Raw genomic sequence first — 72,089 nt, 5'->3', positions numbered from 1 at the left:
ATAAAAAATAAATGTTTTCAGTCATTTATTTACTTTCTTTTTAGATAACTCCGGTCCAAGCCAGGTGACACTAGTCGCAGCTTCTTCGCCACTTCCTGTGCCAAGTGAGCCAATAACTGTAAAGGCAAATAATGAAGGAAAGGGACGGAAAAGAAAGAAAAATATAGACAACTAGAAGAAAAGTAAAAGGCATTTAAGAAACAGTGGCCTCTCGTACCAATCAGCCAAAGGTAAGGAAGTGTCACAAAAGTGTTTTATAAACACACTATGTCACTGTAAAAAAAAATGTATTGAAAAATTCACAGAGGAAGAAAGAAAACGAATGTTCGAATCATTTTGGAATCTAAGAGATTTCAGTAAGCAAAATGTGTGTATAAGAAGTTCGGTCTTGACTCGCGCCGTGAAAAGGAAGCGAATAAGAGATGAAAGTGGTATTGAAAAACATGTATCCTACTCCTACATTTTAAGGGATGGTGCTAATTCTCAAACGGTATGCAAGAAGTTTTTTCTTGAAACTTTTCAGCTTAGTCATAGCAGAGTTTACAGGTGCATATCAAAGCCTCAAGTTCATGCCGTCATTGATTGGCGTGGTAAAAATGCTCCAATTAATAAACTTGATGATTCTGAAATAGTGTCACATATAAACTCTTTTCCAGCTTATCAAAGCCACTACAGTAGGCAAAAAAATCCAGAAAGAAAGTATCTACATCCGGATTTAAATATTAGAAAACCTTTAAAACAAAAGTTTTACTATCATATTTTGTCTACCAAGTTTAACTTACATTTTAAAGTTCCTGCAAAGGATACATGTAATCGATGTGAAGAACTTCAATTGAAAATATTAGGTGAGAAAAATGACCCAGAACGACGTGGTAAATTTGAATTCGAAAAGAAATTGCACTTGGCTAAAGCTTTGCAAGCTAGGGAATCTCTTAAAAATGACAAAGCTGCTGCATCAGACACATGCTATGTTGCAACATTTGATCTACAAAAGGCTCTCCCATATCCCAAATTGACTACTTCCCTAGCATACTATAAAAGAAATATGTACGTTTACAATTTTGGAATCCATTCTTTTAATAATAATAATAATAATGGGTACATGCATTTCTGGGACGAAACAGAAGGAGGGAGGAGATCTTAAGAAGTAGCATCTATGCTGGCTAAACACATTAGACAAGAGGCTAAAAACCACAAACATGTTATTCTCTACTCTGACTCTTGCACTGGTCAAAACAGAAATATTAAAGTTGCTTCTACCTTAATGAACTTGCTCCTTGATCCTCAGTTAAGCATTGAAACAATCGATCATAAATTTTTGGTTTGATAGATCAAGATTTTGGAGTGATAGAATCAGCATCCCGAAAGTGTATTTAGATATTTACACCTGAAGATTGGATGCATGTAGCCAAGACTGCAAAGATTAAGAAGCCTTTCGTGGTCATCAAAGTAACAACACCAGAATTTTATCTACCAAAAAACTTAAAAACATAATAGTCAACAGAAAAAACGGAGGATGGTGATCCTATAAAGTGGTTAGAGATGAGATGGATGAGGTTTGAGCGGGAGAGACCCTGGATACTGCAGTTTAAAAATACTTTAAACAAAGATTTCGACTTCTTGAAAGTAAACATGTCTACGAAAATTTCTCAATTTATTGAAAAGCAAGACCCGTTATACACAACTGAGATACCCACACCCACTTTAAAAATCTTCGAACAGAAAGTTTTACCAGGTCACAAACTTCCCAGAAAAAGGACGAAGAACGAGGTTATGACGAACCTATTTTTGATAACAGCATATAAAATGCAATTTTAAAACTTTTTTTATATTAACTTGTGAACCGGTTATTAAAACATAATAAAATGTTAGATGCTTACAGCCGGTTTCCGAAAGGCTGATCATTATCAAAATTAGGTAATCTACTGTTAACAGTCGATTAAATGCATTTTGAGTTGCAGAAACATCGATCAAACTTCAATCACATAACACACATTAACTGATCTAAAAGCAAATAATCGATGATTAACAGCCTGTCAGAAGTATTTTGGGTTTCCGGAACGCTAATTATCGTTTTATCTATGTCAAACTTCTGTCATACTAGCTTGTCAGGTAATCTGAGATTTTTGGACGATTAATCTTATAATCTGTGGTTATGTACCAATGGTTGTAAGTAAATAAAATAAAATCTTTGGTTACGTTGTAAATACATAAACCTAAGGTGTTTTATAAAAAGATGTTGTTTAGAAAGAGCCCAAAAATATTGTTACAAAGGTAAACAATTTACTAATATTTAATATTAAAAGGATTTCAGAAATCATTGAAACTATTTTTTGTAGAACATGTCTATCACTGATATTTCCGATATTTCTTTGTCCAGTGAGGAGGAAAATGAGGTTCCCAGAATTAACCGCAGGACTAGAATGGATCCTATGACCCACTATAACGACAATGAATTTAAAAATCGGTACAGAGTATCCAAGGAAGTTATAATTAATATTAAGGAGTTACTTGGAAATATTGAACCAGCAACCCACCGCAACAACTCAATTAGTGCCATTGAACAGATCTTACTAACAATCAGCTTTTATGCTACTGGAGCATTTCAAATAACTGTAGCTAATAATGTGAGGTTGCACAAATCAACAGTCAGTCGCATTATCAAGAAAATATCTCGTGCTATAGCCAGGTTAAGACCAGATTTTATACAGATGCCAGCAACAGCAGAGGAGCGCCTCAATATTAAATCAAGTTTTTATGCAATTGCGAATTTTCTTAATGTGATTGGTGCTGTTGATTGTACTCATATTAAAATACAGTCAATTGGTGGTCCAAGAGCAGAACTGTTTAGGAATAGAAAGGGTTATTTTTCACTAAACACTCAGGCGATATGTGATGCACAGCTAAGAATTAGGGACATAATTTGTAGATGGCCTGGTTCTGTGTATGATACTTTTGAATAAACTTTCAGACTTGCAGAGTATAATTAAATGAGTGTAATTAATTATTTGAGAAAGTAAAACACCGCTCCATGTGCAGAACAAAATGACAACTTCTTTATTACTTCTGTCATGGTAGCCAACCTGATTTACAATATGTTTGGGGATCAGGATAGGCAACATTTCAATACCCCCTCTCAATTTATACAACATTTATAAAAGTATTAAATTTGGATAAATTGTCAACTACATAAACAAAAATAATCTTAATAATTGAACAAAATTAAATTGCACAAAAAGAAATAATAATAATACTAGTTCATAATACAACTGAACAGTTTACAACTTATATCTACATATTGAAGTATTCATAAACTTTCCAATAACTCAAAAAACGTTGACATAAGATGACAAAATAAAATACATGATTCACATGAATACCTAAAGTATAAATACACCAATTTACAATATATAAAAAGTAATTAAGCTTTAGTTACTTTCAACATTCTTGAATTTTTATCATATTTCTGAGACGTAAAAATATTTCATTTGAAGGAGCTTTAGTGAAAATATCGGCACAATTTGATTTTGTATTTATGTATTGTAAAGTAATTACATTGTTTTCAATTAGATTTCGAATGAAATGATATTTTGTGTCGATATGCTTAGACCTTTTTCCTTTAAATGAATTTTTAGCAATACATATAGCTCCCTGGTTATCTATATAAATGAAATTTGGTTGTCATCATTCTTGAGATCTTCAGCTGATAGGGCTGTGATAAAACTTACTTCATCTTCAGCTACTTTGGCATGGACATTATGCTTACTTTGTGTATTATTACCAGTTCTTCTGCCACGGGAATAGTTATTTCCACGAAAAATCTACCTCCACTGCTGTTACCTCTATAATTATTGTTTTTTCTGAAACAATTGGACACTAAATGGCCTTCAAGTCCACAAAATGAGCAACGGGGTTTTTTAATATCTTGCTTTGTATAAAACGAGGATTCTTCACTTACTTTTTCATTATTTTTCAACTTCAGTTCTGCATCAAGTAATTTTGCTTTAACAAAGTCAACAGTTAACTTGTCATTTGACGTTTCTAATACAGTAATGACAGTGTCGAACGTATCTGTCATTGTTAACAACAGGTGACAAACCTTATCATCTTCTTTTATTGTGGTTCCAGTGGATTCGAGGTCACGTATTAAACAATCGAACTCAACGAAAAACTTTTGTAACTCTGTGCCTTGTTTATGTTTCAAGGTTAATAACTTTTTTCGCACATATAAACGAGAAAGAATACTTCTTCTTCCAAAAACTTTTTCTAAATTTTTTATCATTTCGAAAGCTGACTTACAATCACGAATATATTCTAAATGTTCATCTGTAATGCATGTGACAATAATAGATCTCGCTGTTGCATCATGCTTTTTATGCTGAGATTGCTCGTCTCTTGATAAAGCTGCTAGTTGCGTTGCAGTTACTTCTGTGGTAATCAAATCTTTAACACCTCTGGCATCTAGAAGATTGCCTAATCTAAATTTCCAGGACGAAAAATTCGTAGATGTTAATTGCGGATACAAACTCACGGTTGAATTAGCACTACTTAAACTTTGTGCTGCCATTTTAAATTTTATTGCCGGTCACTAATAACACTTTTTGCCGGTTTCCACAAATTGGAAACAATAAACAAAAACTTTACTTGTTATGGAATGTACTCTGGGCCCATAACCTTTTGAATAAACTTTCAGACTTGCAGAGTATAATTAAATGAGAGTAATTAATTATTTGAGAAAGTAAAACACCGCTCCATGTGCAGAACAGAATGATAACTTCTTTATTACTTCTGTCATGGTAGCCAACCTGATTTACAATATGTTTGGGGATCAGGATAGGCAACATTTCAATAGATACAACCATTTTCAATGACAATCATCTGCGTGCTGACTTTGAAAGTGGCGTGTACGGCAATGATTTTCTTTTAGGGGACAGTGGATATCCCCGCCGAAGTTATCTCTTTTTGCAAAGATTTTGCAACCTAGCAACAATAGTGAAGAAGCCTATAATAGAGCCCAAATCGCGACAAGAAACTCTATAGAAAAGTGTTTTGGGGTGTTAAAGCGGCGCTTTCCTTGTTTGTCAATGGGGTTGCGAGTTCAATTAGATACCGCTATGAATATTGTTATTGCCTGTGCCGTATTACACAATATAGCCCTCAACCACAATGATAATGTTGATGATATGATTGATATTGATTGCCTTGATTGCTGATAATGTGCAGGGGATTGCTGGAATAAATGAAAATACAGCTGAACGCTCCTCTTTACTGCAGACCCATTTTAATAGGTGTGTATTTGAAATTAAAATTAACAATTTATGTCAGTTTCAAAAATTATTTTTCATTATTCCTATTAAAAAAACTTAAATTCTACTTAATTTATTTTATTTTTTATATTTAAAAGCGCTTGTCTCTTTTAAGCAATTTACTAGTTTTGTTGTCACTAATAACTGTTTATTTTTTTTTCAATTTAAGTACTTACCTAATATCTTCTTTCTTTTTTAGATGAGGCCCAACACACATCAGTTAATTATAAATAAATGTAAATTTTTGTAAATACACTGAACATTTTTCATTAATGTTTCCCTTATAAAAGTTTTATTGTTAATGTTTTTATTATGTAACCTAAGTTTGTGTACGTAAATCAATTTGTTGTTTTCAGTTCCAATGTTTATAATTTATTAGTTTGTCAAATAAAAATTTTTACTTAAAATCTCTCTTTATTAAAAACCATTTTTTCATCTTAATGTTTTTTTATGGAATCAATAGATTCCGAGAAAAAGAAATTAAATACAATATGCTATGTGATAACTTGTTTTAATTTTTTTCTCAGAATATAAAATTTCCTTTATAGACCAGAGAAATTAGTAAATAAAAAGCCTTTTTCGTGACACTCTTTGATACATGCAGGTCCGACCAGAGGGGGGACAGTGGGGGCAAAATCCCCGGGGCCCAAGGGGGCCCGGGCCTGGCCGTTAGCAAATTTAAAAAAATTCCTTTTATTAAAATATTTTACAACAGATTGAATTTGCTTGCGGTTTTAATTATGAAATTATTATAAGGAATATTATGCATTTGGAAAAGGCAATATGCAAGAAATTATTTCTTTGCATAAGTTAAAATTAATAAAAATATATCGGGAATACATTGCGCGTGGGAGCCCCTGATCAGAAGCTTGCTCTATCGGCCACTGCCACACGATTCGCAGAAGCGCTGACCTTGGCGCGACGTCTGTTTATTTACGAGTTTACGTCCTGACTCACTACCATTCCCATATACCCCCTTCGTCACAGGTTTCAATTGCAATTTTCGGCAGTTCGAGTTTAAATAGGACGTTGAACACAGCTTTGGTGTTATTCTGTTGTTTACTTTCAGTTTTTAGTAGCTGTTATGTGATTAATTAAAAAGATTCTGAAGATTATATGTGATGATATTGAGAATAACAAAATAAGGTATGTTTTCACAACTAAAACTTTAAAACTATATGTAGTTATAATGGGCCTCCTAGTTCTAATCTTGTATTCTGGCAGATATTATTCGTGAATTTCGCGAAGTGCTTTATTATCTGCCTAACATGTCCGTTATTTTATTTTATGTTCTATCCAATTATTAAATGCTATAACATAAGTAAGATTATGTAATGAATTTATTTAATTACAAGTATATATTGAGCATACTGTACTGGATATAGCTTTAATAGAAACTGTTGACGAAAGACAGTTTTTAGGTGCAAATGGTGTTTGTTTTTTGTAATTAAATTAATTGTAGATGTGGTTGGGATGAATTTTTTCCGTGGGAAAAGGACAAATATAGGACCTCTCTATCCTCTAACGGGTTTTTTTTTAATCAATTAGTTTACATAGGTTTTTATTTTTTTTTTTTAGAATTTAAAATGGAATACCGACACAAATCTGGGACCGTAAAGAGGAAAGAAAAACATGAAAGACAGGAGAAGGCAAAGAAAGGCCAACAGAAGCTGTCTGTTTTCTTTACACGGCCGAAAAATGTGTCAAATGAAGAGAAAGAAACTAACATTGAAAATGATCCCTTAATCTTGCCGGGCACTTCAAATTCATAAACACCCTCCAACAGCTCAAATGTTGGTCGTGAGCTATCCTCACTTAGTAGTGACGAGTTTTTAACTCCATTACAGTTAGAAGAACGTGACGAACAGGATGAGGCAGTGTCGGCGTCTACGAACATTTTGAGCCAACTAGAAGTTTTTGATGTAGGCAATTTGAGTTTGTTACAACTTAGTACTAAAGAAGTTGAAGCTGCTGTCACAAAGGGGGAACAAGCTCATCCCAACATGTTTCCTGCAGACTCACCGAGACGGCAATGTCCTTTATCTGTGCTTAAATTTAAACTACCCAATAATGAAGTTGTTCCAAGGGATTGGCTTGTTTGGAGCGAAGTGAAACAGGCTTTGTTTTGCTTTCCTTGTCGGCTGTTTTGTACTCAGACAGAGGTGGTGCGATCCAAATTCGCCTCAGTTAGTGGGTATCCAAAAGAACATAAATGGAAAAAGTTGTACGAAAAGATTCCTGAGCACCAAAACAGCCTTAGCCATAAAGAATGTTACTTAAAATGGAAAGATCTGGAATTAAATCTTAACAAAGGAGGTACTATATTTGGTAACATTGAAAAACAATTGCAGAATGAAATCACTATTGAGAAATTATAAAGTTCTGGAACAAAAATGGAGATTTGATGAACAAAATGAAACACGTGTTTACTCTATGACTGTAATTTTGCAACTACTCTAAAAAAGGAAAGTGATACATTATTCAACTAGTAAAGTAGCCAATAGATGACACTGCTAGAAAACATTTAAATTTATTTATCTATATCCAACACTCCCACTAGATAAACAAATTTAAAAAATTTCATTTAACAAATATTTCTGACACTACATTAACTAAACCAATCTCTTTCAAAAACTTGTTGTGTTTTACAGGACTCAAGCTTTTTGTCAAGAGATGAGCTGGCATGTTAGCTGTGTCTAAATACTCCAGCTTTATCAAACCTTTGTTTACAGCTTCTTTGACAAAATGATATCGGATATCAATGTGTTTTGTTCTTCTATTCAATACAGGATTTATTGCTAGTTTCTGAGCTCCCATATTATCATTATATAGTATAACAATTTCATCAATACCCAACATTTCATACAACAAATTCTTTAAAAAAATAGCCTCTTTAGCAGCTTCCGATACTGCTATATATTCAGCTTCCGTGCTTGACAGAGAAACACTATTCTGTTTTCTGCTTTCCCAGACAATAGGTCCACCAGAAAACTGAAAATAGAAACTAGTATAAGATTTTCTGTCATGAGAATTACTCCCCCAACTCGCATCTACATAACCTTTTAAATAATTATCATTTTTTGAAAAACTTAATCCATACTCTTTTGTAGCCTTTAAGTATTTTAATATTCGTTTTACATGCTTCCAATGCGTTTCTGAATGATAATTATTAAATTGACTGAGATAACTTACAGAATATGAAATGTCTGGTCTTGTCAAAACTGACAGATACATAAGACCACCTATTAAATTCTGATAAGGCACTTGAGGAGATGCATTATCTTCTCTATTCAAACTTAAACTAATCTCCATTGGGGTAGCAACTTCTTTTGAATCCTCCATATTGAACATTTTAAACAACTGTTCAATATAGGATTTTTGATCTAGAGTTATAACACCATTCTCTTTATTACGAGTTACTCTGATACCTAAACAATTCTTAATTTCTCCTAAATCTTTAATTTTGAAACATTCATTTAATTTCAATTTTAAATTATCTGATTCATCTGAATCGTTAGAAAAAATAAAAAAATCATCAACATAAACAGAGATAATGGTTTTTAGACTATTTTTCATCTTTGTGTACAGACATGGCTCATAATCAGATTTCTTATAACCTAGATTAATTAAGAAGTTATCGATTTTTTCATACCAAGACCTAGCAGACTGTTTTAAACCGTATATGGCTTTCTTAAGCCTTAAAATTTTATTATTTTCGACTTCTAAACCTTCAGGTATAGTCATGAAAACATTTTCCTTTAGATCACCATTTAAAAAAGCCGTAGCTACATCAAGATGAAAAATATCCAAATTCAAATTTGCTGACAAGGCAAATAAAAGTCTTAATGTAGAATGTCTTATGACTGGAGAAAAGTTTTCATTATAATCAACTCCAAACTTTTGAGTGTAACCCTTTGCTACCAGTCTTGCACGATATTTCACTTTACCTAAGTTGTCAACCTTTCGTTTGTATACCCACTTACACTTCACTACACAACCATCTTCGGGAACATCAACCACTTCCCATGCTGCGTTATCCTGGAAAGACTGCAGTTCTTCTGTCATAGCCGCTAACCATAGATTACTATCTGGTCTTGACATGGCATCCTCGACACTAACTGGATCACAGTCACTATCCGAACACAAATAACTCACAAAATCATCAAACCTTTTTGGCTTAGGTATTCTGGTTGATCTCCTGATTTGATCTGGTAAGTTTGGCAAGTTACATAAGTAATCAGGATCGTTGTCTTCAGCAATTTCATCAACCGATGTGTCCTTTTCATTATGATGATTTTGTTCCTGACATGATTCATGATTATCTCCCACTGAATCTGATAATCCTGACAACTCTTCATCAACTGTGATTGAAATCAACTGATTTTTCATGTATTACTACATCCCTACTTATAACAATATCTTTTATTTCGGGATCATATAATCTGTAACCTTTAATGTTGTCACTATAACCAACAAGCACAGTTTTCTTTGATTTTTTGTCCCATTTATACCTTTTTTCTTTAGGTATCAGCATCATTACCTCAGATCCAAAGATTCTTAGATGACCAACTTCAGGTTTTTTGTTGGTCCAAATTTCTATCGGAGTTTTAGTCACACCTGTTACAATTGAACGGTTTCTTAGATAAACAGCAGTGTTGACTGCTTCAGCCCAAAATATCTTTTCGAGGAGGGAGTCAAACACAAGACACCTTGCTTTCTCCACTATCGATCTGTTTAATCATTCTACAGCACCATTTTGTTGTGGAGAATAAGGATTTGACTTTTGATGAATGATTCCATTACTTGTTAGAAAATTTTCAAAAATATTACTTCACCACCTCCATCGGTTCCCAAAATCTTTATTTTAGTATCCTTCTGTTTTTCTACTAAAGATTTAAAATTTTGAAAAGTTTCATCTTTACCCTTTTGGAAATATACAAAAGACATCTTACTAAAATCATCTTGAAGGATAAAGAAATATCAAGAACCTCCTAATGAAGTCATCTCCATCGGTCCACACAGGTCAGCATGGATAATCTCCAAGCAAGCACTAGCTCTATTACCTCTGTAGCTAAATGGGGGTCTAGTCTGCTTTCCTTCACAACATACTTTGCATACATCATTGTTTGTTATATTACTGTTGCAATTTATACCGTTTACTAAACCATTCTTCATTAGATTTAAGTCTTTATAATTTATATGACCAAATCTTCTGTGCCATCTGCTTATTGGGCATTTCAAAATTTAAACGATATACATTGTCTATCAAATCAGCTGTTGCAATCAATCCATTTTTATTGTATATTTTGCAACCTGCATTGTTAAATATAACATCATTTCCATTTTTTATCAGTTGAGAAACAGATAAAAGGTTTGTTATCAGATCAGGAACATATGATATATTATTTATGCTTACCTCAGATCTCTTATTATCAACAATTGTGGTTATCATCATATCACCAGCACATTCTACCGTTAATAGTTCACTGTTAGCCACAGATATATTGGACATACTACCATCTCGAATATTTCTCAACCAATCTTTTCTAGCTGTAAGATGCGTGCTGCATCCAGAATCGATATAAAAATCTGTAGATTTAAATTTTCTACTTAAAAACACTGCACTATGTTTGACATTAATGTAAGATAGGCTTAACGTAAACCTGGTAACTATGTCAAATATGTCAATGTCAAGTCAACACCCTTCCCAACGGGGACAATGGACGACATGATCATGTTGTAATGTATGAATATTATTAATATATGTTCAGCCAATACAGTAGTTTAATTGAGACCTTATTAACATACTTTAAACATGGCGCAGTCAATTTATGGAATCTACGTGTCCAAGGATAAAGTTAAGTGCTAAGTTTATTAAAAAGAAAAATTTAAGTGTTCCCAAAATGGCAAGCATGGTCAATGGAATAGGTTATGTTAAGTTACCCCAAGATTTCGACCTCCAGGGTCAGAGTGCCGCTTCTGAATGGAAATTTTGGAAAATTTCATTCGAAGATTATTTAGTAGCAACAGGACAACACGACGCTGTAGATCAGGTGAAATTATCCATCCTGCGAAATATTATTGGCCATGAATCAGCACGGATTATGGCTACTTTTGTTATCCCTGATGAAGAACTAAATAAGTATGAATTCACAATGCAGCTGTTAGATAAGTATGTGAACCCAAGAGTTAACGAATGCTTTGAGAGGTACAACTTTATAAAACGAGTACAAGAAGATGGGGAGACATTTGAACATTTTTTGACAGAGTGCAGACATTTGGTTAGAAGTTGCAATTACAATGCCCTAGATCCCGATGAGTCATGTGAAGACAAGGCATTAAGAGACAAAATTGTTATGGGAATTAGGGATCCGACCACACGAGAAGCCCTCCTGCGAATAGACAAATTAAGTTTAAATAAAGCTATAGAATTCTGCAGAAGAAGTGAGCAAAGTAGATCTCAAAATTTACAGTTTCAATATAACACAGGAAATATTAATCATACACAGAAGATAGAGAAAAAGAAATATGATATAAAGAAGAAACCTTGGAATGAAGAGAAAGAAGTTGAAGAAGAAGTTTTTTTTATGCAGAAGGTGTGCAAAAAAGCATGGTCCGAGGGAATGCCCAGCTTATGGCAAGAAGTGTAACAAGTGTGGACTAAAAAACCATTATGCAGTTGCCTGCAAGGTCAAAAATATTAAAAGTACTGAAAAAGATGATTGTGAGTCAACCTCTTCTAATGAATTTTTTGTAAGAAATGTTAACAGCAGGAAAAAGGTATGTAATGTTGATTTGATAGACACTTGGGAAGAGTATATAGAGGTTGAAAATTATAAATTGAAAGCTAAGTTAGACACAGGGGCAGATGTAAATGTTATTCCTTTAAATGTTTATAAAAAATTTAATTGTCAATTTAAAACCAGGCCTACTGAATATGTGTTAAAGGCATTTGATGGAAATGTGTCTCATCCTATAGGTGTAGTAAATTTAAATGTAAAATGTAAGGGTAAGAATATTTTTGAAGATTTTGTCATTGTGGATGGTGCAAGTCAGGTTCTGATATGTGGACAAACATGTTTAAATTTAAGTTTGGTAAAACGTATTGATTCTATAAAAATAAATAAGATAGGCCGGTCTGATTTAACAGATAAATTTATCAATGAAAATTTTGAAGTTTTCACAGGGTCAGGCAAATTACCTGGCACATATGAAATTACAACAAATGATAAATTTGAACCAGTTTGCTATCCACCTACCAAGTGTCCAATAAAAATTAGAAATTCACTTAAAACTGAGCTAGATAGATTAGTCCAAAGAAAAGCAATTGTTAAGGTAGAAAACATAGACCCCAGGGCAAGTATTAATAGAATGGTGATAGTCGAAAAGAGTAATGGTAAATTAAGAATATGTTTAGATCCCTCAGATCTGAATAAACATATAGTACGCAAACCTAGAGTTGGGGAGTCCATTGAGGAAATATGTTCAAAATTATTAAACAAAAATGTATATTATGTGTTTGATTTATCTGAAAGTTATCACCAACTTTCAATTGATGAAAATTCTTCATGGAAATGTTGTTTCTCTACACACTATGGAACTTACAGGTTTTTAGTTTTACCTTTTGGGTTATCAAATTCTCAAGACCTTTTTCAAGAGGCAGTTGAAAAGCATTTTGGTGATATTAAAAATATTGTAGTTTGTCATGATGATATGATCATAGCAGGGGCGTCTCAAGATGAACATGATCAAGCGGTCAAAGAGGTGATAAATAGAGCAAAAGAGGTGGGTGCTAGATTTAATAAAGAGATTCAATTTAGCAAAAAAGAAGTAAAGTTTATGGGACAAATTTTTTCTCATTTAGGAATGAAAGTAGATCCTGAGAGGACAGATGCTTTATGTAAATTAGAAACTCCAAAAAGTAAATTAGAGTTACAAAGAATAATAGGTTCCTTTAACTATATTAGACGTTATGTTAAAAATATGGCTGAGCACATGCAAATTTTATGTGAACTTTTAAAGAACAATGTAGAATGGCAATGGTTGCCTAAACACCAGGAATGTTTTGATAAGTTAAAGAAAATAATTTCAAATTCTCCAGCTCTGGTACCATTTGATCCAAATAAAAAGATAGTTTTGCAATGTGATGCATCCAAAAATGGAATTGGGTGTTGTATGTTTCAAAACTATGATGGTATGTTGAAATTAGTTGCATGTTCATCTAGGTCTATGAATGAACATGAAATAAATTACAGCCAGACAGAGAAAGAGTTATTAGCCATTTTTTATGGTACACAAAAATTTCATAACTTTATTTACCAGTGTGATGTTGATGTCCAAACAGATCATAAACCAATAATTTCAATTATGCAGAAACCAATATGCAAAATTGGGTCAGTAAGGTTGCAGCGTTTAAGGCTAAAATTATTAAAGTACATATTAAATATTTATTATGTTCCAGGAAAGCATATTCAATTTGCAGATATGCTTTCTAGAGCTAGTTTAAAGGCACAAACCCTTGATTTAGAGATGTTTGATATGGTTCATTCAGTCTCACTATACTTACCAATGACAGATAAAAAAATATATCAGTTCAGAGAAGAAACCTCTAAAGATAAAGTTTTGGCTACAATTGTTGATTTTTATTATAAAGGCTGGCCTAAAGAAAACAAGATTCCAGAGTATATAAAGCCATATTACAGTATTAAAAATGATATATATGTTGAAGCAGGAATTGTTTTTGTTGAAAATAAAATAATTGTACCAAAATCTCTAAAACAGGAAATGATTACTCTGTTACATAAAGGTCATATAGGAACTAGTAAAACTATTAATAAAGCAAGATCTTTATTTTTTTGGCCAAACCTTATGGATGATATTGTCCAGTTTATAAAAAAATGTAGAATTTGTGAAAAATTCATGCCAAATAATTATAGAGAGCCAATGTTAGCACATTCAATACCAAAATTGAGGATTAATAAAATTGCAGCTGATATTTTGAAATTTGGTGGTAAATCTTACTTAATTCTAATAGATTATTTTTCCCATTGGATAGAGATGCTATCATTAAATAATAAAACATCTGAAGCCATAATAGATGCAATGCAAGATGTTTTTTCCAGATTTGGCTATCCTCAATTTTTAATTGCAGATAATTTACCATTTATATCATTTAAGTGTAAAAAATATTACGATAATAAACAAATTACAGTCCTGACATGTTCACCTCATTACCACCAAAGTAATGGCCTTGCTGAAAAGGCTGTAGGAATTTGTAAACAAATTTTAAAAAAAAGTTTTACAGAAAACTCTGATTATCGTGAGTTAGTTTTAGAATATAATAATACTGCTATTATTTCATTAAGTGCATCTCCATCACAAATATTAAATAGTAGATCTTTGAGAAAAGAAATACCAGTAAATAGTGAACCTAAAATTCAGAATGAGATTTATAAACTGTTATCGGACCAACAACAAAAAACAAAAGTTCAGTATGATAAACATAGTAAACGTACACCAACAACTTATAAAAGGGGGGATAATGTAGTTGTTAAGAGTAGTGTTGATAAAGTATGGTATAAAGCTGTTATTGTAGAAAAAGCTAAAGAACCCAGATCGTACTGGATAAGAAAGGAATGCAATAATAGGATAGTTAGAAGAAACACAAGACACATAAGACCATCACATACAAAATCAGATGTAGCAGACATGTATCTTGAACCTGAGTTGTATCCACACACAAACCCAAATAGTTATAAGGATAATGATAATAATGATTTAAATAATGTATGTATTCAGGATAATGATTTAACAAATTTGTTTAATGAACATAGGAATACTGATATTGTAAGTCCTCATTATAGCTGCTCAAAAAATAATGATAGTAAGAAATGTAATGTTTCAAAATTCGGACGTACAATTAAACCTAGGGTACACCTTAATCTTTAAGGGGAAGGTGTTTGACATGAATGTAAGATAGGCTTAACGTAAACCTGGTAACTATGTCAATGTCAAGTCAACACCACTTCCCAACGGGGACAATGGACGACATGATCATGTTGTAATGTATGAATATTATTAATATATGTTCAGCCAATACAGTAGTTTAATTGAGACCTTATTAACATACTTTAAACACACTAAACGCATTATTATTAGCATTAGGGCACTTATTCATGAAATGACCTTTCTGTTTACAACGAAAACAGGTTATATTTCTCTTGTCTATCTTGTTGACGTTCTTGACGTGATTAGTGCTAACTTCACTCGACTTTGTAGCAAAAGCTTCTGATTTCCACTGCTAGCGCCCTCTATCTGCATATCAAGCAATTTCGATTTAATTTCGTCGGTGGTAAGATCGATTCCTGAATGTTCGATAGCTAGAATCATGGGCATATACCTTTCTGGAAGTCCCGCCAAAAGTAATGACCCCACCCACGTGTCATCAATCTTGAAGCCGGTCCTATTCAATTTCTGAGCCGTTTCGATCACTTGATTAACGTATGATTCCATGGAATTGCAGTTTTCCAACCGTAAAGATATCAGCGTTCGAAGCAATCCTATTTTCCTCGAAAAACCTGAATCTTCGAATAATTTTTTTAGCGTATCCCATACATCTTTCGCCGTGCAAGCATCTTTTACATGCAAATATAGGGATGGATCTAATGTCAATATTAACTTAGCTTTAGCTCTGGCAACAAGTGTTGTGTCTTCTTCAGTTCCCTGGATACACTTAAAAAATCCTTCTAGAACGAAGACATTGTCAACCGCAAACGACCAGTCCTGGTAATTGTCCCTACCGGTTAAACGCGGTACACTTGTAAGATAGTTTACAGCCATTTTCGATACTGTTAATCCACTAACTTTTTTTACCGAATGAACACGTACTACACTATTTGAACTAATCGGAAATCTTCCACTTAATCGTCTGGGCCCATAACCTATTGAGAAATTATAAAGTTCTGGAACCAAAATGGAGATTTGATGAACAAAATGAAACACGTGTTTACTCTATGACTGTAATTTTGCAACTACTCTAAAAAAGGAAAGTGATACATTATTCAACTAGTAAAGTAGCCAATAGATGACACTGCTAGAAAATATTTAAATTTATTTATCTATATCCAACAATCACTACCTGGAAACAGATCTTACACAAACTCCTTCACGTAACTTTATTTTTAAGTGAGCGAGGTCTCTCTTTTAGAGAAGAAACTCAAAAGGTGGGTCATCCAAACAACGGCAATTTTTTGGGCGAGCTAGAACTTTTAGGTCATTATAACCCTATTTTATCGAAGCATCTAGATCAGGTTAAGCAATCTCAAGAATAGAATAAGAGAATGCAAGTGCATTATTTGTCTTGGAAAACTCAAAACGAGTTCATAGCAAGTTGTGCTGATTATGTAAGGAAAGTTATTGTGGACGAACTCAAGCGATCTAAATACTATTCTATTATGGTTGACGCTACACCAGACTCAAGCCATGTAGAACAGACCTCTTTTGTATTTAGATACAATATTTTCAAAGAAGACGTAAAAGAATATGAAATCCATGAACGATTTTTGGAGTTTTCCGACTGCAATGAAAAAACTGGAGAAGACATCGCAAATCTAATCAAAGAAGTTCTTAAAAAATATGACATTTTGGGTAAAAGTGTTGGTACCCATCAACTACAGAAGTCAACTACTTCAAACTATGGATGCTACTTTGGATGTTGAGAGTAGTAATATAGAGAGCCTAATTGATGATTGATTTAAGTGCCTTAAGAAATAACTGGGACAAGATATTGTCTGAATGCAAACATGTTCTTCCCGTGCGAGAAAGAGGAAGACTTTTCACGATGAAACAGCTACAGAAGATGTAATGTTAAATTTATCCCCGGAAGAACGCTTCAAAACAGAAGTTTTTTACACAATAATTGATGTTTTGGTGGCCAACCTGAAAACGAGGTTCACAGCACTGAGAGAAATCGAAATGAAATATTCATTTTTATGGAAGTATAACGAAATGGACGAGAATACGATCTCAGAAAGTTGTGTAAGATTCGCCGAAGAGTACAATTCATATGTAAGCAGGGATCTAGTTGATGAAATGATTTACTTGAAAACTGTTAGTAAATCAAACATCTCAGATACATAGCTGAAACCAGCAAAACTTTTGAACAAGCTCGTGTCCCTTAATGTGACAAATCTTTTCCCCAATGTGTGCATTCCTCTTCGCATATTCTGTTGCCTACCAGTATACGTCGCTCAGGCCGAGAGATCATTAAGTGATTTGAGCCGAATTAAGAATTGTTTAAGATCTACTATGGGTCAACAACGATTATCTGATTTGGGACTGTTAAGCATAGAGTCGAAACTTGCAAAAACATTGATTTCTACCACGTGATCCAAAATTTTGCGGATATGAAAGCAAGAAAAGTTATGTTGTAACTAACAGTTCTATTGTAAATAATTAAAAACAAAGTTTAATTGTTAAAACTGTTTTAATTTTCTTTATTCCGGTGTCAATACCATAAGTGTTCACTATTACATATCCCAGTTTATGAGTTATCAGATTTTTGGGAATTTTCGTTTCTCCCAAACCCAAACTAGGTTTGGGGGGGGGGGCGGCCGGGTCTCATCCCCGGGACCCGGCCTGGCTCTAGGCGGCCCTGGATACAGGTCTCTTTGATAAATTGCTTTTGATAAATTTGGTGATAATAATATGTAATAAACAAAATATGCAAAAGATTTAACATAATTTTTTACTTATAAACTTAAGATAAACAATGTAAGATCGCTATTTGATTTTAAATACTAAAGGTGAAGACCGGCAAATTATATGGAAAAGTGACACAATGTTACTGAAAAAAAATATGAAATCCTTTAAAATAAGGGTTTGTTAAGTTATTTTTGTTAATTTGTTGCTTAATTATTGCAAAAATAGTTTCAAAAGTTTCTATGCTTTTTTAGTAAAGTTGTGTCACTTTTCCATATAATTTAGAGGTCTTTATCTTCAGTATTTAAAATCAAATAGTGACCTTACATTATTTATATATTGTTTATACGTAAAAAAGTACGTTTTATCTTTTCCATATTTTGTTTACTACATATTGTTATCACCAAATTTCTCAAAAGCAGTTGTTAGATACCTGTATCAACGAATGTCACGGAAAAATCCTAAGTTCTCTGGTCTATTGTATTTTATGACAGTTTTTGATTTGTGCTAAATTAATTTACAAAAATAAACATTTATCCTCTTACATCAATTAACGATGGTATAAACATATAGGTATCTAAAATTAAACACATTATTTTTAATTATTCTTGTTTTTTTATTATATTTTCAAATTCTATTTTTTTTTTTATTTTTATCTCTAAATCCACTAGAGTCAGTTTTTGGATTTCTGTTTTGTATGCTGCCAGTTTGGTTCTTTTTTCAATAATTGCACCTTCCAGTTTTTTTTATAATACATCCTTTTCAAAACTTTCTTTTGCATCACTTTGTTCCTCATTTTGACAGCTGTTCCTGGATCTTTTTTAGGCAGCACAACTGATGTACCAGGTAGTGATACTGATACATTTGGTTCAGTATAAGCACATTGCTCTACTGGCGAAATGGGTATCATACCTGATACATCAGTATCCAGCTCCATTTGAACCTCTGGTATAACTGTAAAAATAAGTTAAATGTTTTAAATGCACAATAGCATATTTTATATTTTTAAACCCTTATAAGGTAAATTATAGTTATAGGGTAAATCCATACCAAGTGGTTACAAATATATTAATAAATGCATGTAGCAAGTTATTTATGGATTTAATTTGTAGACCAGAGTGTACTTTACTCAATATAATTTGTTTGCAAACATTCATAACCAAATAAATAAAAAAAAAACGTAGATGCCTGCAAACACCAAAAATGGTGTGCGGATTAAAACAAAAATGGCCTCCAATCGCAAATAGTGACCAATACAAATTAAAAAAAAAATGTTTTTGGCTTACTACACCTAAGGGTATTTACTCATTATATATCAAAATTTTCTGAGATGGTCAAGCAACAAATTAATTTTTTTCTGGAGCACTGGGTATGGATTGACCCTATAACCCAATAAAAAATAAAACACATCCGTGATCAATTAGTTTATTTCAGAGACAGTTAATTAAAAATACCAAATAAATGCAAAACTCACCCGATGCATGGTAGGAAGATGCACTATCACAACTGTTGGGTAATGGTTGTATTTGATTGCCCATCAAAGCCAACATTTGTGCTCCTACCTCAGTTAATAAGGGTTTAAAGGTTCCACCACTTATCTGCTGCTTCGTCTTTTTTAAGTTGACCAGTGCCTTTTTTCCAAGTACTTTTGCATCTGAAATGGTAAAATCATTAAATTCATAATTACTGTAAATATAATTAAATAAATAGAAAATTTTATATATTTTTTCTACACTTATATACATTTTCTTGTGCGACATTTGTCGAGTGAGTCGTTTTAAATTTAAATAGGCTGTATTTAATTGTTTTGCAGATCTTGGGGTTTCAGCGCTGGCATTAAATTCTAAGGCTACTTTTTCCCAGGTTGCAGTTTTTTCCGAAACAGACAAAGCGTTGGTACATTTGAATCGGTCATTTTAAAAACCACATATATCCACATTTTTTCAAAAATAACTTTTCAACCTTATCATGTAGTTTGTACCAGCCTCTATCATTTCGTGAACAAATCACACTAATCCCATCGTTAGTTTGTGATATAAGCATTCCAAAAATATTCAGTCCCTTTGAAAACCACATATATCCGGGATATATGTTGTTTTTTAAATGACCCGTTAGGAAGCGCGCTCATCGTAATGTTGACATTACTATTTAAAAGCAACAATAATTCTGTGAAAATGGATACCGACGTACGTGAATCAAAAGAAAGACGTAAAAAGGGTGTAAAAAATGTTACCTTCAAGTGTGACATAGTTAAAAAAGCTCGGGTGCAAGGTATAGAGTATATAAATTATAAAGGAAATAGGGTTCCCAAAATTGAACAAGGCAAAAGTTGCAAGTAAGTATTTCTTATTTCATAACCTCAAACAGTCGATTATAAAATGTTACTTTTAGATGCAGGAAGAAGTGTATTGCTCAACTCTCAGATGAAATAAAGTTAGAAGTGTATGCAAAATTTAGAGGATTTACCACAAAAGATGAACAAGATACGTATTTACAAAATCTTATTACACCTAAAACTGTTGTTCGGAGGCGTCCAGTACAGGCAGAAAATGTAAAAAGAAAACCTCACTGCTCCTCATTACATATTCAATATTGTTTTCTTCTGGTAGAAAATATGTGTGTAAAGAAGCTTTTGTGAAATTACACGGGATAACAGACAACGGAGTACGTCGTATTTGTAACTTATTAGTTATTGGTAAATCGCCAAAAGATTTACGTGGCAAAAGAACGCCAGCTATTGCCAAGCCTGTTTCTACTATTATAAAAATTCGAGAGCACATTGAGTCTTTTCCCAGAAAAAAAGGGCATTATACCAGTGGAGAATATAAATATTTAAATGAAAAATTAAATGTGAAAATCATGCATGAAATGTTTGTGGCGCTACATCCTGACTTGACAGTTAAATATAAATTTTACTTAAAAGTGTTCAAGCAGAATTATAATTTTTCATTTGGGAGGCCACAAGTGGATACTTGCTGTAAATGTGAAGAGTTAGACTTAAAACTCAAATCAAAAACCCTCAATGATACTGCAAAACGTGTAGCTATAGCAGAAAAAATGGTCCATTTGCGTAGAGCAAAAAAATTTTATAATAAAATGAAAGAAATCACAGAACTATGTCAAAATGATCGTTCTGTTGGAGGTATTTCTGTAGATTATATGCAAAATCTGATGCTCCCGTGCATTCCAGTACAGGAAACTTTTTACCTGCAACAACTATCAACGTATTTAATATACATGATATGAAAACTGGAAAATCTTTCTTGTACCTATATCATGAAGGGGTAGGAAGGAAATGTCCTAACGAGGTTTGTTCTTTTATTGTTGATTTCATTATGAAACAGAAAATTCTATCTGCAGAGGTAAAACATCTTCATATTTTCATGGATGGATGTCCGGGTCAAAACAAAAACCACACTAAGATAAGAATGTGTTCTGCTTTTGTTCAACTTGGTATATTTCACACTGTGGATCAATACTTTCCTGTTCGTGGACATTCATATATGCCATGTGACCGCGATTTTGCTGTTATTAAGCGAAAATTAAAGAAATTTGACCGAATTTATACACCATTTCAGTATGTGGAACTAGTATTGTCATCGAGTCAGAAAAATAATTTTACCGTATTTTTGATTGAAAATAACAGCCTCATAAAGGATTTTAAACGATGGTGGCCTAAATATTATAAAAAAACGTGCTTATCCGTAGAAACTTCTAGCAGAGGTGTACCAAAAGATCAAAAGCAAGCGTTCACCATTGCATCGTTCAATCACTTTTCTTACTCTAATACAACAAAAGGATATGTGATCGCACGTGACTTCATAGATGGTTTTACACAACATTCATTTAAACTTTCAATAACAGATACTGTATCTGGTTTTCCTGTAGAGAAAGCTTACCCTGACCAAAAAATTTGTATTAAAGACAAGAAAATGATAAATTTACGCAAGTTTAAGCCTTACGTAGAAAATGAAGAAGTAGAATACTGTAAACAGTTTTATTCCGAAATTTTTGACTGGCCTACAACAGCAGTAGAGTACAAAGATGATTAGTAAAATTATTATTTTTTGTATACATTACTGTTTACGACAATTTCTTTCTATTGTTCTATTCAAAGTTTAATATGTAAAATATATTATTAAGTTGACATTGCGAAAACGTAGTTTTATTTTAGAAAATTTTCGAAAAATAGCAGTCATTTTAAAAACCACATATATCCATCGACTTTAATGGTGTTTTATGAATAAAGTATTATGTCAAAATCTGTAACATAGGATAGAAAGCATTGTATATATTATGTACATTAGTACCAAGCTACAATAGTTGTCTCTCAAACAATATATTGCGTTAAAACAGTTTTTCTCGTTTTTCTCAAAAGCACTACTACTGGATATATGTGGTTTTTAAAATGACCGATTCATTTATTTTCTACTACGTGTTTATATCTGAAAAGAGAAAATTAAAGTTAGTTTAATACCAATGAATATTAAATACTCTCAAATTGGAATAACTAGTTATAATATAGTGAAATACTTACTTCTTAATAATTGTTAATAACAAACATTTTTCCCGTTCGGTATAATTTTTATGAGGACTCGTTTTTTGGCTCATTTTAAGAATTAAATATGATAAATGACAAATTGGCAAATATTAACGAACGACACAAAATTAATAGTTAGGTTATATTTGTTTGTTGATTTTCAGAATGCAGACTACACATAAACAGGAATGATGTTAGGACTCTTAATTAAAAGTTTGACACTTGATTACATGATTGGAGATTACAACACTCCAGCGTTGCCAGAAGTGCTGTCGACGTTGCTGAATTCGTTGATACGATGAGAGTCTATTTGACTGTATACGAGTGACATCAATTTCTGGCACGGATTCCATCGATCGTCCAATTAAAAAGTGAGCAGGTGTGATGGGATAAAGGTCAGAGGGATCAGAAGACATAGGACTTAGAGGCCGGGAGTTAAGGATTCCTTCAACCTGAGCAAGTATTGTAGAAAAGTCTTCATAAGTTAGTTTAGATTCTGACATTACACGTACTAGATGTGCCTTCATAGATTTTATTCCAGCCTCCCATAGGACTCCGAAATGAGGCGAATGAGCAGGTATAAATTGCCAATGTATATCATTATTTGCACAAATATCAGATATATGAGCATGATTGGTTTTGAGAAATTTACCTAACTCTTGTAACTTATTGTTAGAACCAACAAAATTTGTACCGTTGTCAGACATAATTTGTGCGGGTTTTCCCCGTCTAGCAATAAATCGCTTTAATGCGTCTAAAAATGACTGAGCTGTTAAATCCGTAACAAGCTCCAAGTGAATCGCCTTTACAGATAGACATACAAATAGACAAACATATGCCTTGTAAGAGGATGAGTTTCGCCCTCGTTTAGTTTTAAGGACAAATGGGCCAGCATAGTCAACTCCTGTCACAGAAAAGGGAAGAGTTGGAGTAACACGTGCGGCGGGAAGGTCTCCCATTATTCGAGATATTTGAGTAGGCTTCATACGAAAACACCGTACGCATTGACGAACTGTTTGTTTTGCAGCACTTTTGCCGTTAATGGGCCAAAAGGTTTCTCTAACCACAGAGAGAAGATGCTGAGGGCCAGCATGCAAAAGTCGAAAATGAGTTGACCGGAACACCAAAGTCGTAAACGGATTGTTGAAATCAAAATGAGAATGACGTAATCTGCCTCCTACTCTGATTACACCCGCTTCATCTAAAAAAGGATTAAGGCTGACAAGCTTGCTTTTCAAAGAAATCAATTTTCCTTCCTTTAAACGAGAAATTTCATCAGGGAAACTTTCTAATTGAACTAATTTGGTCAAACACTGAATGGATGAACGTAATTCTACTGAAGTAAGGGAAGTCCACCTGAGAGAGTTGTCACGAACCAGAGCATTGTGCCTAAATCTTAACCAATAGGCCACCAACCTCGTAAGCTTGGTTAAACTTGAGAATCTCTCAAATTGAAATTTAAAAGAGTTAACTAAAACTAGAGATTTAGTCAAAGATTTAGTTTCAGGAAGAACCTTAGGAAATCAAACTGACAAGCAGGCCAACCATCTTCAGCATCCACTAAGAATATTGGGCCATGCAACATCTGCAGTGACAACATAAGAATGTTGACGAAATCTTAGTAATATAGATACAAGATTATCTTGAAGTGAAGGTCCTACCATTTGTAGGTCATTGATGGAGACTCCTGATGAAGAGGGAAAAGAACCATCGAAAACTACCCTGAGTTTAGTAGTTAGGCTCTCCTCTTTAATTACTCCATGGTGAGGAAGATAAAAATCTGGTTCGGCAGTATCAGCCGAAGTACACTGTGACATATGTCCTAAAGACAAATATTCGTTCATAAAATTAACATATCTTTCTTTCAGAAGAACATTAGTTTGAAGTTTGCGCTCTAGACTATAGAAACGTCTAGTAGCGGCTTGAATAGAATTTCCAAGTTTGGAAGGAGAATCCTTTAAAGGTAGTGATACAACGAATCTACCTTCTTCGTTTCTTTGAAAACTATTTTTGAAATGTGTTTCACAATTTATTTCTTCTTCTGAAAGAAGTTTAGAAGTATGACGCTCTTCAATTTCCCAAAACCGAGTTAAGTCAGGGCATTCTTTATTGTGTGAAAAGTTACACATAGTTTTCGAAGTAAGAGAGTGAGATATGGGGCCGGAAATTATCCATCCCAGTTTTGTTTTCTGGGGTATTGGATTGTTCGGACCTAATTTTACTTGACCAAAACATAGCAGATTCCAAAAGTGACTTGCACCGATAAGAATATAAATATCAGATGGGATGCCATAGTTTGGATCCGACAACTGAATATTAGAAGGAATATGAAAGGCTGAAGTATCAAGACAGTAACTTGGAATCGTATCACATATGTTGTCAACGACTAAACATGACATTGAAGATTCATAAGAAGAGTGAAGCGACTTTATATGGATATTGGTTTAGAATTGAACATTAGAAGACACTTGACCAATACCGATAACGAAGATTTTTGCTTTATTTCTAGGCAGACCTAATTTATTTAGAAGCCTGTCTGTTACAAAGTTTGACTGACTGCCACTGTCAAGCAGAGCTCTAAAAATATGTGTGTTTTCTAGTTCGTCAAGCACTTGGACTCGGACAGTTGACAGCAAAACACCTTCCCTGTGAACGGTGCTTGAAAGAGAATGAGAATTTAAACTAGTACCTGGTTCAGGACTAGGATTTTCCACTGATTCAAAGTGCAGTAATGTATGATGCTTTTTGCTGCACTTTTTACATTTACCATATTTACAAGTATTGTTTTGATGACCACTGTATAAGCAGTTGAAACAAAGAGAATGTTTCTTTGCTTCCTCCATACGAGCTTGTACATTGAGTTTTAAGAAAAGACTACATTGTATAATCTTGTGTTGACCCTTGCACAAGATGCACGATGATAGAGAAGAATTATTGCTAACAAAAGAACGGCTACTTGTTGATTTAAATTTAGGACCCGATGTTGAACTAGAAGAGCGCCTGTGGTCCACAGACTTCTCCACCTTTTCTAATATATCAGCTTTGGCTTTAAGAAACTCCAAGAAATCGTTGAAAGAGGGATCACTAAGATTAGTTTTTTCCCAATCACGTGCTGTCTCCGAATCAACTCTCTCCATTACAATATATGTTAATAATGCATCCCATTTTTCCACCGGTTGATTGAGTGACTGTAGGGATCGAAGATTGCTTGTAATAGTGTCAATTAGATAACGGAGTGAAGATGAATTTTCTTTGATGTTTCTTAACCCAAATATAGATTTTATATGATTATGAATAAGTAACTGCTTGTTTGCGAATCTATCACAGAGAAGTTTCCAAGCAACTATGAAATTTGAAGAGGAAACCGTAAGCGACGTAATGACCTTTTCTGCATTACCCGAAAGACACGATTTCAGATAATGAAACTTCTGAATATCTGATATGTTTTGATTTTGAATTATGATTGAATTGAAGGAATCATGAAACTCAAGCCAATTCTCAAAGCAACCCGTAAATTTTGGCAACTGAATTGAGGGCAATGTAACTCCTGAAGAATAAGCATTAGAAGATTGAGAAACTGGAACACTTTGGTTAGTAGCCTCAATTAGTTGTTTTGCGGCAGTGCTTGCTTTGAAATATGCGTTTTCGAAATCCTCGCGGAAGTTTAATTCTTCCTCTGGTATTTCATCTAAACACGACTCTATTTGACATTGTATGTCTTCAAACTAATAGAATGCATTCAGATCTATGCAGTCTATCTTGCAATTCAATTGGAGTTATTTCAGACTTAGAATCAATACATTTTTCAATAAATTTTGTAAAAACTGTTAGTCGCGCTTTGATCGAACCTCGAGTTTTGCGTAATTTCTCAATACTAACATCCATAATGAACTACAATTAATGAAATATTTTTTAACTAAAATATTTATAATAACAAGTTATGAGATTATGCTTTAAAGATAAAATACCCTTTTTATTTAAAAAGTCATGTATGAAACAGAATTGATATTTTTAAAACTGATTAAAAAAGGCTAGTCAACATAAAAAACTCATTTATCTTATCTTCTACGACGAAAATGAAACCTTATATTATTTTGGGTAGTTAAATTGATTGTAATATTACTTGCACAAGGTCGAAATGAATGAATGGAAAAGAAAGATTATATTAAATACAGGCTTCGAAATTAAGATAAGGATAAGGATACTCACTTGAAATACGGTTGGACTGTAAATAATATTTGACCAGTTGAGATAGCAGACGAGTTATTCGACGTTTTACCAGTACTTCTATTTGAACGACTGTAAACACTTAGATTTGACGGAACTGTCGGTTGAAGTTGTTGAATCTAGTTGACCAATTCAGCGGCAGAATGCTTGATGAAGAATTTCTAGCAACACTTTATTCGGTCGACTGTAACGGTTGAATTCACTTTTGTTTTTATAATTTTGTTAATGATTATATTAATTGTTAACACTGAAATTTAACAATTAACAGGTATATTCAGCACGAAGGACCAAGTAGAGGGTAAGAAAACACTTCAGTAAATGTGCATTGAATGAATGAACGAACGAATGAATGAACGAATTCGCCATCTTTTTGTACTCTGAGCACAGCACACGTCCACACATCGGATATGCTGTGTTTTACAAAATAAGAGGTGGGAAGTGGCGCGCTAATTCAAAATACATATACAATTTATACATCGCTATTAGGTCTCGATAACAATTTCAAGGATGGTCGTTTCTGTGTCAATTTCAAGCCAATTCATGAACGTAGTGACAATTCAGAACCTCATTGTGCTACTGGTACAGTATCTCAACACTTCCAAGAACTAATACCAAGACCAGATAACCATCAGAGAAAGTTCTCTTACCTACGCTATAAACAGTGTTCCAGAGACAAGAAGAGGACAGAAACTCATTGGAGAAGTAAGACATGCCAGGATACTCCACCTCTTTGCCCTGGACCTAGCTTTGAAAGATGGCATATAGAAAAAAACTAATTTGTTTTGTTCAAAAATGACTTTCTGTAATGTTCTAAATACCTAATAAAACAATTTGACGTAAAATTACATTGAACGGTTGCAGCCGTTGTGTTCCATCAGACATAATATATTTGCCGGGTGGGACGGTGACGTTCATAGACTACCGTCTACGTCATAGTTTTTTTTAGTAAGTCACTTAATTTTAAGCAGTTTAGTTACATCTAAAAATTTGAATTTAAAATATTCCATAGTATAATAGATAATCAAGTGGTTTGGTCGAAAAAAACATTAGCTGGTGTCCGTCAATGTGTTAATAATGATCTGCTTACAAAATTAGATTTTAATAAAATCATTGACCTGTTTGCAAGTAAGAAGTCCAGGAAAATTTGTTTGTAAATAATTATGTTAATTTACTTTATAAGTTGTGAGTTTGTGTCTTTGTGGCTTTTTTGTATATTTGTAATGAATTACGTAATAATATTAAAATAGTTTTAATGAATTGTTAACCTAAGGCAATGCGCTCACCAACGTGGCAACCAAATGGCGTGGCAATGGCGAGTGCTGTGGTGTCCTAGTGGCAGATAGAAGTGTTAAACCTTTATAAACATAATGTAGTCGCACGTATCGAAAGGTCGCACGTGCGACTACATATGTTTATACATTTTACCTGCCACTGGGACACCACAACACTTGTTCGCCATTGCCACGCCATTTGGTTGCCACGTTGGTGAGCGCCTTGCCTAAGACGCATCTATACCTACTGGAGAGTGGCGGTATAGTATGACTTAGCCCCCGTCGGTCCATGAACTAAATCCGGCACTGAACATACCCCAATTGGGAGGATGTTAAATACTCTAAATTGGTTCTCTGTTGAAAATAGACTGTTTTATTTCACCATGATTTTGGTCTTCAAAATAGTAAATGGCTTATCACCTGAATATTTTGAAGAATTCATTTCTTTCAACAAAAGTATTCATTCTTATAATACCCGAGGTTTAGATGACATATATGTAACTAAAACTATGTATAAAAGTACGAAGAATTTGCTCTTTTTTTTTTAAATCTTCCTTAAATTTAATCAGTTACCAACATCTGTAAAAAAATGTACTAGTCTCAATAATTTCAAAATATTACTTACACAATATATATGTATCAAAGATTTATAGTGTACTTTCTTTATATTGTATGTATAATAGGTTTTCTATTTAAAAAAAGATCTATCTATCTATCTCTATGAAATATAAACATATAAAGTATAATGTAGGTATGTACCTATAATTAAGGTATAATTAATAAAACCACTTGCACGACGACATTAGTTTGATTTGTTGTTATTAAATCACTTTTACTGTGTTTGACCTTGACCAATCCCTAGATATATGCACTTGGGAATCTGGTGTAATTGTGAAATAAAACAAAATAAATGTTACTTGCATACATTTATTGCTTATATTTTATTGAACATAATATATATTGCAAATAGTAATAAGATGAAATATCAGGTTTTTACCAACCATTTTCTTAAAAACATTCTAAAATTTTTTTCTAAAACTAAATAAGGTAAACAACCAGTCCTTGCCATTCTACCAATTATTGCCACTGACCCTTAAATTCTAAGAAAATAAGAAAATGACTTGAAATCAAATTACATTTTTTGCAAGTACTAATACCTTATTAAGTTTGGCAACTGTGTACTGTTGTACAATACCCAAGCTTCAGCCATATTTTTTGTGATTTCTTATGAAATTAAAAATTAAGGTAAGTACATTTTTCTTTTTCTTATTCACTTTTGTAAATTATTGTTTTATAAACTTATTTCCATGTGCTCCTCTTAAATACTCTAAACTACATTTGTTTGCTGTTTAAATTCAGTTAAGGGTACATATTTCTAAACAAATGTACCTGGCAATGACTGGTTGCAAAATATTTTATGAATACCAGTCATTGCCACAAGTGGCCATTATTGGTTTGGGTTATTTTTAATTCATTATAATGTGTAAATTTACTATTTAAAATTACGGTGTTGCCACTATTTTTTTTATTGCAAAAACTTTACTTTTACCAACTATTGCCAGTGGTGGCAATGACTGGTTCTAAAGTGGCAATCATTGGTTACATTAATATTTGGTATTACAAGTATTTTGTTCATTCCAGAAATGGCACCTAAAAGGAATTATTCGAAGAAGCAATTGGCCAAAGCCCTAGAGGAAGCGAAAAGGGAATCCCAGCGGCCACGACAGCAGTAGTACTTTGAGGCATAAGAGGGATGGAAAGTCACCATTAGTTTTTTCTATGGGCCCTTCTACAATTTTAACCAAAGAAGAGAAATCGGTCTTAGTGAAATGGATTTTACATTTATCAGAAAGACATTTTCCTGTTTCAAAAGTTCAGCTTTTGGATACAGTTCAGAAAATAATGAATTCTACAGAAAGAGAGAAATCATTTATTCATAGCCGTCCCAGTGCCAAATGGTTTCGCTTGTTTTTGAGAAGACATCCAGAAATATCTCAATGAGTGTCACACAATTTAACTCCCAGTTGGGAAAATGTAAGTGAATACAATTTGAAACAGTGATTCAGTCAAATTGAGGAATACTTAAAGTCAACAGATTTGTTTGATATAACAAAAGAACCCAATCGTGTTTTTAATGCCGATGAGAGTGTATTTTATTTATCACCTAAAGAGGGATATGTTTTGGCTAAGAAAGGTGATAAAAATATTTATCGCTCTGCTGGAGATGACAAGGAAAATATACCAGTATTGGTAACAGCTAATGCTGCAGGAAAAATCGCCCCTCCAATGATTGTTTTGGCATATGAAAGAATTCCATCAGCTATATCATAAAAGTATTCCAAAAGATTGGGCTCTGGGAACTTCAGATAATGAATGAATGTGTTCTAGTACATTTTATGAATACATCACCAATATATTTAATCCGTGGCTCATTAGAGAAAATATTCAAAAACCTATCCTATTTTATTTTTTGCTGATCAGCATGTTTCTCATCTTACGTTGCATGTGTCCAACTTTTGCAAAGAAAATGGAATAGAGCTGATAGCTTTGTATCCCAACTCAACCCATCTGCTACAACCTATGAATATATCAGTGTTTAGGCCCTTAAAATTGGCATATAAAATGAAGTTCAAAAGTGGAGAATGGACAATGATGGCAACAAACTTCAGAAATAACATTTTGGTTATGTTTTTGAAAAGTCACTAAATCAGATAAATGAAGAAATTATTCAGCACTGGTGAACGGATCCGTTATGAATTTACTTTGCGACTGGATATATTTGAGGCCTAAAACCTGTGGAATTTCTATTAATAAACAAGATTTTTCAGTAAAATGTAGAATTATTTCTGTATGGCAATGACTGGGTGGCAATAATTGGTATTTTGAAAAATTGTGTGGCAATTATTGGGTTTTGGCTTTATATGGTTTTTAGCTTTAACTTTCTTATAATGGCAATGACTGGTCATTTACCTTAACTACCTATAAAGTATAAAAGTAAAACCTACAAAAAGTTACCGTCCTGAAATTATTCCTGATTGCAATTTGATTAATCCACACACTATTTTGATAATATTATCTGAATAACACAACAATTTATTATCAGTAAATGCATGTGGTGCTAAAAATGAAAATTCTCTCAATCTACAAATAACTCTTTCCACATGAATTCTGAAGCTAGCTATTCGTTTGGTCTTAAATACCTCATCTTTAATAGGTTTTGTACATACAGAGACACTCGGTGGCCTCATTAGGACACAACCTTTAGACGTAAGTAAATGGTCAATATGTTTAAATCCCCTATCTGCCATAACAGCAACTTTTAGAGGTAAAATATTTAAAAAACCACTATGTTCTGCAATGACAGCATCAGATGTACGACCCCAAAAAATTAGATATATAATTTATGATACCATCAGGAGTGCAACATATTAAATATTTAAGTGTATTACATTTTGTATATTCTGACCTGTGTTAAAGACTGTTTCACTGCATCTGTTGGTTTCTCTATCTCTATTTCTAAACAATCAATTATACAATAAACATTACAATATCGAGCTCGAAAAGCTATTGGTAAATTTGATTTCACGAATGAAACCTGAGGTTGTATATAGATCAAGATAGCCGCTGTCGAAGACGTACAGCCAATTGATGGTGAAAACTTGGAAATAAATTTTAAATGCTGCGCTAAAAAAAGAGTGTAAAATAGTTGTGTGTAAATATTGTTATAGTGTTTTTCACTCTAGCTGTGCAAAAAGATGTGGATTTGAAACATGTGAGAGAAATATCATAATATGCTGTGACAAAAAAGGCGGTGATACCGAAACAAACGAGATGTCAACTACAGAAGAATTATCCAAACTGAGATTCGAAAATGACCTCTTAAAAAGACTAATTGTTACGGAGAATTAAAACAATAAGTGCAGTTGACGGTGAGCGTGGGTGCAGTTGGCGGTGAGAGTGGGTGCAGTTGTCCACACCTTTAGTTGAGAAGTGACAGCAGATGGAAAAAGAAGAAATGAATAAAGTTAGAAACAGATTTAATTTGAGCGTAACAATAGCTTTTGCAATGAGATTTTTGTAAGTTACTTTAATAAAAATAAAGTCTATACTAGTGTATCAGTTTTACGCAAGCGATTTATCAAACAAGCGATTTACCCTAACACTAATTATGGAAATGGAAGACAAAAATGTTGTATTAAGAGAAAACAATAATTTATTGCGCCAAAAAGTAAGTTATCTAGAGCAAAAAACCGCAAAAAAAACTGAATACGAAAGTGTAAATAAACAGGATCAGATAATGGATCACTCTGTTGATAAAAAATTCTCAAGGTCGGTACCACCTCGTACACAAAATAGATCATTCACAGAAGTAGTAGCTCAAACGTCAAAAAGTTTAAGTAGTTCCTCTGAACAGAAGACAAGTGACAACATTAATGTCAACCTCAAAAATAAACAAACAACTGAGGTTAATGAGCAAATAAAAAAACATAAAATAACTGAGGAAAACAGCGATAGTGACTCAGATGGGTTCCAAAAAGTTATACACAGGAGACATCGGTACATAAAAAAAAAATATAGGAACGGCAGTAAGCGATGACGATAGCACAAGTGGTTTTGCAGGGGAAAAGAAAAAAGTGTGGCTATACTTGTATAGAGTGAAGAGAAAAACAAAACAAGAGGAGATATGTAAATTTCTAATAGAAAAGAGGAAAATGCAACAAGAGTCTATTATGGTAAAGGAATTGCCAAGTCAAGAAAATATGTTGAAGAGATTTGTTGTATCGGCTCTCTTTGAATATAAGGATGACATGTATAATAAAACAGAGTTTTGGCCTAATGGTGTTGGCATAAAAAGGTTCCAGATGCATCGTCATAAGGATTTTCTAGATAACTGAGGTGGAAATTTTTCATAGGAGAAAATAGAGAGCACAAGACACATCAACACAAGGAAATTGAAATACAAAACACAGTCACACGAGCAAAGAATATAAGTATCATCCACCAGAACCTCCAATCCATAGGAAATTGTATTGATGAAATAGAAGAACTTCTAACAAACAACAGTGACTGTAAAATATTGTGCACAACAGAACATTGGAAAACTAAAGAAAAATTAAGTGAATATGGAATTAACAATTTTGTGCTAGTCATTGTAGAAATAATGTGAACGAACATGGAGGAACAGCTATATATCTTAGTAAAGACATCATTGGCCAGGAAAGAAAGGATATACAAGAGTTATCAGTAGATAGGGTAATAGAGTGTGCTGTATGCGAAGCTAATATAGGTAATAACAAACTCATTATAGCATCAGTTTACAGACCATCAGGTAGCGATCTGGCAGTTTTTTTAAACAAATTTAATATTATACTGGGAAGAATTATAATAGAAAACACAATTATAATTATAGGGGGAGATTTCAATATCGATCTTAAGAATAACACATTAGATAATATAAAATTTTGTATGTTAATTAACTCATACAATATTTTTCATGTAATTGAAGACTACACTAGAGTAACTGCCACATCTAAAACTTGTATAGATAAAATACTAACAAATATGCAATCATATGTGTCAGTAGAAGTCTTGCATGCTGGAATCTCTGATCATTCTGCCCAAAAATTAACTTTTCAGGTAGAGGAAGCAGAAACGAATACTCTTGAAATGAAAAGATATTTTAGTACAAATAATATTGAAACCTTTATAAGTAAATTACATAATCATGACTGGCTTAATTTAAGTTACAAATGTGTAAATGATCAATGGAATACTTTCTTAAATCAGTTTCTGTATATATTCAATCAGTGCTTTCCTTTTAAAAAGTTAGATTCTAGGCAACATAAAAAAGGCCTTAATAAAAGAGATGACCCAGAGATAATAGAATGTAAGACTCGTTTAGACATCTTGTTTACAATGAGCAGAGTTAACCATAAATTCTATGATTCCTATAGACAGGTAAAAAAAGAATATAATAAGAAACTAATAACAAAAAGATCAAAGCTATATGAAAACAGGATGTCTGAAGCTGCCAACAAAAATAAATGCATGTGGCAAATTGTTAGTGAAATTAATGGTCAATTAAAAAGTGTAAATTCAATAAAAGTAGAGGGTAGTCCTCAAGAGATTGCTGATAAATACATGATCCACTTAAATACTACTTTAAATAACACTTTATCTCAATTACAATACACTGAATATAAAGACAACATTGCAAGTAACATAAATTCAGTGTTTGTCGCACCTGTGACAGAAACTGAAATTATGGATATAACTAAAAATTTAAAAAACAAAATGAGTTGTGGAATTGATGAAATACCCACTAAGGTAATGGCACCAGTAGTGGACAGGGCACCTATAGGTGACACTTATGAAATAAATTCAATCAAATAAGGGTTAAAATTACAGAAATCTTCTCTGGCATAAATTTAATTCTTTGCTGTTAGTGCCATCTATCAGTGAGCATTAAAAGTAGTTTGCTATTTCTGAATCCAAGATGGCTATTAATTGTTTTCACAAGTAGATGCATGGTCCTATCGTCTTAAAGTTTTTTTGTTAGTAGAGTGACTAAAAGGTAAGAAAACATTATTAATATTTTTTGGTACTTTTTATTTAAGTTTAGACATATTAAGAACTAATGCTAGTGGGGGTTGGAAGTTATTTTCTTATTTATTAATAAATTTTAGTAAATAACCTTGAAATAAACCAGATACAAGGGGTGTCATCTTTAGGTAACTAGAATTCATGTAAAATTTTTTTGACACCAGTACATGACACCCAGTGTCAGGTATTGGTTACAATCAGAAAATGTGGGTTCCAATACGTGACAGCTTTTTTTTGTTATAGATTTAAAAGGATGCCAAAAAAAATATTACAATACAGTCATGAAGATATGGAAGCAGCTTTGGTAGATTGCCGAAATGGAATGCCTACGGCAACCTCTGCCAGACTCCATAAAGTTCCACGAGTTACCTTACTCTACAAATTGAAAGGCAAAAATCCAGTAGAAAGAAGAATGGGTCCAAATCCAATATTTACTGCAGAGGAAGAAAATAGGCTAGTGCAGTGGATAATATCAATGGCAAGTCGAAAATTCCCAATTACAAGAAGCATTTTAATCGTAAGTGCTAGAAAATTGGCGATAGAATTAAGTAAACCTCTGAACTTAAAAAACTACAAAATTGGAAAGAAATGGTATTACGGATTTTTAAAAAGGCATCCAGAAATTTCTCAAAGAGTTTGCCAAAATCTTACCAGCAGCAGAAAAAATGTAACTGAACAACAAATTAAAAACTGGTTCACTGAAGTTTACGATTATCTCTCAGAATCAAATTATTGTGATATCCTCAAAGACCCTACCAGGGTCTTTAATGCTGACGAATCAGCCTTTTTTTTAAATCCAAAAGGACAAAAAATTCTAGCAAAAAGAGGTGACCGATCTGTCTACCAAGCTGTTGGAAATGATGAGAAAGAGTGTCTTACTGTTTTGGTAGCATGTAATGCTGCAGGTCGTGTTGGTCCACCAATGGTCATATTCCGATATGTAAGAATTCCAGCAGTTCTGGCGGAGAGTGTACCAAAACAGTGGGGAATAGGTCGCTCAGAGAGCGGATGGATGACTGCTGAAGGATTTTTTGAATATATCACCAATGTGTTTTTTCCTTGGCTGACAGAAGTTGCCAAAATACCTTTGCCCATTATTTTATTTGTGGATGGACACTCATCCCACCTGACTTTGCCTCTAAGTAATTTTTGTATTGATAAGGGTATAATATTAATCGCATTATTTCCAAATTCAACCCACTTGTTACAGCCACTGGATGTAGCTATATTTAAATCTCTAAAGGGTAGCTGGAAAGAAAATGTTTTGGAATGGAGATTAGAAAACAATATGTCTGAATTAAAAAAACATAATTTTGCACCACTGCTAGAAAAAATTATAAATTCAAAGATTACACCAGACATTGCAAAAAATGGTTTTCGTAAATGCGGTTTGGTGCCATGGAACCCAAATGCAGTGGATTATACTAAAATTACACCACCTACTGAAGAGAATAATCTGCTTCAAGAACCAATTCAAAATTTAGCTCTGGAAGAAAACTTAGGCAACGTAGATTGGATATCCTTTAAGTTAACATTAAGCAAACTTATTGGCGAACAAAAAGTTTCAGATTTTGTGAGAGGTATTCAGAACAATGAAGACAAATCACTATTTAAAATTTGGGAGAAAGTTTGCGATTATGTGACATCATCTCAAAAATATCAAGAACGGACATTTGTTGATGATCAGACAGTACAAAACGTGACAATTATGGAAAGACTGGAAAACGTAGAAGAAAAAGAAAATATACCTGATAAATTAGAAAATATAATAGATGTATCAGTTATTCACTCGACACCTGTAAAAGATTCTACTCCTGAAAAAATTCCAATAGTAACATCAACACCAGTTAACATAAACATTAACATAGAAGCAGGTCAGTATGTTCCATCACCTTTTAAAAGGGCCTTATTCTGGCCGGAAACGAGCAAGGAATCTTTAAATAAAAGGAAAAGAAAAGAAAAGATACCATCTGTTGTGACCTCTGATTCATGGCAAGAATACAATAAAAAGAAACAACAAGTAAAAGAAGAACAGGAAAAAATTAAAATTGAGAGAAAAAAAAAAGAGAGAAGAAGCTAAGGCTGAAAAAATATTAAAAAAGAAAAAGAATAAGATTGAGTCAGCATCAGAAGATAGTGATGTTAGTGACATAGAGTATGCAGAGTCTGAAAATTCTGGATGGAATGAGGATTTCGAAGATACAGGTGCTGAAGATATACAAAAGCTAATCACAATAGAAAATTTAAGTGAACTACAAAGTGGTGATTTCATTCTAGTGTCATTTATGGGAGGGAAAAGAAATTCCCAAAGATTTAAATATGTCTGCATTGTTCAGAAAAAATGCTCTAAGAACGAATTATTAGTTATGGGATGCAAATCTATTGATACTACAAAACAAACTTTTAAGGCTGTTGAGGATGATGTGTCCACAGTAGCTTTTAATCAAATTTTGGGAAAATTAGAAAATCCACAAGTGGTGCAATCTGGTGATAGGTTTAAATATGTTTTTCAAGCACCAGTTTCCGATTTGAAAGAAATGTTTTAAAATCTTGTAGTTTTTGTCATAAATAGAAGTTTTAATGTGTTTAAATTTAAGAAGTTATATATTCAGTAATTTTAGTTTTAAGTTTTTACATCTTTGTTTGAATAGGTATTATGTGCTTATTAATAATGCTGCATTTTCATATTTATATTTTAGTTTATTTAGGTGTCACCTATAGGGTTCTTGTGTTGTCATCAACTGGTGACCTTCAATTTTTATCTGTCATCTATAGGGGAACATGTATTTTATCAAAAAACATTAAAAATAAAATCTTAAATAAACAACTTTTCGATTTTTTTAAAGATATTTATAAAAAATAAGTAGTAATAGTCACACTGAAATGTTCTCTTGTGACTTTCTTCATCTATCTTAGTCAGTAAAAAATTATAAGTTAATTTGTAATCTAAGAATGTCAGGTACTGGTGCCATTACCTTAAAATCCTTAAACTTTGTATAAAGGAGATAGTGAATCCTCTCACTACAATCATAAATAATTCACTAAAATCTGGTGTATTTCCTGAATGCCTGAAAACTGCCATAGTATCACCTGTTTACAAAAAGGGTGATCCCAAATTAATTAATAACTATAGACCAATTAGCCTTCTATGTTCCTTTTCAAAAATCTTAGAAATGACTATGTATAGGCGGATAACAGAATTTTTAACAAAATGTCATATTATTAGTGCCACTGAGCATGGTTATCAACAGGGAAAATCAACTCAGACTGTGATTTTTCAATTTGTCTGGGATATTTTGAAATGTACTGAGATTGGTCATATGGCTTTGGGTCTCTTTTTGGACCTATCAAAGGCATATGACTGTTTAATGCATGACCTATTATTTGATAAATTGGAGAAATATGGTATACGTGGACCAGCATTGAACTGGTTTAAGTCCTACTTGGCAAATAGGAGACATTTAGTAAAAATACATAAAAACACTGAAATAGGCATCTCATCTGAAAGCACTATCAATATTGGAGTACCACAAGGAAGTGTGATTGGTCCTTTACTGTTTGTGATCTATATCAATGATCTTCATGGTCTAGTGGCTAATACTACTTCCAGCATAACAAATTATGCAGATGATACAAACATTTTAGTCAGTGGTAAAGACATGTCTGTTCTAAGCGTTAATGCTAGTTTAGAGTTCCAGAAAGCTAAAGACTGGTTTTCTATGAATAGGTTGGTTTTAAATCAAAATAAAACAGATCTTCTTTTGTTTAAGACAAATTATGCACATTCAGATATGCCAAACAGTATTATTGTAAATAATGACACTTTAAATATTAGCAGCAGTACCAAATTTTTAGGATTATATATTGACAGTTTTTTATGTTGGGATAAACATGTTGACCAGTTATGTATGTCTTTGAGTAAAGTGATTTACAGCTTTAGAGTTCTAAAAAAATACATGAATAGTAACTCATTAAAAACAGTGTATCATGAAGCAAAATTTAGATATGGTCTAATAAATTTTGGCCACAGTAGGGACATAAATAATGTATTTCTGGTTCAGAAAGAAATAATAAGAGTTATGTTTGACTTAAAAGTAGGGAATCATGTAGAGGGCATTTTAGGAGTAATAATATTTTAACAGTTTACACTGTATTTATTCAAGAATGCTTACTGTTTCTATATAAGAATAAAATATTCTTTAGGAACTTTGAGCCCAATAGTATAGTAAATACCAGGTTATATAATTATAAAATTCCAATACACAGGTTAAGTATAACAGAAAAATCACTCTTTATTGCTGCATCAAATTGTTTAATAAACTGGCTGAACCTATTAAAAGGGAGGAAAGAATAAGTTTGTATAAACATCAAATATTTAAATTACTGGTAGCTCTTGAGCCATATTCTGTGGAGGACTATTTGTATGTGTAAAGGTTAGGAATAAGTAAATAATATTTTCGTTTGTGACACTGTTTTTTTTAAATAATTTTATGTTCATGGAATGTATATTATTTTCTAAAAATAAAGATATTGTTATTGTTATATTGTTATTATTATAAATTTTCTTAAATATTTACTTATAATTGGAACATTTCGAAAATATTTTTGAAGCATAACTTTCAGTTATGCCAAAATCATCTGCTAGAGCTATAAAAGAAAGTCCAGTCCTGATTTTGTTTAGTGTTAAAAATATATACATAGAATTTACCTTGCAATATTTTTCTAGCAGTTGAAATGTATAGTACGCATGTTCTGGTAATCCCATATACAATCTAGGTCTGTTTTGTAACTTTGTGATTATACAATTCGCTGTCAGATTTTTAAATTCAGTTCTCTTTTCATCATTAAGTTTTTTCACTTCACTGGGCGTTAAAGTATACTCACTACTTTCACTAAAATTTTCATGATCACTACTTTGTATGCTTAGAGTAGTTTCAGAAATATTGGTCACATAACTTGTTGATGGCTTCATCTCTACGTTGACTGGAATAATTTTGATTGGCGATAACCCTACTGTAATTCCACACTGTAGGTTACATTGAACACCTTTACTCCTAACACTAGGACAGGTTTGTGAAGAGACATCCCTTTTCGAAACTTCAATGTCATTTGTTTCCAGCTGAATTTCCATAGGGTGAATGGTCTTACTACTACATGCAACTATCTCCAAATTCTCCTGAATACAGACTGGATCTTGTGGCACCAAAGAAATAGCTTCATCAACAATTCTTTTTGCAGTTCTCTTAGTACCTGCAGCGGTGGGATGATTTTCAAACGATCTTTTTGATCTTTTTCTATTTTGCTGGCAATCAAATACATGAGGCACTACATTAGTTTTCATTTTTTTCTGACCACCCATTAACTTGTATTTAACATAGTTATCCATGTCTTCTTCAAGCTAGAATAAATAAATAAATAACTAAATAAGCCATATAAAAATATGTGTTATTATGAATAAATATAGTAACAATTAAAAACATAAGGTTATTTGTAATACAAGGGTAATACAATACTTAGTAAATATGACTGCATTGTAGAGCAAAGAAATAAACATAAAATAGCTTAGTATGTATAATGATATGTAGATGTTTAGATATATAGTCTGATTTTTATACTCACGTTAAAGTGATCCTCACATACGTAGGCTGTAGTTTTCTGTAAAATATCTTTCTCATATTTTCTACATGCCTTCAACCATTTTAAATGGCGTTTTTAATCTTAAGGCACAGGAATAAATATCTTTCCGGTCGGGCGTTTTATAAGTTGTATTGGAACACATGGGAACCATACAATATTTGTAATATTCATTTTGTGTTGCTTCCATTATTATTATTGGTACATATTATTAAAGCACAGCTAATAAAAAAAAAATATCCACAACAAAATCTAAACTTCAAAACAATGTTTTTACAGTTGACAGTTTGTGGCAACAATGTTGCCAGTTCGTTGTTCTCTTGTCCTGGAACGAGCAGCGTGACGTCATATAGCTCGTCGTGTTTAAAATGAAAAGCTGGCGATCATAACTTTAAATGATCGTTGTAAATTAAATATTGCGATTTGAGGGTTGATATTTGGTACGCGTTGTTTATATATACAGACAAGTACACACTCGGAATCCAGTATCTACTGTTCATAATATTTCTTAAGCTGTTAAAAATATTAACTTTTAAAATCAATTTTGAAATTTTGAAAAGGTGATTATTTTCTTTATTTTAAAAATCCAATTGACTAGTGTATTGTATTCTTTAATAGTTGACATTTTAAAAATTCCTCACTTATTAACTATTATGATATTTTGACAACGCTGTGGGGTTCTGACGTAGTAAATCTTGAATGGCGTGCACTCATTTTATATGAAAACTTAATTCTATACAGTCCATCTAATTTACAGACCGTTGCACGTCATTATCTACGTCAGAGATCGAAGTTGACATAGTTGCCAAAGTATAAAAAATTCATGAATCCATTTTAAATCAAATAGGTCACATAATTATTGCAAAAGTGGATTATACAACAAAATAAATTATTATTTAATGTAAATAAATAGAAACAAAACAAGAGTTAAAAAACAATCTTGTTAAAAACAATTTGAGCCCCTTGTTTAAAAAACAACATAGTTTAATTAATAGTAATAATAAAAACAAAACTAAAGTGTCAACACCGCAACTGTCAAATAAGTGTTATCAATTTATGCCAAAATTTCACCTTCGTTCGATTACAGTTACAGTGTGTTCCGAACAAATGTTCTTCATAAAAACGCTTTATAATGCATTTATACAAATTAAATGAAACATATTATGTATTTCTTTAAGTTAACATTAATAGAAATCTTTAAAGATTATTTCTACGTGTATATAATAAAATATGTCTAGTGGCTGTAATACCAGTGTACTCGGCAAAGTGATTCTAAAAAAGAACATACCTACCGCCTAAAAATTTCGTGTTGGTATCATGTGATGTCATGGGCTATGAAGCCGATGACGTGCAACGGAATCTAAATTACATGAAGTGTACCTATCGGAGAAAAATATTAAAAATTATTTACTTCTAAACTAAACTAAAACTCTAACTAAAAAAATAGATCTTCGAGATACCCATAAACATTTACTCACACCATTAGGGCATACCCATACTACGAGAAATAGAGCAGTCTTTTATTAGATTAAATAGTGTAAAGAAAACAGTTGGTAAACGAAATTTTGAGTATTTACAAGGCAGAATCTACAATTTGCTTCCTGAAATTTACAAAACATACCTAACCACTATAAATTCAAAAAAAAAAAATTATTTAAGACATTGTTTACTATGGTCTGTTTTTTAACCAGGAGGAGTAATTCAAATTTTCCGCTCCGTAATTCTAGTTTTTAATTGGTCCAATCGCAGGCAAGTTTACTCCACTAAATTATGACATTTTGACACTAATGACATTTGTGAAATTTTAAAATTCAAAATTTATATCGACAATTTTTTGTATTTTCTGCGGTATTCCTTACATTTTTTAGATTTTTCGTTTGTATTTATATAAAAACAGTTCTTTTCAGAACTATTTAGCGACATATTAGTGTTATTAAGATAACAATATGGATTCAATTAATTTTTCTCCACCAAAAAAACGCCGAGTACATTTGGGTCATTTGTCTACAAATGAGAAACAATGCATTATAAACATGTATAAACAAATCAAAAGTGATAATTCTGGAATGAAAATAACAGCCACGGTAGCAAAAATAAAACAAGCAACAGGTTAGTTTTGCAGAATAGTTATAGTTAAAATCAAGACTTACTAAAGTAATGTGCTAATTTTAGGTGTTGCGAATTCAACTATTTACCGAACAATTAAAGAATATAAGCAGACTGGAACAGTAAGATGTTCTAAAAAATATTGGCGGTCGACGTACTATTCTTGCAACATACGATGAAAAAGTTAAAACATCTATACGCCAGATAGTACACAGCTTCTTTTTCAAGAATGAAACGCCTACATTAAATAAAATTTTAAGTGAAGTAAACAACTGCCCAGATCTTCCAAATATGTGTCGTTCATTATTATATAAATTCTTGAAGCAAATCAATTTTAAGTAAGTAAATATATGTTAGCAACAATTATATAGTAAATAAAACGTGCAACCCAAAAAATATATGTCTGAATTAGGGAATCGATTAGAAGATAAAGAGCTTTAAAAATATTTAAAAATTACTGAAAATATAGATTTTTTTTTCTATTTTCTTTGCTTATAACTTTAAAACTATTCATTTTGGAGCAAAGCCGTACAAAAATAAAATAAAGGTAATGATTAAATTTCCTGTTATACGAATAGAGGTTAAAAATGTCTTAATTTATTTCCCTTGCTGCAAAATAGCAATAAATACCATTAATCCAATTAATCCTAAAGATGCTTTAATGTTGTTAAAAATAAATTAACAAAATATAACTAAACTCCATTCGCTTAGCTCGGGCACATTTTGACAGATTGATTGTCGGAAACCTACCTACAACCATCGAGCAAAAAGACAAAAGAGGGAATGTAAAGGTAGTGGGGGCAAAAATATTGTTAGACAGGAAGTGCCATCTTCCAGAAGAGGCCACTTTAAACAAGGAAAGAGAGTCTTTCCTTGTTTAAGAAATCAAATTTAGTTAGGTTATGTTATTATGTGTCCCAACTGTCACATGAAATCTTATTTATATTGAAGTTTTTTAACAATTGTTTCACATTTTAGACTGTTATCGTTAATATTTAATTAAAATTTTCTCGTCTGAAACACATTCTGAAAACTATTTTATAGCTACTGTTAATAAGTGTCGAAAAATTTAAATTTGGCGCATTCGCATTTCCGGATATGTCCGCCATCAGAGGCCACTTTTTTGGTCGCCTTTTCATAACGATTAGATTCCCTCTTTTGTCTTTTTGCTCGATGCCTACAACACAACAATTCCTACTTCTCAGTATTAATAGCTCAAGTATGCTACTATTGCAGACTTCTTTCTTTAAAAAAAGAAGAATTATTCTAAATAGTGGAAGTGTAGCTCTTTGCGCTTTCATTGACATAGAGGGAGCATTCGATAATACCTCTTTTGAATCCATAAAAAGAGCACTAGTAAAGAGGAGCATTGAAGTCTCACTAATACAATGGATTCAGTCAATGCTAAAAACGAGAATCATCACTGCTAGTATTGGAGGAGAATCTGTGACTGTGACAGCGGTAAAGGGGTGCCCTCAAGGGGGAGTATTATCGCCTCTGCTGTGGTCTTTGGTTGTGGATGACCTTCTCACTAAGTTGCATGATTCTGGTTTTATAACCCAAGGTTACGCAGATGACCTAGTTGTTACAATTAGAGGCAAGCATGACCAGACTATATCTAGTCTCATTTAAACTGCTCTTAACGAAATTAAAAGTTGGTGCTCGAATAAGGGCTTAAATGTCAACCCCAGTAAAACGACTTTGATACCTTTCACAAGGAGACGTAAATACAATTTGCAGGCTCCAACTATGAATGGCATCACATTAGACTATTCCAAGGAAGTAAAATATCTGGGGGTAAAAACTCACCTAGATCAAAAACTCACCTGGAATAGTCATATTGAAAAAATTTTATCCAGAGCTTTGGTGGCAAGTTGGACCTGCCGCAAGACGTTTGGAAAAACTTGGGGCCTACAACCGAAAATGACTCTCTGGTCTTATAAAACAATAATTAGGCCCATGGTCACATACGCATCATTCGTATGGTAGCCAAAAATACAACAAATAACAGCTAACGCCAAGCTTCAAAAAGTGCAGCGACTAGCTTGTCTGGGAATCACAGGGGCAATGTCAACATGTCCCATTGCAGCTCTAGAGGCGATGCTGAACCTTCCTCCCTTGCAGTTCTGCATAAGGAGGGAGGCAGTAACTACCGCCTTAAAACTGCGACAGACACAAATAATGAAACCTGGAGATCTAGTTGGCCACCTGAAAATCTTAGAAGAAATTCCATTGGATTCTAAGGACATGCCGACAGATGCTATGCCAGTCAAATTCGACTTTGAAACACCCTTTGAAGTGGTCATAAAAAACCACCAAATGGGTGAAGAAATTGGACCAAAAGTGGAAGAAGGTTCACTCGTATGGTATACGGATGGATCTAAGATAGATGAAAGGGCAGGAGTGGGAGTTACTGGGCCCAATTTCAGGCTATCTAAATCTCTTGGAAACGCCCCAACTATCTTCCAGGCAGAAATACATGCTATAGACATAAGTGCCCAAGAATGTCTCAACCGAGACACCCGTAGGGCAAGAGTCCTTATTTTATCAGACAGCCAAGCCGCCTTAAAGGCTCTAAAGTCATTTACATGTGAGTGGAAGTTGGTTTGGGACTGTAAACAATCTCTCAAGAAGCTGGCGGAACGCAACAATGTAACTGTGATGTGGGTGCCAGGTCACAAGGGAATTGCAGGAAATGAGGAAGCTGACAGCCTCGCAAAAGAAGGAGCTAATACCCCATTCCAGGGTCCGGAACCCTTCTGTGGACTATCGAAAAGCCACATCAGAGAGGAACTCCGTACCTGGGAACTCAATGAACTAAGATCATATTGGTCTAACACACCAGGACAAAGGCAAGCAAAAAGGCTCATAAAAGTGTCGCCTACTGCAACAAACCGCCTTCTCGAAATGAGTAAAAAAGATATCAAAATGGTCACTGGCCTTCTCACTGGTCACTGCCCTCTGAGATATCATCTCAAGAAGATGGGCAAATCAGATAGTGAGAACTGTCGTTTCTGTCACAATGAAAAAGAAACGGCAGAACATATACTATGCAACTGCGTAGCACTGTTCTGCAAAAGACTAAAATTCCTAGGAGAGGTCAGTCTGGCGTCCTCTGACATAGGAAACAAGTCACCTAGGAAGCTAATCAACTTCATCAGAAGTATTGGCATTCTAGAGTTTAACTAGATTAAGGTATGCACAAAAGATCTCTATAGGTCGAAGTGCGGTGAGGCCGCATGGCCTTAACGACCTCACATAATCTAATCTAATCTAATCTAGTGGAAGTGTATACTAAACCCATCAAATTTTGGGTAGTATATATTTAAAAAATATGTTTTAGTTGTTATAATTTAACATAACTATTTATTATATGGTGCAGATAAATAAATATTGATTGTCGGTAATTCGCAAAGTTCTATTTTATTTACTATTTAGTTTATTTACTATTAATATTGGCTATGAGTACGTGTGCTTGGTTGTATAGTAATTTCCAGCCACTTCTAGTCTGTCAAAAAGTAACTAACTTCGTAAAAAAATAATTACTAAATTCACTAGACAGTTCGGACTGGGAATAGCGAACCGAGTTTACTTATTTTTTCCTATGTTGTAGACCTTTTAACGCTCTAAATGCAAATTGTCTCATTTGAAAGCCGTATAATTAGTTAAACAATCTTTTTTTAATTAAATAGTCTTTATTTGATCAAAGAAATATAAACACAGATGACATATTCTTCTGGGGCGAAATCAGAACCGCTGAAACTGATAAGTACCCGCCAGGTAAAAAAAATTAACAAAAAAATTTAATTTGTTTAAACAAAGACTGTTTAAATAATTATAGACTATTCAAATGAGAATATTTCTATTTATAACGTTAAAAGGTACACGTGTGGTAAGTTTTTGTAAAAAAAATTCCACAACGTAGGAAGAAATAGCTATGTGCTTTTATTTTGTTATAAATAAATTAATTTATTACAACAAAACTAAAGCCTTTTTGGCATTTAGAAGTGCGTTAGTTAGGTAGATGTGTGTTAGTTAGAAGAAAATTAATTTATTTATTATAATAAAATTAAAACATATTTGGAATTTGATAATGCGCTATTTAGCCGGCTCTACTCGAGTTACTTCGGATTAAAAAAAAATGAAGAAAATTGCTCGATTGGAAGCTGAGAAAATGCATTTTTTTTAAGTATACCGATTTTGAACTTTGAAGTTAAACTTTCTTCAACCTATTTTTTTGAATTTTTGGTATTTTTATACCAAATAATCGCTCAATATCGATTGTTTTTTATTGTGTACTGTGTATATAGTGTAGAATGAAATATACATTACTTGAAAACTACTTTATTTTAATATGTAAGTACAATACTAAAAACTATGAATCTTAACCTTAACCTTCTGCCACACGGTTCTCTCTTTCTTTTCTTTTCTATTACCATCTGTAATACAAACTTAAATATATGCATCAAATATAACATTTTCTTCCTTGACAATGAATTTTTTTACAAATTAATTTTTACAATAGGTTTACATATTCTTGGAGATCTACATAAGGTAGGTATAACTTTGGTATCGAAAATCGAAAATTGTCCAATAGATTTGTCAAATAAATTTTTATATTTTGTAAACAATTGTTGTAACTCCTTTTCTGCATTTGAGACAGTGATCACATTGTGTAAATTTATATCTAATGAATGTATCCACTCTCTCCCAACCAATGAAGGACCTTCACCATCAACTATATATAATTTCAAGGATTTAGTTTTATTGTGATGCTCATCTGTCACCAAAGCCATACCTAAAACATGTAATTCATTTTTACAGTAAGTAGCTAACTTTATATTAGTATTTTGTAATTGTAATTCAGTACAATTCTAATTAAATACATTTTTGTTAATAATACTGACTACAGCATCTGAATCAATTTCAAACTGTATCGGTTTGTTATTTACTTTCAAACTAATAATAAATTTATCTTTTGAATTATTTGAATGTACATTTAAAATTTCCTCAACAACATTTATGTTTTTAGTTTTCAAACAAACTTTTTGTAAATGTCCTCTTTTCTTACAAAAATTACATACCAAATTTTTCTTTTTACATCGAGTGGCTAAATGAGAAGCATCCCCACAACGATAACATATACCTGTTTTAGTGTTTGAACTAGAATGTGTAATATTTGTACTTGAATTTACATTTTAACTTGTATTAGTATGTTTTTTACTCTTATTGAGTTTTGAATATTTTGAGCAATGTGATCTTGATTTATTAGATTGTAAAAAATTAATTGAATTATTGTAATTTAATTGATTACTGTTCTTTTCTGATCGTTTCCAAACTACTGGCAATCTCTACTGCTCAATCCAAGTCTAGATTCCTTGTTTCCAGTAGTCTTACTTGTATTTTTTTTTTTTGAACATAATCCAAAGACAAATTGGTTCCTTATTACAGATTTTAGATATGCTTAAAAATTGCAATTTATTGCTTTCTTCTGTAATGCTAGTAAGAATTCTTGCACTGATTCTCCCTCGGCTTATTTTCTGGTTTGAAACCTGTAAATTTCAGCAGTTTCCAAAGGGTCATGATTGTAAAAATTGTCCATTAGTGTAATAATTTCATTCTATGTTTTGACATCTGGTACTTACTTGTCACATAGTGTATCATAGGCTTCAGGACCCACATAATGTAATAGATAAGATAATTTCATATTGTGATCTATTTTAAAAACTTTAAAAGCTCCTTCCAGACGTTTCACCCATCGTGACCATTTTGTAACTGATTCATTAAACGATTTCACTGTAAATGTAGAATGAATTTGCAATGTACTGGTAGTTGCGGCTTCCATATTTTATCGTTTTTCACTTTTGTATGGTACATAAAAGTAAAAATTTATTAATCCTCGTCGCCAATTGTTGTGTACTGTGTATGTAGTGTAAAAAAAATATATATTACATGAAACTACTTTATTTTAATACGTATGTAAGTACATAAAAGAATATAATACATATTCTTTGATAATACTAAAAGCTACGAATCTTAACCTTCTGCCATCATGCGGTTCTCTTCATCCTTTATCTGCCATCATATTTTCTCTTCTCTTTCTTACCATCTGTAATAAAAACTTAAATATATGCAACAAACATAACATTTTTATTATTATAGTATATGTTATGAGTGTTTTAAACATATGAAAAAATGTATAGAGAAAGACAACCGAAAAAATAAGGTAATGGTTCCAAAATTACCATCCTACTGTTTAGGTATAGCTTCGTCGCAAATACCGGTCAAATTTGTCCGGTTGTATCTCAGGAACTACTCCTCGCAATTCAACTTTTTTTCTTGTATAAGAAGCGTCTTACCGAGTCTGTTCCAGTATGGTTTTTTTCAATATTCTATTTGTTTATAAGCAAAAAAATTGTTTATAACTTTAAAACATTGCTGAGACCGCCTAAATAATACGATTTTAATTATGTAGAGTGTATTAGACCGGTAGAGTGCGTCTTTATATTTAAAAAAAATTGCAAACATCTAAATGGTCTAATGTTTGTTCTAAAAGTTTTTAAAAAATTTCAAATTTGGTGGACGGTTTTAGTAGATTATAAAAATTTTCTAAACCAATTACGAAGGACCTAAGTACAACCTAAATGGTTGGAAGACATTTTTAACCACTCATAGGAAATTTAATTATCTTTGTTTTATTTATGTACGACTTTCCTCCAAAATTAATAGTTTTAAAATTATGGAGCAAAGAAAGTAGATAAAAATCGATATTTTTAGTAATTTTTAAATATTTTAATGTTTTTATTAATGTTCCGGGCGTATTTGAGAGGGAGCATGAGTCAATTGTTATTATTGAAGTTATTAGGTACACTTCCCGTCATATAAAACTGGTACACTTTTTTTTCCCAATGTAAACCTGGGTTTAGACTGGATACAGTGGTTCGTGAATTAATTCGCTGTTGCCATCACAGATAACGGAATTGCACTAAATCTAATTAAAAAAAATAAAGTTATTATTAGATAGGTATTATTTTTATCATTAACAACAAAAAACCGTATTTAATAAATTTAATAACCAGAGATAGGGTTCAGCTAATATCCAAAATATTTGAAGGATCTTTAAACCTAGATTATTGGCACAGGGAACATTGGAATACATCTACTGTACCTAATTTTTTACGTCAATTACCTACCGAACACGAACTGTATTTTGTATCAATAAGTTTAGTCACAGGACAACTACCAAGATTAATTTATTATTTATTATATGAACGATAACATTAACAAAAACTAACATTATACTTTATCCTACGTAGATTATAAAGTGACAGTTACAATCCAATACCCCACTGTAATGTTTTATTATAATAATTTAAAGTTATGTCTAGATTGCTTTTATCTATCACTATATTTGAATTGCAATATTTTCATAAATTATAATAAAACACAAATCAAGGTATGAGTACTTAATTGAGATAATGAAAAATTACAAAATTAATATGAGAATTTTTTAGGATGCATGTTTAAACAAATTTAATGTGACTGACTGATCGAGAATGCTCGATGTTTTAGTTTTTAGAATACTCAAAACTGGCGGTCTGTCACACAGCCCTGCTTTTAGCTGATTTCATATAATATTTTCGTTGAACTGGCAACAGTGCCCTAGAAATTAGAATGACACATGTGACAAGATCAACTTACACAACTTGAAAAACATGATTTTCGGTAATAAGAGTTGTACCAGTTTTTTATGACGCGAACGGTACCTAACTTTTTCTGCAAAAATCCGAATGCCACCTCTCATATGTAAAAACAGACTTTTTTCACAGATCTGCCCTGGTCTAAATGTAACATTCTATTATTTTGTAGGTACTTCAAGAGAAGTCGAACAAGTATTCTCATTGAACGTGATGATGTTATCAGATGGAGACTTAATTATCTAACTTCTATAAAAAGGTACAGAAGTGAAGGTAGGTCTATTTATTACCTTGACGAAACATGGGTAAATGAAGGTCACACCAAAGATAAAGTGTGGGTAGACTGTACCATAAAAAACTCTAGACAGGCATTCATGGAGGGGCTGTCTACTGGTTTGAAAAACCCATCGGGGAAAGGAAAACGCCTCATAGTTTTACATGTTGGATCAGAGTTAGGATTTGTTAATGAAGGGGTTTTACTTTTTGAGGCAAGAAAGACAGAGGATTACCATGAAGAAATGAATTCATCTGTTTTTGAAAATTGGTTTAATAATATCTTGCAAAAATTACCAAAAAACGCTATCATTGTAATGGATAATGCATCATATCACAGCCGAAAAGTAGAAAAAATTCCGACAACATCATCAACAAAGAAATATATGCAAGAATGGTTACAAATAAACTACAAGAAGAATATACCAAGGCTGGCCTAGATATTATCCTCGCGAAAACAGAGTACCTATCTACAAGTGAAGAAGACATAGAAGATCTACAGATTGATGACAACGTAACAATCAAAGGAAAGGATAAATTCAAATACCTGGGGTTTATAATCACGAAAAAGGCAACAACAGAGGAAGAAATTACACAAAGATTAGGACAAACAAGAACAGCAATCCGACAACTTAACTCAGTATGGTGGGATAGACACCTAAATATGAAGACAAAAACGCAGATTTATAAAACATTAGTGCGAAGTATTATGACATATGGGGCCGAAAATTGGATCATAAACAAGAAAAACAGCAGTAAGATAATAGCAACAGAGATGGAATGCCTGCGAAGATGCTGCAGAGTAACAAGAATGGATAGGAGAAGTAATGACGAAATAAAGCAAAGAACATCAATAGAAACAGACATACTAACATATATAGAACACAAAAGACTAAAGTGGTATGGACATGTAAGAAGAGCTAGCGACAGCAGATGGATAAAAAGAATAACCGAATGGAGCCCCATAGGAAGGAGGAAAAGAGGACGACCCCGAAAATCCTGGAGGAACGAAGTAGACGACGCCATGAGTAAGAGAGGACTAAACGATGGAGAATGGAACAACAGAGAGAGATGGAAACGGTTGAGCGAGGGAAGGCAGTGAATACTGTAGAATCCCTAAATATATATGGTTACAAATAAAAAACATTCCTTTTGATATGGAGATGGTTAGGTCAGAACTTTTACATCTTGTACGTGTAAATAAAGATAAGTATAATATGTATGTAACTGATGAGATGGCTAAAACAAATGGTCAAATTGTACTGCGGCTGCCTCCATATCATTGCGAGTTGAATCCCATTGAGAAAATTTGGACCCAGATGAAAAATGAAGTGGCACTTAAAAACACGACATTTAAACTTAAAGAAGTAAGGTACTTTGCTTTTCAAAGCAATCCAACCTGAAACTATGGGAGTGCAATAGACTATACAGCACAGTTAGATCTTTGTGCATGTGTCTGACCCGAAAAGTTACGATGTTGAGAGAATTTTCAATGTTAGGGTGATTGATTTGATTAACTGTATGGAGATTCTTAAATGAGATAAATCGTAGGACTTTATGCTGCTCTCTCTCGATTGAAATTAAAAGGATATTAATTCATTAAGGATACAATTCCTAAAACTTCATTCATTACTGAGAAAAAAAGAATTTACAAATTTGGAATGTGGATCATGACATTTCATAAAGTGAGTAGACAATAACATTTTGGCTGCTACATCTATAGCTTATGGTGCTACTCCTGTGGGAACTGTGGTCATATATAGTAAATAAGAAAATAAAATATGTACAAATCCCAAGACCTAAAATCATTGCCAAATATTAATAATATGGGAGGAATCGATTTGATGGACCAAAACATATCTACATATAGAATTGGAATCCGTTCAAAGAAGTGGTGGTGGTATATCTTCACATGGCTCATTGATGCAAGTATTAATAACAAATTGATACTCTGCAAGTACTACTACACCAAGATTTCCCAATTAGATTTCAGAAGATTGCTTAGTCATATCTTAAAAAATATACAAATGCATGGTGGAAGACCCAGTTCTTTAAAATTTAGTGTTTCGCTTAATAGAATATCAGACAATCCAAGGTGCGATGGAAACAATCACCTTTTAATAACTATATCTAACAACAAAAGATGTTGCTGTGAAGGATAGGGGTGTAGCAGTAGTACTCGAACAATGTGTAGCAAATGTGATGTCCGCATGTGTATTGACTGCAATAATTATATTTTTCATATAAAGACATTCTAGTTTTAATACAAATTTCGTTGTGTTTCTTAAGAATTTATTTTATTTTAGCTACAATACTATAATGACCTAGCATTACATTTATGTAACACATGTTTGTTGTTAGTTAATAGATTTTTAGATTAAAAAATTGTTAATTTATCTATTACTATACATTTTTAATAAACATATATTAGTTTCTTTAATACATATTTACAAAAAAAAACTCGGGTCATAATAGGTTAAATTAACATTCATCAAAATAGGACCACATAATACGAGGAAAGATGAAAGAAGATGAAATACTTTCCAAAATAAACAAATGTCAGATGGACATATAACACGAGGAAGACCAAAGATTAGATATAGGTAAGAAACAAATACTTAGAATAAGTGAAATAGATTGGAATAGAGAAATAAGTATTCCCGAAGAGACCAAAACCCAAACAAAAAAGGTTGTCAAGCCAATGATTATGATCACATTTTGAGAAATAATAGAAAAAAAAATATTTAGTATGATATTCAATAGTATTCTCATTCTCATGCAAAAAAATTGTTGAATAAAATGTCTCCTATAATTTAACCATTGTTCCACATCATTAACATTTCTATTTACCAACACATCAACATTTTCTACAAAATCATCATCACCATCATTATTTTCCCTTAAACCCAGATTGTAAGGTAATGCTGTAGCACATATTATTGCAAGAGATGTATTTAATTTGGATTGTAGACCTTGCTGAAAACAAGGAAACTGTCTTTTTCAGGTTCCAAAATAGCTTTTCTACAATACAATATTTCTTGTTCTTATATGTATTCGAGGTTAATCATGACACATGGATAAAAAAATAAACAAACAGGAAAAAGTGTAATTATTGCAAAAAAAAAGTCATAGAGTCAGTAGATTGTGCTGTTTGTGAAGCTAATTACCACCCCAGTTGTGCAACGCAGGTAGAAACTGCAACAATAGGCGGAAAATATCTGTCACAAAAACTTTGTAAAAAGAGTGAAGATACTGAAAATTTCACTGATATGGATGAGAGAAAGATTAAACCTATCATAAAAGAATCTTTCCAGCAGTTTCTCAAACCAATGGAAGATAATATGACCAAAAAAATACAAGGATTGGAATATGCTATGCAGTTTATGTCAGATTCTTTTGAGGAACAGAAAACTAGATTTGAGTCTGTCCTAGAGGAACTTAAGATACTAAAACATGAAAATCAAGAAATGAAAAAACGATTACAGATAATGGAAAGCAAGTTGGATGATATTGAAGTTAGAAAAAAAGAAAACAATATCATAGTTGCTGGCGTTCCAAAACAAGTCAACAAAAGACCTATTCAGATAATGAATAAGATACTGAGAGCGATGGAAGTAAAGATTGAGGAAAAAGATATTAAGGAATGTTTTAGAATGAAGAACCAGGATGATGGACCAATTTTAGTAAAGTTTAGTAATGTTCAATTAAAAAAGGACGTACTAAAAACAATTAAACAGTTAAAAGGAATCACTTTAAATAAATGTAAACTGGAGGGCACAGAAAGAAAAATTTATCTTAATGAAGATTTACCATTAAATAAACGCTTGGTTTTTAAAAAGGTTAGAGAAATTAGGAGAGATAAAGGATACAAAGCAGCATATTGTATAAATGGAATCATTTATTTGAAGAAAACTGAAAAAGATGTTCCTATTAGGATAAGAGGCGAAAATGATTTGCCATAATACTAATCATTCCTCATAAAATATGTAAACATTAAGAAATTTTGTTGATAAATTCGCTGATATTAATAATATTTTTGATGACTATAAGGCAAGTGAAACTTACTGATGTGATAATCTAAGTGAGATAAACTTTTCTGACAATTATTTACAAGATATTAACGTAGTACATATTAATATAAGAATTGTCAGAAGATTGTCAAATAATTAAAGAAAACAACCTTAAAATGTTAAAAACCACAATAGAAAAAAATAACAAAAACAAAAATAATAAAAAAAAAGTGATTTTTGCAACTTATAGATGTTTTTCAACAGAGAAAGAAGAGTTTATAAAGAACCTAAATAGAATTATATTAAAAACAACTTTTGAACAAAATAAAATGTATGTGATGGTGGGTGACATGAACATTAACTTACTTACAACAGAAGAAGATACTACAAATAACTATTTAACAACAATGCAAGGGTTTGGTTTCTCTAGTGTAATAAATAAAGCAACTAGAAAAATAGGAGACTCTAAGACATGTTTGGATCATTATTTTCTAAGGTGTTATAATGAAATCTTTCAAAAAATGCATGCTGTGATATTAGAACATAATCTTACGGATCATGATCCCATTCTGCTTAATATACCAATTCTAGGTCATGTTAATTCTAAAAATAACAAAAAATCCTACAATTTAATTAATTATAAGAAACTTGATGGATTTTTGGAAGCAGCGGAATGGGATGATGTTCTCGGAACACATGATGTGAATGTAAGTACAAAGCTTTTTATTGATAAAACTAAAAATATGATTGTAAGGTCAACAAATACTATTAATGTAGGTTGTAAAAAAGAAAGATTGAAACCATGGATTACGGGGGGACTAATAGTTTCAATAAGAAAAAGGGATAGGTTAAAAAAAGAGTGTACTTTAAATAATAATAATTTATTTCTTATAAATAAATATAGGATGTATAAAAAAGCTCTATCTAAAATAATACAAAATGCAAAATACTTTTACTATAAAAAGCTAGTACAAAATAATGCAAATGATCCCAAAAAACTATGGAAGGTAATAAAACAAGCTTCTAATGATGAAGTATGTAAGACAGATATTAGAACAATTGTAAATAGTGATAATGTAGAGCTAAATGATAAAAAAGACGTTGCAAATGAATTTAATACATATTTTACTAGTATAGGAAAAAAATTAGCTGATAAAATCATGCAGTGTCCTGAAAGGAGAGATAGCGGGTGTAAAAAAAGGGTGTTAAATTCATTCTTATTAACTCCATGCAATGAAAAAGAAATATTGAGAGAGATACAAAGCCTAAAAAATGGGGTGAAGGGAGGTGAAGATAACATTTGTTCAAATTTAATTAAAAAATATAAAGAAAAGTTAATAAAGCCACTTCAGCATATTATTAATATAGTATTTGGTACTGGAGTCTTCCCAGAAATTTTAAAAACGACAATAGTACTGCCATTATATAAGCAAGGTGACAGAAAGTCTACAAACAACTATAGACCGATTGCGTTAACTAGTAGTGTAAGTAAAATAATTGAAAAATGCTTTAAAATAAAACTACTAAAATATCTAGAAAAAAATAAAATTCTACACTCAAATCAGTTTGCGTTCAGGGAAGGCTGTAGCACCGAAAATGCACTTTGTAAAGTTACAGAAACAATACAAAAAAAACTTGATGAAGGTAAGAAAGTAATAGGTATATTCATGGATCTTCGCAAAGCATTTGACACTGTAGCACACCCAATTCTTTTAAAGCGTTTAGATATGATAGGCATAAGAGGTATTCCTAATAATTTAGTAAAATCTTATTTAACAGGCAGGAAACAAAGTGTAAAAATATCAGAGACAGAAAGTGAAAAACTGGAACTAGAGGTAGGGGTGCCACAGGGTACTGTGTTGTCAGCTCTGTTATTCAATGTATATATAAATGAAATTATGTCATTGCTAGATAAAGATGACATCTTTTGTTATGCAGATGATTCTGTGGCTGTAATTAGTGGAGATGATTGGGACGCGGTAAAAAGAAATGCTGAATTGGCTTTTCAAAAAATTAATGGGTGGTTAGAAGATAGCTTACTCTGACTAAATGTTGAGAAAACTAAGATTATCACTTTCTCGATGTCTACTCGTTCATTGCCAGATTTTCAAAACATTAAATTACATAAAGTGGGCTGTAAATTAGATAATAACGATAGTTGTAATAAAGTAGTTGAAAGGACACCATTTTTAAAGTACTTGGGAATATACATTGATGAAACTTTTCAATGGAAAGAAATATAAATTATGTAACTAATAAAGTTAGAAAGCTTATTTTTAAATTCTACGAACTAAGAAACATACTAAATTTTAAAGTACTTAAGCAGGTATATTATGCGTTTATAGAATCGGTAATTGGTTATTGCATAGTAGTTTGGGGAAATGCGGGTACAACAATTCTTTCAAAACTCAGAATAGCACAAAAATGGGTCATAAAAATTATGCTGTTCAAAAATAGAAGGTATGCAACTAACTTATTATATAGAGAAAGTGAAATATTAAATATTGATCAACTGTATAATAAGTGTGTAATTAGATTTATGTTAAAAAATACATATTATAAAGTAAACATAGAACACGGTATAAATACAAGAAATGTAACCCTAAATAACGTAAAAGTGAGCAGTCCTAAACATACACTATGTCAGAACCATATATATACTGTAGGACCAAAATTATTTAATAAGTTACCACAGAATATTAGGGCAAAACCTTACCATAAAGTAAAAAAAGAAATCTTTAAATGGATTAGAGACAACATAAAATAGGCAATTATTTAAAACAAAAAATTACTTTTAGTTTAATTTTATTAGAAAAATTGTATGTTTTCATTTATATTGTTTTTACTATTTTTGTTAAATGATTGATAAAAACCTCATTAGTTAATTGTAAATGATATGGGAAATGACACACTCACAATATCCTAGATATCATTGTGTGTCAAAACGGTTAGCAGTAGGATTTAGTGTTAAGGAGGTGTAAAAGAAACTAAATTATTGTTAATTTTTACTACTATTCTATTACTGAAATGTGATTTATTGTCTAGTATTTGTATTTACACTGTACTATTGCTAATAAATAAATAAATAAATATGTGCACTATTGTATCTATTTTCTTGATCATTACCTAAAAATATACATATATACATCTAGTGCACTGATTCTAAACATTCCAGTGGGGGATGGCTTCTATGCATTGTATTATAATCAGTGTATAAGAGAGAAAGTTTTTAAGTTCAACAACAATATCCATAATCTCCCTTCAATGACCAGAAAGAGCTACAATTCATTTAATAAAGACTGAATAATGAAAATAAGTCTATACCTGTACATTTGAAAAATGGACAATCCCATAAAAACTGCTTATATTTTTATAAAGTATCATACAATATTTGTTGTTTAAGTTAATGCGCCGAAAAAATATTGTTAAATTCGATTGAATTTTAGATATAATTTTACCACGAATATATATTTTCTTCTATAATGTGATAAATAAACTCTAAAGATTCTTCAACTTCTTCATAACACGTAATTAGAAAAACTAAATAATATATATTGGAAGTGAATTGGAAAAAATTATTATTTAAACATAAACAAACAAAATTAGATTAGAATCTATGTGTGAGGTTGTCCAATACTGATTACTGGATTACCGCAAGGCCGAGATTCTTCTTCTTCTTCTGGTTCCTATCCGTTTCGGATGTTGGAAATCATATTGGCAATCATGACCTTGCTCGCTGCGGCTCGAAACAGCTCCGTTGAGGTTTTCTTAGACCATGTTCTTAAAGGTCGAGATAAGCAACCAAAAAAGAAGATGTATTTGGTGACTTTTCTAGTAACTTTCTTGGGTGTGAATCTGTCTTTTTAGTTTACTCCTCTGTCATATCAGTAGGTTATGATTACGGTCACGGGGCTCTAGGCACAATGTATGGAGACTCTTTGTCAGTTGTCACTACTTGTCAAGATCATTGTTAGAACATGGGTTTTGGGACATTGTTGATTCTTGGAGACTTTGTTAAAAAGTATGTTTAAATAAATGTATTAAACCCAATGAAATATTATTACTTGGCGCAGTCAGTAGGATTTTAAACAAAAATCATGGAAGCAAGGTTACCAAATCCATTATCATTTGAAGGCAATGTGGCCGAAAATTTTAAACGATTTAAGCAAAGTTTTGAAATATATCTGATGGCATCAGGAAAAAGTGGTAAATTTTTTTACATTTTTTACAGTTCTAGATTTTAAGGAGGGTTTTTACCAAGTAGAACTGGATGAGCAATCCAGTAATTTATGTGCTTTTGGCACTATATTTGGCACATATAAATTTTGCCGCCTGCCATTTGGTCTTAACATAGCACCTGAATACTTCCAGAAATTAAATTCTGAAAATTTTGCAGATATTCCAGGTTGTATAGTCTACTTCGATGATCTATTAATTTGTGGTGAGTCAATAGAAGAGCATAATAATACACTGAATAAGGTGTTAGATAGGGCTAGAGAACTAAATGTGAAATTTAACCCAAACAAAATACAATATTGCGTTGAAAGTGTTAGAGACTTGGGTCATATCTTTGATAAAGATGGGATGAGAGCTGACAACAAATTTTGGGAATGGTAAATTATTTAAGGGCATTCATTCCACACTTGTCAGAGATTTCCACGCCCTTAAGAGAACTCTTAAAAAAAAGTAATGCATGGGTATGGACATATAGACATTCTGATGCACTAAATAAAATAAAAGAAGTAATTATGTCAAGTAGTGTGCTTGCCAATTTCAATGAGAAGTTACCAACCGTGATACAGACTGACAGTAGTAGTAATGGCTTGGGGTGCTGTCTCTTACAGAATAACAGACCGGTAGCATTTGCATCTAGGGCGCTAACGAAAGCAGAGTCAAATATGAGTCAAATTGAAAAGGAGTTCTTGGCAATCCTTTATGCATGCAATAAATTTCACAATTTTATCTACGGAAGGAAAGTGCAAATTGATTCTGACCATAAGCCTTTGGAAGCATTAATGCATAAAGGCATTGCGGACATAATGTCGCCGAGATTACAAAGGATTAGGGTAAGATTATCTAAATATGACATAGAGGTAAAATTTAAGCCAGGCAAGTTCATGCATGTGGCAGATTTATTATCGAGGAATTTTATAAAAGATGAAGTGGATGATGATAAATTTATTACAGAAATAGTTCATACTATTGACATGACTGATGAGAAGAGAGAACAATTTAGGACTGAAGTGGATGCTGATGAGGATCTGAAACTAGTAAAGAAATATTGTATACAAGGGTGGCCCAAAACTTTGTCAAGAGTAAGCGATTCAATTAGGTATTATTATTATATAAGAAATGAACTATATTTACTTGACGGACTAATATTTTACAAAGACAGAGTTATAGTGCCAAAAATATTGAGAGAGAGCATGCTAAGATTATTGCATTCAAGTCATTTTGGCATTCAGAAAACCCAACAGAGAGCAAAACAGATATTACATTGGCCACAAATGAACAAAAGTATAGAAGACTGGGTAAGAAATTGTAGCAAGTGTGAGATATTTAAAAGTCACAATGCTAAAGAACCACTATTACTTAGAGAGTTGCCTCAAGCACCTTTTGAAAAGGTAGCAAGTGATATATTAGATTATGGTGGACAGTCATATCTAGTTCTGATCGATTATTTTTCTAAATGGCTCGATATAGTGAAAATTAATTCAAAAACTTCTCAGGTGGTCATCAAGGAGTTAAAGAAAATTTTTTCAACACACGGAATACCCTATGAAGTCATATCAGATAACATGCCTTATAATTCGTGGCATTGTCAGCAATTTGCTAAAGACTGGGATTTTCGGTTTGTAACGTCCAGTCCCCGCTATCCACGGTCTAATGGGCAGGCAGAACGAGCCGTTCAAATTGCAAAAAACATGCTTAGAAAGTGTGACGACTTAGATATGGCGCTCCTGGAGTATCGAAATACTCCAATAAATGGAACAGATAAAACACCGGCCCAATTAGTGACTAACAGGGTTCTTAGATCGAAGCTACCATCAAATAAAAAGCACAAAGACGTTAATCTAAAGGAAGAGTGGGAGAAACTAGAGGCAAAAAGAAACGAATATAAAAATTATTATGATAGAAACACCAAGGTAAGAAGAGAAATAGTGCCAGGAGAGAATGTAGGTGTCAGAGAGGGTAGAGAATGGAGACCAGGTAAAATTCTGGAAAAAATAGATGAGGCACCCAGATCTTATTTAGTGCAGAAAGAAAATGGGGAAGTGGTCAGGCGAAACAGTTATCACTTGAGGCCTTCCCTAGTTAAAGCGGAAATTAAGAAGAATACTGATTTCGCACATAATGATAGATCATTAAACTCCTCATCTGGGAATCAGAGTTGTGGAGTAGAGGAACCTTCAACCTCCCAGATGAATGCTGAAAATAGAACTAGTGCTAGAATCAAAAGGCCTCCAGTGCGTTTTAAGGACTATCAAATGTAAGGGGAAAGATGTCATATCAGTAGGTTATGATTACGGTCACGGGGCTCTAGGCACAATGTATGGAGACTCTTTGTCAGTTGTCACTACTTGTCAAGATCATTGTTAGAACATGGGTTTTGGGACATTGTTGATTCTTGGAGACTTTGTTAAAAAGTATGTTTAAATAAATGTATTAAACCCAATGAAATATTATTACTTCCTCCTGGTTAAAAAACAGAGTATATGTATTTGAAACAAAATCACAGACAAAATATTTCAAATTATTGTTACAGAAAAGGTTTTAGATTCAACAATAATATGAAAGAAAGAAAAATAAAAGAGGTGTCAGTTGTTTACATACATTGTTAAAATTGATTCGAGATCTAACAGTAAAAAAGTTGAAAAGAAATATTAACCCTGCGTTTGTGTGGTGGGTTATGATACACACCACGCATGCAAAAGAATGGAACTTTTCTCAAAAACAGCATCTTACTGCCCTCTATTGTTCAGTTCAGTAGCTGTTACTCCAACATTCTATCGTGTAGCGTTGTTATTTTCATAATTTCTTCAATACAGACTTACATAGATGTCAGAATATGCCACAAGGGTATGTCACAACCCTCCACTCCGCTGGCGTCAGTCAATTTAACCTTGTTGATGCTGGACATTTTTTTCGAATTTCAGGTGGTTTTTTATTTTTTACTCTCGTTGATGTGTTTAAAATCTGTTATAAATATGTGTAGTTATGAACAAGAGCAAGTGAAGTTGCTAAAATTCTGGACAGATACAAAGCGATGAAGATGAGGCTATTTCTGATTCCGAAGGCGGAGTGGAGTGAAGGTCGACAATGTTAGTGAAAGTTCCTATGTCACAGACACAGAACAAAATGGCGACGAAAATGAAAGTAAACAAGAAAATGGAGTATTGAGGCAGAGATAAAGTGACGAAATGGCCTAAGAAGGCAGAAATACGATCGGTTCGCACTAGAGTCGAAAATATAATTTCTCATTTGCCTGGCGTGAAACCATACGCTACAGAAGCTAAAGCTGCAATTGATTGCTGGAAGCTTTTTATGGATAATATACTTCATGCTGATATTATAAAGCATATTAATGATAAAATCAATTCAACAAGTCAACGTTACAACGATGAGCACCAATACGTAGTAAAAGAGACCTCCCAGCAAGAAATCAAAACTCTGTTTGCATTAATTTATTTAGCAAGAATTCATCGATCGTGTCGGCGAAACCTTAAAGATTTCTGGGCAAATGACGGCACAGAAATTCCAATATTCAAAAAAATTATGTCTCTAAAACGCTTTCAATTTCTGTTAAGGTGCTTGCGATTTGACAATGGAGCTACAAGCGTCGACAGAACCAAAATCGATAAACTAGTCCCAATTAGAAGTGTTTTCGAAAGAATAGTTGACAATTCTTCTTCTTCTTCCTCTTTATAAGCAATTTTGCTTGTTCATTAGCGGATTAATACTCCTATGGAAGATTGTTACTCCATCTTTTGTCCGGTCGTCCGATACTTCTTCTGCCGACTTATCTCTTGCTATATTGACGACATGGGTCTCCTCCATTCAGCTGATGTGGTTATTCCTTGTAACTTGTAAAATTTTATTTATAAGTTTTAGTGTAGTATTTAATAAGTTTATACCTATATAGTTTTCTGGCTGTTTTATCTCCTTTTTTGAATAGTAGAATTGTTTCGCTCGTTCTCCATTCTTCCGGTATTTTATTGTGTTTTATAATTTTATTAATTAATGTTGTTAATTGTTCTGTCATTGTATTTTAGATTAAGTGATCAAGAAAGGATGCGTTTGAAGGATGTGACTGGAGTTGTTGGTTTAATCCTTGTGTGCATACCCAAATTTACCAACGTTGTTTCATACTCGGGTACACTCGTTCCCACCTCTCATTTTTTCGATTTTTTCATTATTTATGCAATTGAAATAGTTTCCTTAACATTTACCTGAGTAAATCAACGTTAAAAATGAGTGTCCGAAGCATTTGTAAATGAATTGGCGTGCTACAACTCGTGGAGGTAATGGATTTTGATAAGAGCTATGACCTTGTATATAACACGTAGGTAAACTTGTGTACTGCATCGGCATGACTCACAGCTCTTGTCAAAATCCATTACCGCTACAAAGGTTAAAGAAAACCAGATTTTCAAGGACGTCACCCGTTTTCAAGAAGAATTTCCTTCTTATCACCTACGACGCTATCGCAACAGTAGACGTGAGTCAGTGTCAATAGTAAGACCTTCATATTCAAGTAGTGTCAATAGTGTTATTTGTTAGTACAAAAGTGTATATAAGTGCTACAGTTAGTGGAGTTTTGGCTAATCTACCCAGAATACTATAGTGTTATGGAGGAATTATCGAGGACTGAAAATTGCAAGGTAAAACAAAATGTATATCAGTAGTTTTTTCAGTGCTTCATTTGAAAATTTCTTTATATTATTCTATTGAAAAAGTGAATAATGCATGAATTTTGTGTCAGATTGAATGCCACGGAAAGAGAAGCTTATTTGACCGCATTATTAGGAGATTGTAATGATAATGAGTCGAACAGGGAGTCTGACATCGATAACAATGACTGGCTACCGGATGATATTTTGCCTGAACGTGAGGCTCTTGATAGCGATGAATGCAGTGTAGATAATCAAGAAATATCAGCTGCTCTATAAAATCAATACATCTACCAAAGAAGTTAAATATATAAAATTATTATACATTTTTGCCGCGCAAAATAAAAAATTGTAACTAATATTTATTTTGGTCTAATATGATTTTTTTTTATTTTTAGATGACGAACAAGACGAGGACGTCGAAGAAGAGTAAGAGGAAGAAGGAGAAAGTGATGAAAGAAGAGAGGATCAAGTAGCAATGGAAACACTATGCGCTTACATAGCCAAAGATAGAAGTGTATGGAATGAAACGCCGCTTCATCAACATCAAACTGCATCTCATAATCTATTACGTCAGAAAAGTGGTCCTCATCGAAGTACCGTAACCCTTTCAATAAGCGACGCTTTCAAGGAGATATTTACCGTAGATATGGTAGATATTATCGTTCGACGTACAATTAAAAAGGCTTTGTCAAATGTACGCCGCATTTAACGCAGTGCATCCAGATTCGAAGCGAGAGTGGAAAAATGTTACTGTACAAGAAATATTCTCTGGTGTAAATAATTCTAACATCGATCATACAAGTAGTATGTGACATTCAAATTCATATCCACTCTATCGAGCGACAATCGGGATCTGTAGGTTTCGAAACATCATTCGGTTTATTAGATTTAATGACGTTAGCAACGCGCAAAAGAAGATAAAGCAGCTCCGATCCTTGATCTCTGGATAATGCTCAACGCAAATTTATCTCAGATGTACAAGCCGACGGAGAATTTAACAATCGATGAACAACTTAATCCTTTTCGCGCTCGCACGAAGTTTACGTAGTATATTCCTTCAAAGCCAGCCAAATATGGCATCAAGATTTGTTGAATTTGTGGCGCTGAAAATGCCTATCCCTTGCACAGAATCAGTTACACAGGCAAAACAAGTAGTATTCGGGAGAAAAATCAAGGAGAAAGAGTGGTGAACGAGCTTCCAGCCGCGTACCGGGGCAGTGATAAAAACATTGCCATGGATAATTATTTTACAACATTATCTCTTACCAAACACTTACTTTCATGGAAGTTAAGTTTAGTTGGCACTTTGAAGAAAAACAAAAGTTACATTCCAAGTGTGATGGCTCCGAATAAATCGAGAGAAGTATGCTGTAATGTCTTTGGATTCCATGAAAGACTAACAATGTGCTCATATGCACCGAAAAAAAAATAAAACAGTTATATTGTTATCAACGATGCATTTCGACATGGCTGTAAACGATGATGCCAAAAAGAATCCTCATATTATCACAGATTACAATAAATATAAAGCTGTCGTTGGCACTATGGACCAAATTATCAATAGATATACTACACAACGTCGCACTTTGAGATGGCCAGTGGTCATGTTTTTTAACATGCTAGACGTTGCTTCACTCGCTTCATACCTCATTTATTATGAAAATAATAAAATATTGCCAAAAAGCCCAACCAGCGACGTCTATTTATACGTAAATTGAGCGAAGGACTCGCAACGTCAACAATTGAGGATCGATATCGTAACATTCAAATAATGAGAAATTATAGTACCAAGATCGCTATTGAAAGTGTTATCGGTCTGCCAGTAACTCCCGTGGAGGCTGCTCCAGGTCCGACGATTCAAAGAGATGCATCAGGAAAAAAGAAAGTCACCGGTTCCTGCCATATTCGTTACAAACAAACAATCAAGAAGAGAAGGAAAACACGAAAGGCTTGCTTTGAATGTGATAAACCTATCTGCGATGAACATGCAGTAACTTTTTCTAAGTGTTTAGAATGCAATAAATAAATACAACATGAACTTCATCTTCGAAAGGCAGCCGCTGCTCGAACGTGAAATACTCGAGCTCGAAACTGTCGAAAGTCAGAAAAATCAAAGCAAGATCAATTGTTTTATGCCTTCACTTTTGACTTGCAGAAAGCTCTACCGTTTCCTGTTCTCACCACTTCTGTGGTTTATTACAAAAGAATCATGTACGTCTACAATCTAGGATGTCATAACCTATCAACCGATTTAGGCTTTATGTACACATGGGATGAGACAATTGCGTCACGTGATTCGCAAGAAATAAGTTCGTGTGCTAGAAAACATATTAGTACAAGAGCATCAGCATCAGAACATGTCACCATGTATAGTGACACTTGCACAGGTCAGAATCGAAATTGGAAGTTTGAATTGTGTCTTATGAGATGGCTTCAATCCGTGTGGATGTTGTCTGTCGCCCATCGGACGCGTCCCCAGGTGGTGGATAGGGGAACGCCCTAACCAGTCCTAGGACTGGCGGGTAGGTGGGAAATAAAATACCACCCGTGAACCAAAACAGACTGGCATGGCAACCCAACAGAGTCCCTGGCCCTCCAGGTTGGGGGTTAGGCTAGAGGCTAACAACCTCTTCCTGTAAAAATCATATGTTACGGAACCTCAAGGACTATTAGCCGGACGGAACTTACGACGACGACACTGCAAACGAAAAATGGAATTAAGATTAGGAACATGGAACACCCGAACCCTGTACCGAGCTGGAGCACTCGCATCTCTACTAGACATAGTGAACATGTACAGAGTAGATGTTTTGGCACTGCAGGAAATGCGATGGACGGGAACAGGCATTCTTGATAAGAGAACACACTCCATATATTACAGCTGCAATGAAAACCAACACATAGATGGAGTGGGATTTATAGTAAACCAAAGAACAAAAGGCCTAGTTATTGATTTTAAAGCCTACAGTCAAAGAATGTGCTATTTACGCTTAAAAGGTAAATTCTTTAATTACAGTTTAATTAATGCACATGCCCCGACCGACGACAAACTAGAAGACATTAAAGAACAGTTTTTCGAAGACCTAGAACAAGCCTACAGAAGATGCCCCAAAAATGACATTAAAATAGTGCTAGGTGACATGAATGCAAGAATAGGACGAGAGCATGTTTTTATGCCGACTATAGGAAGGCATAGCCTACACAACATCAGTAGCGATAATGGATTACGACTGATAAACTTAGCAGCAGCACTGAACATGACCGTCGCTAGCACCTATTTTGAACACAAGAATATACACAAGGTAACCTGGACCTCCCCTGATTTAAGAACAACTAGTCAGATTGATCACATCTTAATAGATTCAAGACACGGAACGGACATAATAAACTGCAGAAGTTATAGAGGCGCAAACATAGACTCAGACCATTGTTTAGTGATCTCAACACTAAGGGCTAGAATTTCAAACTCCAACAAAGAAAAAGAAATAAATAGAAAGAAATGGAATGTACAGAAGCTGAGAGATGCAACTGTTGCAAAACAGTACTGGGAAAATGTTACCAATAGGTTAAGGAATCAAAGTCTAGGCGAAGAAGACCAGAGAGATATAGACTCATTCTGGAACAGGATAAGGGAAGATATTGAGTCAGCAGCACAAGATGAAATAGGAACAGAAACTTGTACCCGAAAAAATCACTGGTTTGACGATGAATGCAAAGACGCAACACAGAAAAAAAATGAAGCCTATGCAAAAATGCTTACCCGCCGAACTAGAACAAGTATAGAGAATTACCAGACAAAGAGAAGAGAAGAAAAGAAAATACACAGAATGAAGAAACGAAACCACTTAAAAAAGGAACTTCAATATATAGAAAACCTCAATAGAGAGAAAGAATTCAGAACATTCTATAAGAAAGTTAACATCAACAGAAAAGAATTTAAGGCAAACACAAATCAATGTAGAAGTTTAAATGGCGATCTCTTAACAACAAGAACAGACGTACTAAACCGATGGACGGAATATTTTAACCAGATACTTAATATAGAGGAAGAAGAAAACCCGGAAGACGAAAGCTGCGAGGTAAGCGGAGCAGACGAGAGGGAGGAGGATCCACCAACGATCCTGGAAGTTAAAGACGCTGTAAACAAACTAGCCAGAAACAAATCACCCGGAATAGATAATCTCCCAGCGGAATTATATAAAGAAGGTGGCCACGATATCATAATAGCCCTACAGCAGCTTATAAAAGAAATATGGATACAGAAGTCCCTTCCCAATGATTGGAATATTGGAATACTTTGCACCATACACAAAAAGGGTGATATCTTTGAATGCTCTAACTATCGAGGAATTACGCTCCTAAATGCAGCGTATAAAATATTCTCCAATATACTATGCCATCGTATGGCACCATATGCAGAGCGAATAATAGGACAATACCAGGCTGGTTTCAGAGGTGGTAAATCAACAATTCATCAGATTTCAACCCTAAGACAAATTCTAGAGAAAACACTGGAATACGGTGTAGACACGCACCACATATTTATAGACTACAAGGCAGCCTACGACTCTGTAAATAGAAGAGAATTGTTTAGAGCAATGATAGACCTAGGAGTACCAAATCAGTTGGTAAGTTTAACCAAACTAACCCTTGAAAAAGTTGAATGCAAAGTACGAATCCAGGGGGAACTCTCTGAACCTTTTAAAACAAATAACGGGCTACGTCAGGGAGACCCACTCTCCTGTATACTATTCAATCTAGCTTTGGAAAAAGTAATACGTACGTCACAAATCACAACTACCGGTTCAATATATAACAAATCTGTGCAAATCTTAGCATATGCTGATGATATCAATATTGTTGGGAGAACGGAAAACGCAGCACGAGAGGCGTACGTAGCATTAAAGGAAGCGGCTACAAAAATGGGTTTAATAATAAACACCAACAAAACAAAATACATGAAAATAGGTACGCAACCACAAACACTACGGCCACTTGTTATAGAAAATGACGTCATCGAAGCAGTTAACGAATTTGTATACCTGGGAACGCTCGTCAATACTGAAAATGACACTACCGCAGAGATAAACCGCAGAATTTGCACGGCTAATAGATGCTATTTTGGGCTTAATCTCCTTTTTAAATCTACAGTTATATCAAGAAATACAAAAGTAAAACTCTACAAAACAATAATACGCCCAGTCCTAACATATGGTTCAGAAACCTGGACTTTAACAAAAAGTAATGAAAACATGTTAGGATGTTTCGAAAGAAAAATACTAAGGCGCATCTATGGAGCGGTAAATGAAAATGGTGTCTGGAGAAGACGATACAACTTCGAACTCTATAGGATATACCAGGGACCAGATATCGTAAAACACATAAAGATAGGACGTCTAAGGTGGGTAGGCCATGTTATGCGGATGGAGCAAACCGACCCAGCTAGAAAAACGCTCCTTGATAGACCTATTGGTCAAAGAAGAAGAGGAAGACCCAGAACAAGATTCCTAGATAACATCGATGAAGACATGAGAAATATGGAAATACGTGTTTGGCGGAGGAAGGCGATGGATAGGGACGACTGGAGAAAAATTCTTGGGGAGGCTAGGACCCACACAGGGTTGTAAAGCCAAAATGATGATGAGATGGCTTCAAAGAAGTGTGTGTGTGTGTGTGTCAGAGAGAGAGATGGCATTAGACAAAAAATCTTTTTGCCACAGAAAATTGTTATAAGGATGTTTAAATTTTTATTTTAGAATCGTTTATAAACTTGATTAGAATATTATATATAGATTTGTCAGAATAAGATAACAGATTGCTGATGTTAACTGGTAGGCTAATATTGAGATCAATTAAATCTAGATATAGGCTTCGAGTCTGTTCCCTATGATTAGGACAATCGAAAAATAAGTGGTTCAAATCTCCGACAGATTTACCATCACAAGGACAGAAAGGGGATTCATAGATTCCAATCCTATGCAGATGCTCTGGAAAGAGGCCATGGTTAAGTTTTAACCGGGTTATTAAAGAAGAATGTACTTTATTATAGTTAAAATTAAAATGGGGAATATTTTTTGGTAAGCATGGATGAATAGAAAAGTAATGGTTTCTTGAAGTCTTCTGAACCTCTTTATATTTTGACATCCATCTTTCCCTGCCAATACTCCTGATAATAGAAAAAAGATCTTTAAAGTAGTAAAAATTTGTAATTTCTGATATCTCAGATGTATTTTTTGCCATACCATCCACTAATTCGTTTCCAATTACTCCATTATGTCCTTTAACCCAGAGTAAAGTAACTGTTTTTTTTGTGAATTTTAGATCATGTAATAATTTTTTGATATCAAGTATAATGGAGTTTTGAAAACTATCCAATGGATGGCTACGAATAGCTTGTAATACTGCCTGAGAATCTGATACTATTACGATGTTCTCACAATAATTAGTGACACACCAAGTTAGTGCTTTCTGTATAGCAGCAGCCTCGGCTGTAAAAATAGAACAACATTCAGGAATTCGATATTTCTCAACATAATTGCTGTTTGAAACAAAAAAAGCGAAACCAGTACTTTCAACAGTTTTTGAACCATCTGTATAAATTATTGTTAAATCTTCCCCTAATTTGCTTAGTATGGATTTAAATATCATATTAGTTAAAATTGGCAAGTCTGAATAAGAGGGCATTATAATGGTTGGTTTGTCTATCAGAACTTCAAAGTCTTGTATGTAAAAAGGAAATTTTGGGAGCTGTAATATATAAGATTGAAATGAATTCGTATCAATAAAAGATTCTGCAAGAGGAGGAGAATTTTTTATTCTCCAATAAGAATTTGTTAAATTTTCTGTCAAAAGTAAACCTATTTTGTGAACCATAGTTGTATTAAACGATCTGTATGTTATTAGACGTTTGTTGGCTAAAATTTGCCTACGTATCTGTAAAGGTGGTTACTGGGCTTCTGCTAGAACTGCTTGGTTTGGTGAAGACATCATAGCTCCTAGACAAATTTTTATTGATTTAAATTGTATTCTGTCAAGAGTTAATAGATTTGTTTTGCATGTTGAACCGTAAAGAACACAGCCGTAATCCAGAATGGATCGTATGTAGGATCTATAAAACATTAAAGAGATATTTTGATCTGCACCCCATCTTTTTTTAGAAACGAAACGCAGAAGGTTAATTCCACGCTCGCACTTTTGTTTTACGTACTTTATATGGCTGGGCCACAAGAGTTTTTTTATCTAGGATCATGCCTAGATACTTATACTCTTCTGCTAAGGGGAATTTATAATCACCTATCTGGCATTTGCCTGTGATTTTTTGTCTACGTCTAGTGAAACATACAATCGAAGATTTTTCTTGTGATATACTAAAACCCATTTGTTTCACCCACTTATCTAAGTTACTAAAGCTAAGTTTTAGATTCAACATACAATCTTCATAGGATTTATGGCTGGTATATAAACATATATCGTCTGCATATTGAATTATTTTGCATTTTTCATCCATCAAACCATGCAGATCTGCAGTATAAACATTAAATAATAAAGGACTTAGAATTGAGCCTTGTGGGAGACCGTTATATAATATTCTTGGACCGTGTAATACATTTCTATGGTCCCGTAAGTATATTTTTCTATTCACATACAAATTTATTATATTTACAGATAATCTTTTATCAATACCACACCCCACCATTTTTGAATATAATATATCCAAATCAACCACGTCATATGCACCCTTTAAATCCAGAAACAAACATAGCATAAATTCGTTTTTTGAAAAACATAGTTGAATATCCGTAACTAAATGTATGAGAGCATCAATGGTACCTCGACCTCTACGAAATCCATACTGTGAGTAGGGAAAAACTGAACTACTTTCAATAAAATGTTCTAATCTAAATTTTATAAGTCTTTCAAAGGATTTTGTCACACATGATAATAGAGAAATGGGTCTATAAGATGATGGAAGTTCTGGGTTTAAGTTAAATTTGAGTAAAGGGCATATGATAATACTTTTTAAAGTATCGCAATATTCTTGTTTCAACCACCAACTATTAAAGATTTGTAAGAGAACATCTTTGGCATTTGACGGCAATTTGTCCAATATCTTATAAGTAAAACCGTCCAAACCGGGGGCTGTATTTCTGCTTTTTTTTAGTGCGAAATCAAGTTCTGAAGGAGTAAAAGGTTTTGACATGGAATCTACACTAGTATTAAAACGAAAAAATTCTTTAATCCTACCAACATTACCAGAGGCAGATGAAGGTGCAAGTTGGTCTAACATCTGTTTAATGAGATTTTTAGAAAGTTGAGGTTTTTTGTTGTACTGATAGTTATTGGAAATTGATCTGACGGTTGACCATATTTTTGAAAGAGGTGTGCTTTTGTTTAGACTATTTAAAAAATTTATCCAACTACTTTTTTTCTTTGTTTTAAATAATCGTCTGGTTTGGGCTGCTATATTTTTATAGTTTATGTAATTATTATGGTTACTTTGGGTTCGATACGCTTTCAATGCTTCTGATCGTTTTTTTATTATGAATGTACATTCCTCATCCCACCAATAAGGCCTTGGAATTGAGGGAGTAAAAGGTTTTTTTATGGGCATAGATTTGGAAGCAGCTAGAGAGATAGTCTGAAAGAGTAGGGCTGTCTTATCATCGTTAGAAAGATTATTAGATGATAAAAATGTGGATAATTGTTTGTCTAAATCTGTCTGAAATTGCTTCCAGTCAGCGTGGTAATCGTTCCATTTTGTTGATGGATTAATTAGGAAAGAAGTAGGATTAATTTTAAGCTCTATTTTAATAGGAAAATGATCGGATC

General features: G+C 33.0%; 1 protein-coding gene across 1 annotated transcript; it reads right to left on the bottom strand.

Moving 5' to 3' along the window:
• Window positions 1-18,655: 18,655 nt before the first annotated feature.
• Window positions 18,656-40,518, bottom strand: LOC140449601 (uncharacterized). The gene is made up of 4 exons (XM_072542821.1): window positions 40,266-40,518; window positions 39,355-40,044; window positions 19,480-19,659; window positions 18,656-18,959 (listed from the first exon to the last, which is right to left on the bottom strand). Exons 2-3 carry the CDS (start codon window positions 40,030-40,032, stop codon window positions 19,621-19,623), a joined length of 717 nt encoding a protein of 238 aa, XP_072398922.1. The 5' UTR covers window positions 40,033-40,044; window positions 40,266-40,518; the 3' UTR covers window positions 18,656-18,959; window positions 19,480-19,620.
• Window positions 40,519-72,089: the final 31,571 nt, after the last annotated feature.

This window comes from Diabrotica undecimpunctata, chromosome 9 (assembly GCF_040954645.1).
Source record: "Diabrotica undecimpunctata isolate CICGRU chromosome 9, icDiaUnde3, whole genome shotgun sequence".
Taxonomy (NCBI): domain Eukaryota; kingdom Metazoa; phylum Arthropoda; class Insecta; order Coleoptera; family Chrysomelidae; genus Diabrotica; species Diabrotica undecimpunctata.
Note: the sequence above shows the minus strand (reverse complement) of the source record. Positions and strands in the feature narration are given on the sequence as shown.

What these genes read in the sequence shown, in the direction of transcription:
- LOC140449601 (XM_072542821.1), bottom strand. Translation starts at nt 40,032, where the DNA reads ATGGATAACTATGTTAAATACAAGTTAATGGGTGGTCAGAAAAAAATG. An exon ending in TGCTAGAAAAATATTGCAAG is followed by an intron (nt 19,660 to 39,354) that starts GTAAATTCTATG and finishes TTACCATTTCAG; the next exon opens with ATGCAAAAGTACTTGGAAAA.